The sequence below is a fragment of the Lacerta agilis genome, chromosome 12 (genome assembly GCF_009819535.1).
Source record: "Lacerta agilis isolate rLacAgi1 chromosome 12, rLacAgi1.pri, whole genome shotgun sequence".
NCBI classification, from domain to species: domain Eukaryota; kingdom Metazoa; phylum Chordata; class Lepidosauria; order Squamata; family Lacertidae; genus Lacerta; species Lacerta agilis.
In genome coordinates, this window is record NC_046323.1 from 35,583,957 (window position 1) to 35,635,989 (window position 52,033).

Sequence of the window (52,033 nt, forward strand, 5' to 3'; positions counted from 1 at the left end):
TCAGTTGGACTGCTGTCATGGACTGGCTGGATGCAGCTGAGTGGTGGGAGGCAGCAGCTAGGGAACCCCCAAGGGAAGAAGGCTGAGACCCAGAGGATTGGTGATGGGATGGTGAGGGAGCAGACTGGGAGGAGGAGGTGTCAGCAGATGAAGAGGTAACAAGGTTTAGTGAGCAGGAAGAGGCTGTGGCAGAAAGCAATCCAGAGGCAGAAGTGGAGGCCAGAGAGGAGGTGGGCCAAGAGGCAGAATGGAGGCAGGCTCAAGAATCCAGGGAGTCCCCCGCCCCCCCCCCCACTTCTGTTGTGGCCAGCTCCCCTAACCCCAGTCTAAAACACACAGAAATGAAAAGAGCAGAGATTGGTTGTGCACAGACGCAGTTTGCGACAGCTTGGGAAGAGCAGGAGCCTTGGTGAGTGGTGGGAAGGTGTGGACGTTTCAGCCCTCACAACTGCCTTACTCGAGCAAGACCTGCTGGGATCACTAGGCCTGCACTGTTCTGTTTTCTTTGAATAAAAAGTTAACTGCACTTACACCGTGTTTTTCTATTGCTGACATACACTTGACTGTTCCTGACAATGTGCCCATCCACAGAGATTGTCCTTTCTTCAGCTACCCCTGCTGTCTGCAGTATGGCAGGTGGTGACTGGAGACTACCCTTCTTCAACAGTTGTTGAATTGCCCTATAACAAACCAGAATGAATTCTCAATAGATAGCCAATGCCATCTAACTTCTCACAAACTTTGTGCAAGCAAATCAGGATGAATTCTGAACAAACTGGAAGCAACCTTTGTTTAAAACTCAATAGAACTGTGGTGGTTGTTTTGGGAAACATTCTAAGAGTGGGGAATTTGTGCACGGGGGTGGCCTGTTTTCACCCTATGGATTTCAGAAAAGCTGTGAAATAATTAGGAATGTGGGGGATAAATATGTAAGTTGGACATTGTCTCGTCAGTGAGGCCAAAGACTCCTGGACAGCAATCTAGTGAATTGCACTGCTAAATAGTACCTATGACCAGACACTTCTAATTAGTTCACAGGTTTTTAAAAGGCAGATTCATTGGTAAGGCAGCTTTTGTATGTAGTAACACAATGCTGCATAATTGTTTGCTGGATTATGCTCTCCCCAAAGCCACATCCTAACAAATTTAAATTCCTGTGGACTTGATAGTGTTGAGTCTTTTGTAATTTCGAAAGATGGAAAAGCTAAGGATGTTCCTATCCTCATAGCATCTGTGTTGTATTTTTCTTTAAACCTTATAAAAATGTATTGTAGAACACCTTGGATCAGCTTGAGTTGAGCAGGCTAAAGTCCTTCAGCCATTATTGGCTTTACGTTAACCATACAAGAGAAAACTACGGAGAGCTCAAATTCCCCTTCCACATCTCTTTAGCTGTACAAATACAAGTGAGTTGTCAACAGGAATGTCAACATTCTTGAACACTTACACTGCAATCACCTGTATTATTCATGGACAAGTAAAAAGCAGATTGCAACGAATGTCACAACATACTGCTTTTATTATATAGTACTATGTTTGCTTCTTCAGCACAACCACTTAGTACACCATTGTTGTTGTTGTTGTTTAGTCGTGTCCGACTCATTTCCTTCTTTTTGTTTGATGCTCCTTTCCAGTTGACTTGGGGCCAGCTATACATTAAGTTAAACACATACTTTAAACAAAATAAAATAAAAAATTCCTTCCAGTAGCACCTTAGAGACCAACTTGTTGGTCTCTAAGGTGCTACTGGAAGGAATTTTTTATTTATTTTTTATTTATTTTATTTTGTTTTGACTATGGCAGACCAACACGGCTACCTACCTGTAACATATTTTAAAGTATATGTAGACAACTTAATTTTATAAAATGCATCTGCAGAGGCACCCAGTCCAGCCAGGACCATGAAGACCAAAGGTGAAGCAAACCAACAAATCTATGCAGATCTACTAAAGAGGAATATATTTCAGATTAAAGTATGAGCTCTTTGCACAACTTCTGAGTAAAGGATATGCAATGCAGTGGTTAAATTGCTCATGAGGAACGAAAACAGCCATTGTTTGCAGCACATCTTTGTTTCTTTAACAGCAGCAACTAATATATAAAATGGACATTACATCCCTGACTAGGTAAAGGTAAAGGTGCCCCTGACCGTTAGGTCCAGTCGCGGACGACTCTGGGGTTGCAGCACTCATCTCACTCTATAGGCCGATGGAGCTGGTGTTTGTCCACAGACAGCTTCCAGGTCATGTGGCTAGCATGACTAAGCTCCTGGCGAACCAGAGCAGCGCACGGAAGCGCCGTTTACCTTCCTACCGGAGCGGTACCTATTTATCTACTTGCATTTGACTTGCTTTTGAACTGCTAGGTGGGCAGGAGCTGGGACTGAGCAACGGGAGCTCACTCTGTCACGGGGGTTTGAACTGCCGGCCTTCTGATTGCCAAGCCCTAGGCTCAGTGGTTTAGACCAGGGGTGGCCAACTCCCAAGAGACTGTGATCTACTTTCAGAATTAAAATCTGGCAGTGATCTACCCCCGTTTTTTGGGGATCAGCTCAAAGTTGTTGACCTTTTTTGGGGATGAGGAATGCCCCGTTTTTTAGGTGTTTGGTTCATTTTTAGTTGTTGAGCTTTTTTTAGGGACTAGATCTTCTGAAATAATTGATTTAAAAATATTAAGATTAAGATTACTACAACTTCCTAAGCATCTAGGTATGCTTGCCTAAGGAAGAATGCTTTTAACAGGTGCCCGAAAAGAGTCTAGCAAAGGCACGTGCTTTGCTGCAATAGGCAGGGAGTTCCAAAGTGCAGGTGCTGTCACAGTAAACAATACAGTACAGATATTATGTGGAGCCTGTAGTAGTGCTTGAAACTACTGGAGGGCAGGTTTTATTTATTTATTTATTCAGCTCCACTGAATTGAAATTTCAGCCAGGCATGTCCAAAGTCCATTTCGGGGACCTAATTCGGCCCACCAGTTGGTTTAATCTGGCCCCTGTGGCAGTTTATTTCCTGGGGTAAAATCCTTTAAAAACCTCAACAACTTCAACCCTAGAAAAGATTAACAACTTTGGTCGGCCCTTTGGTCAGCCCTCACGGCCCTTCACTTCATCAAATCTGGCCCTCTTTGAAAAAAGTTTGGACACCACTGGCTTACACCATACTAAATTTGTTAGCCTTTTAAGGTAACTCTTATTTAAAGCAGGCCCCTACCCACTTTTGGTCTCACAAACAGCAGCACATTCCACCTCAAAACAAAATATTAAACAGTAAAAAAATTATAACTCCTGTTAGGATAATTAAACCAATCTTACACATAGATTTTATGGGCCAATTTATTCACACAGGCTTTTCCTATGAGGTTTTGACAATTTGAGAACTCAAGCAGTGAAATTGCTAGGAACCATAATATAGGTTTCACAGGTTCAGTATGCACAGATGTTGGTCACATAAGTTGGCATCTCTTCATATATTCCTTTACTTCTCAACTACTTTATAAGAATCTGAAAGCAAGGAGACATACGTAGCAACTCACACTTCTTCCATGCAGCAGCATATCAGAACACTAACACTTTATGACTAAATAGCTTATAATTTACTTTAATTACTTGCATGCAAGCAAGTGTTAACCATTAAGTGACAAGATGTATTCTGAAATGCAAATAAGTGAGTTGTTTGAAAAGCACAGGAAAACATCACTGCTTATTTATACTCCAAAACAAAAACAAAAAAAAAAACAAAAAAAAATTCCTTCCAGTAGCATACTATAAGGGTCTGTTGACTTCTGTTTCAGAGTATCTGAAGAAGTGTGCATGCACACAAAAGCTCATACCAAGAACAAACTTAGTTGGTCTCTAAGGTGCTACTGGAAGGAATTTTTTATTTTATTTTGTTTTGACTATGGCAGACCAACACGGCTACCTACCTGTATTCATACTCCAGTCATCAATCCAGCAATAGAAAGTACATCAACACACAAGCACACCGAACCATGTGTGTTTGTTTACTACCAGTTAGATAGACTTTGTTTAGTTTTAATTTAGATTTGAAAAATCATCCAAACACTTTTCTTAGGGGTTAAAAAAGGCAGCGGGGGGGGGGGGGGGTTAAAGGCAATGGACAAGGGGGTAAAGTCACTCACAAAAAGATTGCTGTGGATCAAAACAGCAGCACAGAGAAAGCTCCGTCTTCCCTTCCAGAGATCATACAACCATGGAGGGTGGGGGCGAGGGGGGAGGGGCAGGAGTCAGTTTTAGCGACCAGGGCCATCAACTGGGATTAGGCGTTAATAGGTCACAGAGTCTAAGGTGGGTGAAAACGGCACACTTCCCTCTTTGCTCAGTCTCAGCGAACAAGCACTCAGCAATGGTAGCAGCGCTGCTTTTTAAGCCAGACACAGGAGACGACTGATCATTTTTGTAAATGGGACAGACTGGGGGGGGGGGGGAGAGGAAGAGAAAGAGAAAGGAAGAAAAGAGGGCTTCTCTTCACACCACGGCCAGGTTGGGGGGCGATGGAAGACGCAGGAACAAATCCCACCCTAAAGATTGTGTGGCAGGGGAAACAGCCTCTCTCTCTCCCTCCCTGGTGTCTGCTTTTAAAAAGAAAGTCTACTAGCCTTCTCTCCCCAGGAGGGCAACTGCACTGAGAAGGAGACATGCAGCTGCTGAAGCCACGCCAGATATCTGGGAAGCCGGGGTTAGACCACGCCCCCCCCACCAGGACCAGCTGTGTGTCGGCAAGAGGGAAGGAGCTCTCCCTGCAATTGCCCATTGTTATTGTGATTTTGGGAGGGGGAGAAAGACAAGAGTCATTGAGCTTCTTTTAAGGGCAGAGCTTTTTTCCCCTTTAGGCTAAGGAACCCACGATCTACTGGCGATCGACCAGTAACATCCTGGCGATCGACGGGTAGATTGCGATCGACCTGTTGGACATGCCTGGTTTAGACCACAGCACCACCTGCGTCCCTACATCCCTGACTATTTTACAGTAAAAGTTGGTAATCTGTTTAAACATGGTTTGGACAGACATGCTATTTTTTAAAAAAAGACAAGATTTCTAAGCTGAAACAGAACAGAATATAAAAGTCAGCTCAGTAGCAAGTTGTTGCTTCTCCCCACATAAAATATTTTGGAGTCTTTGAGACTGGCCCAAATTGTGGAAGCCCCCAGCTGCTACGATCACAGAATTTATTTAGCTTATTCTTCTGTTTCGTTGACCCTGTTTTCTATCCCCTGCTGTTAGTAGTTATCCTGGCTTCATTTCTCCCTTTATTTATCATTTTGCTATATCATACTTTGCTCCTGATTTTGGTTTAGAAGAATTGCTGTGAGATTCGCATTAGGCAAGGATTATGGGTAAGTAAAGGTGGATGGGTGGTGACTGTAATATTGGTAAACTGTAGTGCTGTTAGGATAGGACTTTGAGGTCTAGAGTCCCACTCAGCCAAAGGAGCAGGAGTGTCTAGAAATGCAGAGCGATATTGGACATTTTGAACTAAGTACAATGGTACCTCTAGTTACAAACTTAATTCGTTCCAGAGGTCCGTTCTTAACCTGAAACTGTTCTTAACTAGAGGCGTCCTTTCGCTAATAGGGCCTCTTGCTGCTGCTGTGCCGCCCGCACACGATTTCCGTTCTCATCCTGGGGCAAAGTTCTCAACTTGAGGTAACTCTTCCAGGTTAGCGGAGTTTGTAACCTGAAGTGTTTGTAACCTGAAGTGTTTGTAACTCGAGGTACCACTGTAATATATATTACCATCTAGTTTAGAGTATTAAGGGCAGATCCACACCATGTAATTAAAGCACATCTGACACACATCTGAAGCACATGACTTTCTCCAAAGAATCATGGGAACTAAAGTTTCTCCTTAAAGGTAAAGGGACCCCTGACCATTAGGTCCAGTCACAGACGACTCTGGGGTTACGGAACTCATCTTGCTTTATTGGCCGAGGGAGCCGGCGTACAGCTTCCGGGTCATGTGGCCAGCATGACTAAGCCGCTTCTGACGAACCAGAGCAGTGTACAAAAAGGCCGTTTACCTTCCCGCCGGAGCGGTAGCTATTTATCTACTTGCACTTTTGGCATGCTTTCGAATTGCTACGTTGGCAGGAGCAGGGACTGAGCAACGGGAGCTTACCCCGTCGTGGGGATTTGAACCGCCGACCTTCTGATCAACAAGCCCTAGGCTCTGTGGTTTAACCCACAGTGCCACCCGCGTATGTTTCTCCTTACAGAGCTACAATTCCTAGCACCCTTAACAAACAAACTGAGGGACCCTCAGACAGGCCATGTCAGGATATATAAGATAATCAAGTTAAATGCCATTTGTGAATGCAGCGTTAATTTTTGTCCTTAAATTGCTTGCCTCACCCTAGACAGTAAATATCACAGCAGTTGAAACCTAGCACAGTCATGACGGGTATAATGCAGGTGTGATCTTTTACTGAATGTGATAGCTTAAATTGCGGGGTGTGTGTGCATGTGCATGATGGTGCCCATAATAACAAACGAGATCCAGTAAATGTGTTTGGGGGAGCAGCTTGTTTTTGTTTTTTTAACTACATGGTTAAAGCCTAGTCATACCTATCATTTTACACTATAAAGTTGTAGCTTAGCTGAGTGTACTTTGTCCAAAAGGGTAGGATGTTTTTGGTAGCATGTGAGAGACATACCTTGAGTAAGCTGTGCTGACCTGTCCGAGAAGTCAAACATAAAACTTGTCATCAACTACAGAATGAAAAACAATTAAAAAAAGAGAAATCCTTCAAGTGCACTTGAGACAAAGGGTGCAGAAGGGAACAAAATAATTACGTTTTCTCAACTGAATTAATCCATTTCGGAGTGAGGGAAAATACAGTGCACTCATATAATATATATCACTAAACCAGGAGCAAATGAAAACATGCTACTAATCGAAAATCTTGATCATGGCACTCAAAATACTATAAACCTGCAATTTATATTTGATGTGTATTTTCTGATCATATTACACTGAATAAGGTTTATCCATTTTATCATAAATATGTCCTACCCATCATTTACCTGGGAAGAAGGACCCCATCTGCACTGTACATTTAAACAGCATTGTACCACGTTAAATAACCTCTGCTTTCTCCAAAGAATCCGGGGTGCTGTAGTTTTTTAAAGGATGCTATTCTCTCCACCGGGGATGCGGGTGGCGCTGTGGTCTAAACCACTGAGCCTCTTGGGCTTGCCAATCAGAAAGTCGGCTGTTTGAATCCCCGCAATGGTTTGAATCCGTCCCAGCTCCTGCCAACCTAGCAGTTCGAAAGCATGGCAAAAGTGCAAGTAGATAAATAGGTACTGCTCTGGCGGGAAGGTAAACGGCGTTTCCGTGCGCTGCTCTGGTTCACCAGAAGTGGCTTAGTCATGTTGGCCACATGACCCAGAAAAATTGTCTGCGGACAAACACCAGCTCCCTTAGCCTGTAAAGCGAGATGAGTGCCACAACCGCAGAGGCGTCTGCAACTAGACTTAACTGTCAGGGGTCCTTTACTTTTTACCTTTATTCCCTCCACAGAGTTACAATTCTCAGAGTGGTTTAACAATTTATCCCTCTTCCCATGGAATCTTGGGCATTGTAGTTCCATGTGGGGAACAGGAACTACTTTCAGCACACTTCTTTGGGGGAAAGCCATGACTGTGGTATGATACTGCTCTAGATGGATGGCTGAATCTGCCAATTTTGGTTTTTTTTCTGCTACTCATTCTTTCCATCCTTAAGTTCAATTGGCACATGTTTTGCATTTAAAAAAAATCACAACTTCTCAGCATTTCAGTGCATGTTTCTCCTTGTATTTATGTAGACTTATACGTAATTTTACCTAAGATAAATTTTAAAAGCACATTAGGCAAATGTTTAAGTTTTGCCAATATATGCATTTTAATGCACACTTCCCCCTAATATGTACATGCTTGCATACAAGTTTTGGGTTGAATAAGTGCACCACAAGATTAAGAGAAGTGTGAGTTTCAGAGGACAGCTGCTTTTCAGTTCGCATGTTGCTTTGAGAAGTGCAGATTAGAATTTCCCCAACTGTATTTACTATATATTTAAATGTAAAATACTTTTTTTTTTTTTGCTTGTTTGCAAAAGATGCCAGAACAAAAGGGAGAAGAGATATGCTCTTCTGCGTTGCATGGCAGAGTGAAAGTCTGCATATTTATTTTTCTTGCAACTCTATTCTGGCCACCAGATTGCTTGATGTTTGCTGTACACAAAGAGCAGAACATGTGCTTCTCATCTGTATGACCATCTTGGGAAAGGCCAAGGAAATTATAAATATCTCCCACTGTACTGTTCTCACTTTTCAAAGCAAGGAGAGCCTGCAGAGAGATTGTGTTTCAAACTGAAACACACTTTTAAAAGAATCAAGAAAAACACAAGCCGCTCTGCCCTTGCTTGCTTGTTTGTTTGCCTGCACTGAGAGAAGTGGAAGGAGCCAGGAAGGAGGGAACACACTGGCCTGGATGAATAATAATAATAATAATTTATTTGTATCCCGCCCATCTGGCTGGGTCTACCCAGCCACTCTGGGCGGCTTCCACCAAACATTAAAATACATTTAAAATATCACAGTTTAAAAACTTCCCTAAACAGGGCTGCCTTCAGATAGCTCACAACCTGATTAACTATGCTTCCACAACCCCCAACATTGTAACATGCTTATCCTCATACTGCCAAGGGACCCCAAACACCATCACACCATTGCCAAAGGCTCCATTCTGTCAGCTCCAGTGGTGGCTGATGAGACCAGTAGGGCAGAAGGCAAGGAGGCCACTTAGTGGGTGGTGCCAGAGCCAATGACAGGTGCAGACAACTACTTACACTTTTGTCCTCCAAAACCACTTTGGTTGAGTTGTATAGGGGCTAAGGAAGATGACACTGACAGCCAGTGCCACCCCCTGGACTGGTTGGAGGTAAGAAGGCAGGCAGGCAGGTGTGGACTGCCTGAAGGCAGAATGAGGTTGGGCGTGGGTGCCCCATCTGCCCTAATGAAGCAGCCTTCACTGGCTACTAACAGCCTTCCCTCCACTGATTTAAAACCCAAGAGAGGGTGTTTGGCTAAAGGAATGCTGGGGAAACACAAATGTCTCATGCAGCAGCCCTGTTCAGGCATTCGCTCCATAAGTTCTCAAGAAGTTCAGGATAGTGTGCACCAGTAGTGGCCAGTGTGTTGGGAAGAGGGAGGAAAAAACCACCAGCGATTCCCATCTGCCCCATCTATGCTACCCTCTCTCTATCCAGTCTCAGGCACTTCCCTCTCCCATTGCTCTCACTACATCTACATCCTCCACTTGTATCACTACTGCTTCATTCCCAGCAGCTTGAAAAGGGCTGAAGTTGAGTTGCAGGCCTCAGCTCATTACGTAGGCCGAAAGTGGACAAAGTAGAAGTCTTCCCTCTGGTGCTGCCACCCAAGCTAGGTTGTAGAAGCATTACACCTAGCCTAGTCTGCCCAATAACAAGGCAGACCAGAGGGAGGTATGTTATTGTCAGGAGTCTGTGTGGCTCCCCCATTTCCCAGCAGTGTGGTGCACAAACAGGCTTCTACCCAATGCTGGGAACTACCCTGAGTATTTGAAATGTTCACTCCTGAACCAGTGTAGCAGATAATATGCTAATGTTCACTAGTTCCTAGACAACCTGCTACACATGAGAAATTATGCTAATTAAGGATGATCTTTTGTTGTTGTTGCCTTTCTCATTTAATACTCAGATTCTAGGAATATATATATATCTATAGATATATCTCACTTTTTTACTGGCTACCAGGGTAGCCCTATGCCCTACTTTGGGGGGGGGGAGTCCTTAGTATGAAGTTCTCCTCCTCTATGGTCTGTAACTATAGGTATTAAGCAAAATCAGATGGGCGGGGTATAAATAATAAATATTATTATTATTATTATTATTAGTTATTCCCAGGGATCTCTCATAAAAGGGTGAGGCAATTCAACAGATAAAACTTCATTAATATCCGAATACTAGTAGCTTCAAATGCAATGGGAACGCCTGTAATTAAGTATACAGTATGAACAAACAAGGGTCACTAAGGGTTCCTTATAATTGCTACCCAAAGAGAAAGAGATCTGCAGAGGTTGTTCCCAAGGCAAATAGGTTCTTATACCATAATGGGAGTAATTTGTGCAAGAAATTCTACTGAGTTTGATAAACCAACATAAGATATGACACACAATTGTGTTTTGGAACACAAAATGGAATTGGTTTATGAGTATTTGCATTGCTTCATTAACATGCTTGCCTATTAACGTACTCAACAATATGGCATTAAACCTCATTTTCAAAAGTATTTATATTTTTAGAACCCTGTTAACGCCACAAAGTGACAGCAGGCTGTGAGTACTACTGTATTCTCTTTTTATGTAGACACTTTGGAGATAATGAAGGAAGTTGCAAAAATATTTTGAAAACGTTCAGTAGTAACTAAGTTACTATGATAAAACTTGGCTTTTGTTTTCTGGAGGAATGAAGGGCTTCTGTTTTCAAAATATTCAGTGTAATACTGAGGTCAAGAAGCTTAGTCTTTTAAAGAAGAAAATCAATGAAATAATTATGTTTACAATAGGGGGAAAAAACTTATTTGCAAAACTTAGTCACCAGTCTTACTGCCACATTCTGTATACTTGGCAACTACTATTTCAAAACAAGGACAGCTTGTAGTATTCCATCAGTTAAATAATTGTCTGAAATATTTCAAATCCAGGTTTTGTTTCAACTCCTTCAGCTGACACAAGTGTGGAGTTTTACTTGATTAAGTCAGTGGCTTATTAATGGCCAACATATAGCTTTTGGTTCAAAAACCTACACGGCAGCATACAGGGAATTAAAATACAATAGAAAATAGAAAATACGTCAATTTTAAAAAAACACACACACATCAAGCCTACAAAACAGAGACCAGTTTATTGTATATTATTAATTACTGTTATGTATAAAAGATTGGATTTAACGTTCCTGTGAACAAAACTCCACTCATGGGAAGCTTCTGCACTAGAAAGGATGTGTGTGGATAAAAGACAACTTTGACATATCTCCTGCCCACCCCCACAGCTCATTGCCAGCCATTAAAAGCTGCTCTTGCAAAAGAAAAAAAAAAGAAGCAGAACATTTGTAGTTTAAAAAAAGTAATGGCTTTTTATCCTTAAACTACGGGGCATACACTGATTGTCGCCAAAAAAGTATAATGGCAGGTACAAATGGCACTGAGAGTGCAATTGTGTATAGCCACCATTATAGAATCATGAGCATAAATCATCACAAATGAGCAATAAAAATAATCTCTGGAGGGGCTCTTATTCAGACTGGGTGTTATATTAAAACAGGCACACAAAAAGGGGCAAGGTCTGGTAGATTAGCAGCAGTTTGGCCTAGTATAACTTCAGACAGGTAGAAAACATAATTAAAAGAAAAGCTTTTTATCATGGCTCACGTGTTTGTATGGATGGGATGAGACTGAGCAGGTGGAAGCTTATGTTACATGTTTGCACTGGGCCTGGGGGGGGGGTGTGATGCTTGGGTCCTGCTACTAGCACGCAAAACCTGGAAGGTTACCTGGGGAGGACTGTAGATCTCAGGTGACAAAAGGTTCCCTGGCCCTGCATTAGAGATACAGTGGTACCTTGGTTCTCAAACGCCTTGGTACTCAAACGGCGAAAACCTGGAAGTAAGTGTTCCACGAAGTTTTTTGGAAGCCGAACGTCCGATGCAGCTGTTGGCTATTTTTTCTGGGGCGCGTGCACCAATCAAAAGCTGTGCCTTGGTTTTCGAACATTTTGGAAGTCAAATGGACTTCCGGAACGGATTATGTTTGGCGCTTTTGTTTTTGCTATTTTGCATTTTTGTTTTTGAGGCTTTTTCGGTTAATTTGTTTTTGTAACTGTGTGGAACCTAGTTCAGCTACTGATTGATTGTGTGACTGCGGAAATGGATAAAATGGATAAAAGCCCTCCATACAAACAATGACTATCATCAGTGCAAGTAATATTTTTTTTAAAAAAATTTTTTATCATTACAATACTGTCTTATTTTATATAGTACAGTACATTGATAATTATTTCATTTTATGGATCAATGGTCTCATTAGATAGTAAAATTCATGTTAAATTGCTGTTTTGGGGTTGTTTTTAAAAGTCTGGAACGGATTAATCCATTTTGCATTACTTTCTATGGGAAAGTGTGCCTTGGTTTTGGAACACTTTGGTTTTGGAACGGAGTTCCATAACGGATTCAGTTTGAGAACCAAGGTACCACTGTATAAGCCACCTCTTCCAAATCAGCTGTATTTGTGGCTAATTGTACTTCTCTCTTGCCAGGATTAAGTTCCAGTTTAAGTTTCCCCAAAGGTGAATGCCATGCCCAGGATGACATATAAAGAGAGCCGGGCGTAATCAGTGCCCCTTGCTTTTCTAGAACACAAGATTGCTCCTTCAGATTACAACCACCGATACCTCCAGTTATTATGAGGTATTAAAAACAGTCTCATTTAAAACTGCCCAATATGCAATCCAATGAAGAATGGATTCATATCTGTAACCGTTGTATAGTCGATTGGTTCACTCCATTATTACGCCTCTGCGAGACTAAAAGAACAGCACTTGCAAAGTTTTTGCCAGGGACAACTTTTATTTATATAAAAACATGAGCTACCTTGGGTATCTTGCTCTGGGGTCCTACCAATAAGGAAGACACACAGCTAGTATTGCTGGATATGCAACGAAAACTCAGAGGTAATGCGAGCCAGCAGCAAGGTAACCCATAGCTACCTGCCGAACGCTGAGCAATATTCTTATTAATCTTTTCATGCTTTGCTGTGGGCCCCTTCAAGGGGTGTCTGGTTTCACAGTGTGGCAGAGCAGTGGGAGCCGATAAGCTGCACACTTCTTTCTCCCAGAGCCACCGCAGAAAAGAAACGCAAAATGCCACTGAATCATGTTACTGGATGGCTTTGCAGAATGGGATTGAGGAACATTGTTCCTTCGAGCTCTGAGCTGCCTCTCCATTATCAGGCTGTATAGAAATAGATATTTGCAAGGGCAGCCAAGCACGCTCTTCATTTTTTAAAGGAGAGAAGGCAGGCTTCCAATCGTGCCTGGCTCACTGCTTACTTTAATGCAGCTTTGATCTCTGTTCCTCTGATGTCATCTACTGCAATCAGCAGGGGGAACTTGGATAGTTAGCCACTCTAGAAGCAAATCTATTCTACACAGCAAACCTGATTTTTAAAAATTAATTCCCTCTTCCTCGAGAAGTCAACGGAGTTCTCATAGTGCTAGTCTCACTTCCAAATATCTTGTTTATTGAGCATTTATCCTGATTTGCTTGTCCAGAGGTTATACAGCTTCCCATCAATGGAATGTTTTACCATACTTTCTAGTGCATTTATCCTTCACTTTCCTTACTGCAAAAAGTGTGGGAATGTTAAAGATAGTAGGAAAGGATATATTGAGTATGTATTATCCTTCCTTCACTCACACTAGTAAGTGATGTAGCAGAGCAGATTTCCCCTCAATGTAGCTGGAAGCTAGTTTGCAGATTTGTTTGAATCTCTTACGTTAAGCTTATTTCCTGGTGTCCCCTTTAATCCCTCTTAGAAGAATAAAGACACAAGAGTCTTTCTGAGTGAAGTAACACAAAGTTTACTCACATTTCAGTTCACGATTTGATCCCTAAAAGGCAGGCTTTTGCATAGTAGTTACATAAAGAAACAGAGTGAGTTCATCTCATATGGAGACTGAACTCATGTGCTGCTGGCTGAGAGCCAGCAGACAGCAAAATTACATTCAGACAACAAAATGGCTGCAGGAGAGGAGCATGGCAGTAAGAGAACAAGAAAACAGAAAGACAAGATAAAACAGATTGAGACTGTGGCTGCATGGCTCTGCTCTTTTATGCAGTCAGCCAGAGCCACACCCATCTCCCAGGTCACATGCAGGGAGAGGAAGCTCCAGACCAGTGAAACGGGAAGTTACACTGACTGGATGTCCCCTTGCTTGTGCCCACTCTAGGGAAATAAGGAATGTTGCATTTGACTGCATCAATGGATTACATCCCACAAAAAGTCTGTGGGGTTTTATGAAATGGGATGGTTGCATCAGAGCATTTTAATATACTTTAACCGTGCAAACCTAAATTTACTGGTCTTGGACTGAGGACTCTTCCAATGTCCTTTTAGTTGTGAATTTAAGGGAATTTAAGCTCATGATGGTATTGGAGTGGTTTCCCATGATCTTTCTCACCTTACCTTTTTTCTTCTGCCAAAGTGTTGGGGCTGATTGCTTGTAATCAGTGCATGTCGTGTAACTTCCTGCTGGGGCCCTGTAACTTTTTAGATCACAAATATCCCAGGGGTTTTGCTGCTGCTGCTGCTGCTGTTTTTTTGTCTCACTTTGGTTGTATATGGTACACAAATGTTGCTTGTTTAAAATTTCGACACCCTGCCTTTCAGTGCCTTATTAGGGTCTACAAGGCAGTTGCATGATAACTGTCGATCATGTGACGTAGCATTTCTTTGATTTCTCAGTGGGACCCTGCACTGGACCTACACTATCGCCAGGCAAAGCTTGATGGTCTTCAAGAGTGCATATTGCCGGCAGCTGTCCACTGTACCCCTCAAAATCTTATATGTACCAGCAGAGGAGTCACAAAGCTCCTGGCTGTGTTTGCTGCAACATACTATTATAACTACCCTTATGTAAGTTGTTACTATCAGGAGTAGTTGCCAAACCTTAAAAAAAAAAAAAACACCATGTACTGGGTTTTTAAACATGGATCAAACTGGGCCCGGGCCTGTTCCGGGAGGGGGGCAAATCAAAGAGGAAAAGTGAAAACATCTGTTTGTGTTTTTGAAACCATGACTGAATTCTAGTTTGCTCACAGTGAACAGGTCATGCAAGGGCTTCACCATGGACCAGACAAGAGGCTCATCATTCATTTTGGGATACCTCAAAACTCTGCACACATGCTAACAGCCTCGCATTTGCCCATGGGCAAGCAAACTATATTCCAAATGGGGTGAGGGTGGGGAGACACATTTAGCCACACTTTTACTAGGTGTGGGCATCATCCTTCAGTGTCCGATTGCCAGCATGGCATGAGGGATCAGACATGAGGGAGCACTAACTGCTGACAAATATAAAGTGATCACCACTCAAATGTTTGGTTTCTGGGGCTTCCCCCACCCACCCACCAAGCACCCTGCCTTTTCGTTAACTTCTGCATCTGACTGGGATTAATGTGAAAAAGCAATACCAACCTGTCAACTGTGAAATACAAGCAAGCCTGAAAATTAAAATATGCAAATCTAAAATGATATGCAAATCTACAGGCTTAGGAACACAAAAGGGCAGAGGAGGCTGCGTGATGGCTGAAAAGCTACGGCAGGAGAGAGAGCGCCGCTCGCCACGTTATTCCCGACAGCGTAGAATCAAGTTACGTTGAATAGATTTCAGAATATATATTCCTACCACACACTATTTGATTTTACTAATGAATTCAGGAATTCAGCCCTAATATGATTCACCCTGGTATTCAGGAGAGGTTTATTAGTTCTTAAAATGCTTTATGCGATGACAGCCGTTTGTCATTAAAACTGCCAGCTTTTGTGATAACGGGAATATTGGAATCATAATGAAAATGCTGGCGCGGTTTGGTGCTTCTGCTACAGGGAAGGCATTTTCCACACACACATGATCCCTCATGCATTTGCAGTGGTACGAAAAATAATGGTATACCAGAAAGAATATGAGAATGCGCCTGTCAGGCCCACACACAGGCATGAAGCACATACATGCAATATTTTCTCTCTCTCTCTGGGCATTGCCTCTCCACACGTGTGACAACTCTGAAGGAATGTCAGCGACAGCCAATTAAACAAGCAGCTGTCACCCGAGGTGCAGATCAAGTCTAAGGTTGTGAAAACAGTAATAGGAAAAGAGTGTCCCCAATGAGGGCAAAAGCAGCTTATCATAGTTCAGGCAGTTCCCTTGGAGACTGAAGTGTCTTTCAGTCTTACGCACAGTCTGTCACACAAAAGTATCTGAGCAAAGATGGACTCTCCGCGAAACAAGTGAACGGAAAACTATAATTAAAACCCAGCCTGCCGGACGCTGCTTTCTAAAATCCCAACTGGGATAGAAAAGAAGAGACTAAGACCCTCCTTGAAATTTGAGGAGTGCAATGCATGAATGGGTCCACAATCTTCACCGGAGGTTGATGGCTACCACCCTATAAGCTCAGAAGCCTCGAAACCTTCCAGGAGTTTGTTTAGATTACAACATCCTGACAGGGGAAAATGTATTGCGCAGGGGTTTCGTTAAAAGCCTCAGAGCCCTTCCCTTTGAGGTCACTGCTTTAAATTCAGCCTGGGTCTTAAGGCAAGGTCACATATACATGGCCATATTTTTGAGAGTAATTATAGCACTGTCGATGCTCCACCAGTGTTATTAGCGACTGTCAAAAAGAGGTCAGGCGTGTTTACAGGAGCAGGAGTTATTAGCAGTAGTAGCTGCTGTGCATGGAAAGTGTCTCTCCCATCCGAGCTTTGGGTAAAGGAACATCATTCTCCAGCCCCACATACGTAAGAAGGGCCGCCATCTCACTGTGTAAACTTAAAACACTCTGACAGCTTTATCCACAGTATGGTCTGGTGAGGTAGTACTTACGTTTAAGCTGACTAGGGTGCCCAGGTGTCCTGCTTTACAGACGACAGACGTCTAGTTGAAGGGCTGCCAGAAGACAGGCCTCTGCCTGAAAGTGTCCTTCATCTGGAAGGCAGTCTGGCTGAATGTTTCCTGTTAAAGAGCCCTAAGAAGGGAGAGTGAACGCCCTGAAGTTGTCCATCAGCTGTGAGCACCAGTCATAATCTTCCTCCCCACTATAGTTATTTCTAAATTTACAGCTATACATATAAATGCAAATCTGTGCCCCCTTTTGTCCTTTTTATTTAGGACAATACGATGTGCAATACACTGGGATAACCTGCACATACAAGCAGGGCTTTTTTTCAGCCACAACTCGCTGGAACTCAGTTCTGGCACCTCTCAGCTGGGCCCCATTGCCATTATAAGAGAAAATGGGAGATGTTCATGGCAGCGGCGGAGGAAGCCGCTCGGGCGCCTGGGGCGGTGTGCCCAGGGGCAGGGCGAGCTGTCCATAGGGGCGGGGCGCACTGCGGGGCCTCCGGAGTCTGACTGCCTCCTCCCACTCATCCACCCTACAGCTGGGGGGGGGGAGGCAGCAGGTGGACCATTTGGGCAGTGTGGAGCCTGCGCACGCCCAAGCCACCGTGTCTCTCCCAGGAGAGATGTGTGGTTTGGGCACGTTGCAGGTCCCGCAGTGAGTGCCATCTGGCATTTTGTCACCCCCCCCAGTGCTAACACCGGGGCGCACCGCACCCACCGTACCCTCCTTCCTCCACCCCTGGTTCAGGGTGAGTTCCGGCACCTCTTTTTCTAGAAAAATAGCACTGCATACAAGTAAAAATCTACTCTGAGTTATCACAAGCTAGGAATTCTGGAATCTGGCCAGCAGAGACACAGTGGGGCCATCTCAAAGGCAGCAAATTTGTATTCATATTTTATGAGTGAGAAAGCTAAATATTTTAAAAAATACTTTTGTTAAACTGCTGGGAGTCAGGAAATAAATACTTTTGTTAAACTACTGGGAGTCAGAAGACCATGCTGATTTACTGCAAGGCATCCAGAGATCTGCCAGCTTTGTTAACGTACGACTACTTCATTCATGTCCTCTGCTTTGCCTCAGCAATAACCTGCAAGTTCCAATCAATGCTTGAGACAGTGACAATTTACTACTGTTTTTTTGAATTTTTAAAAGGGGGAAAGCTGTTGCAGGTTATTTCCCCCCAGCATGTCTCTGTTTAACTCAAGGGATCAAGACAAGGCACACTTCTAATTTAATTAGATATCCAGGAGCTTCTTCCATGATCACTGTGCAAGACTGAAATACTGTACACTACTAACAGTCCTCAGTCAGAAACCCACTCATTTTAATTTAAAACTTCATATGCCACATTGTGAACTAGGCTGAAGTAAGTTGTTTGATTTAAGGATATAGGAAGTTGCCTTATAGACCCAAAAACCATTGGGTCTATCTAGTTCCGGCAGTAGCTCCCCAAGGTTTCAGAGGGAAATCATTCCCAGTCCTGCTTGGAAATGCCATGGATTGCAACTGGAACCTCTGCAGGCAAAAGGGTGAGTTCTGCCACTGAACTATGGCTAGGGATGAGCAAATCTGTCCATTTCAGTTCATCTCAGTTCTCATTTTTCCAATCTTAAATTCAGTGCTCCAGCTTGATAAACACACACACACACACACACACACACACGTCCTCATGAAAAGTCATCATTTTAATAGGACTCTCCTATTTCATATGCAATATTGCCCAATTTACATTTTACAAAAGCTATTTTCTCTAATGTAATCCTTTTTGTATGTTATTTTCACTAATATATGTGTTTATATGCACAGTCCACCTTAGTAAATGCATATCTGTACAAATTAACTTGCAAAGTTGGGTTGAGGTGTGAATGTTTAAGGGTGGCTATGCTTTGGTTCCCATCGTTTTTCAGTAAGTCTGACTTTGCAAACTACAGGTGAAACTCAAAAAATTAGAATATCGGTGGAAAGGTTCATTTCTTTCAGTAATTTAACTTAAAAGGTGAAACTAATATATGAGATAGACTCATGACTTGCAAAGCGAGATATGTCAAGCCTTTATTTGTTATAATTGTGGTGATTATGGCGTACAGCTGATGAGAACCCCAAATTAACAATTTCAACTTTGGGGTTTTCATCAGCTGTACGCCATAATCATCACAATTATAACAAACAAAGGCTTGACATATCTCGCTTTGCAAGTCATGAGTCTATCTCATATATTAAACTCCAGTAGCTAATGAAAACAATTGCTTACATAAATGGACTTTTCCACGATATTCTAATTTTTCGAGTTTCACCTGTAAATCAGATTTCTAACCCTATCCCTTCCTAATTGTATTAACTGCTGTAAAGGTTATATCACTAATTTATAAACAACTGCCAGTGTAAACTGGCATTTTACAAAGCCTCGTATGGACAGAAGAACTTCCTTGGGAGGTGGGATCCCATTTCCCCCCACCAAGCATCTTTCAGCTAAGCTGGAAACAGGCACTTTCATGAGTGCAAGGGGCCTTATGCTAGCAGAAGGGCACCTCTGAATTTTATTTGACAAGATCTGTGCATACCTTAATTGAAAGGAACCTTTAAGCTGTTTGCATAAGACAATATAAAATACTAGTGCTTTAAACCCGTTAAATTAACGGGCGCTAGAACATACGTGGTGAAACATTTTTAAAAACAGACTGCTCGCCCACCGCCACTTGTAACGGCCGCTGCCACTTAGAAGTACGTCCACGCGAGCGTGCACCCGCCGCGTACCCGCGCACACCCACCGCTTCAACAGTTTCGCCCGGCCGCCCGAAGTCTCTGCGTTCCAAGTCCCAACGGCTGTCTGTGGGGCACATGTGCAGTAGCGCAATCCCACAGACACAGGGACTGGACGCAGAGACACTTGCACTTTATTAGTGTACATTCATTAAAATGTGATAAAACGTTAAAAGCAAATTGAAGTAATGCCCCCTTCAAAATATAAATGAAACTAGAAGTTTTAAAACAGATACACATAACAAAACTGTATGTAAAAATTAGGCGCCTGAGTAGGTGTGACTCAACCAAAATGCTGTTAGTAGGCACCAAAAGCTACACAGCAAAATGTGTTTGCCTACTATTAATAGGCAGGTTGCTGCAGAGAGCAGGCACTGTCCACAACAAAGGATCTAGCCATATAGTTTTGCAGTGCAGCCCTCACAGACCAAATCAATTCCCCCAAATAAAGAAAGGAATTAGTTTTGTTTAGTTAAACTTTTTTAAAAAATCAATCTTGGCTGCTAACAGTCACACCAGGGTTTGTTGGTTTGTTTCTTTATTTATTTAAAGCATTGTTAGGGCCCCACAAAGTTCTCCCAGAATGGCACAACACAATAGAAACCACAAAACTAAAACAAATTCAAAGGCCAGCAACATCATTTAATTTTGTTTGTTTGTTTGTTTGTTAAAGAGCAAGCATGGAACAATTACCACATGCCACAGCAAAAATCAGCAGCAAATCCAATAAAAACCACCAACTGATGAGAAGGGGCGGGGGCGGGGAATCCTCAGAGACACAATTTCCAGAGTGGTTTAACAATCAGTCCCTCTTCCCAGGGAACTCTGGAAATTGTAGCTCTGCGAGGGGAACAGGGATCTTCTAACACTGGGCTAAGCAAACTACACCTTATTCTATGGCAGATGCTATTAAAGTGGTATAACAGCACCAGAGAGCTTCAATCCACTTTAATTGTGGAAACCTAAATTTCCAGTATGTTATCAAATCTTCCCACAGCTTTCCCACAGCATACAGGTAGCTGTTACTCCCTTTAAACGCCTGCTAGTAAAGGGCCTGGTATAATATATGCATGCCTGGTATTATAATGATTCTGAATATCAGCAGTACAAGACACCCAAGCGTTCCAAAACCCTTGGCACCTTCTCCACAGCGCTGCAATAGGGTCTACAGATCACCATCGGTACACTCAGAATACCACCAACTAGATGCAACTCTGGACAGAAACCAACAGAGGGAGCTATGCTCACATCACACAATTAAGTAGGGCTCAAGCAGCCATATTAAAAACCCAAAGCAGGATGTCACCGACATGGCAAAAAAAACACAAAAAACACCCACCCACCCACTAATACCTCTCATCTTGATGTGTGGCAGTTTGCTTTCTGCTTGATACATGTAACATTAATGAAACAGCCAAGTATTGGGATCACTGCAGGAATTAAGTTTGGCAGTCAACAAATTGGATGGGTGTGTGTTATTATTTACATTTTTCTCACCCACTCCCTTCATTTTGAAATCAAATCATCTTTAAAAACAAAACAAAACTGTGCAAGCTTTATAAACTGTTCACATTCAACGGGACCGCAACTCCATCCAGAAAAGGAGAAACGGCCAGTTTCTCAGCCCCAGAAGCCACCTACCCACAGGGTCCTTGTCTTGCCAGGGTTCAGTCTCAGTTTATTGGTTCCCACATCCAGCCTACCATTGCATCTGGACGCCAGTTCAAGGCTCTACTCCTGATTCAGATTTTACGGAGAAAAAGAGCTGAGTGCCACCAGCATACTGACAATATCACGCTCTAAAGATCCTAGTGACCACTTCCAATGACTTCATATAGAAGCCATTAAGTAGTTCTTTTGGGTGGAGAGAGGGGACAATTACACAGTCACTCACTCTGGAACTGGCCCTGCAGGTAGGGCTGAAATCACTGCAGAACAGTGATCCAAGCACCAACCACAGAATGGATCCAGTAGGATATGTTGGTTGGCGATAACAAAAGCAGAAGTGACAGGTTCCTACTCTCTCCTGTCCTTTTCCTGTTAAAGGCTCTCACCTTGTACAGTGAAATAATACATATTACCATCTAAAAAAGCCCCTCATAAGACCATTAATTCCAGAGTCTCACATGACCTAACTGTGCCACTGCCCACTGGATTCACTGCAGCTGAATAATTGTAACAGGATTGCACCGATAACAATAATACACGGTGGATATAGAAGGGAAAGGGTCTGGATTCAACCACTGTTATGCTCAGTTGCAAAGTCTGCCTGACTCTGGAGAGCTACTGCCAGTAGCAGATGATGGATAGAGAGGCGACACCTGACCTCCCACCAGCAGTATCACTGTTGCTTAGAGTGGGAGGGAAAGGGCGGCAGGGAGGTTGGTGCCAAGGAGATACACCAGCAGGGGCATTGTATTGACTGCTGGTGCATTTGAAAGGCGTGGGCCACCTTGCCTCTCCCAGTAAACAGCAGTAACTTTGGTGCTGGGAGGTCAGGTGATGCAACTGCATCCCACCAGTCTCTACTGGGTACTGCCATTTGCTAGGGGGGTGGGGTGGATCATGTGCTGGGCTAGATATAGACTTGTCTGGCAAAGTATTAGAGGCCTCGTTTCATCATAATTGCCTGCATAGTCTTGGAGCAACATAATGATCTAACTACCAGCTTCTTCCAAGGATCTTTTGACATTGTTAAAGCCACACTGACATGTGCTTAAGTCTTCAGCAAACCATTCTAAAGGCATGCCCAAAATTCCTCGGAAATCTATTCTAAAACTACTCCAGGAAAAAAATAACACAGAAACAAGCCTACATACCAAGAATTGCCTCTTCCAATATTTACAATTATAATTCAGTATCAGTCATTGCTTAAAATACCTTCAAAAAAGACGAGATCTCCAAAAAAATTGCCACCTTCCAAATATATATACAGTTAAAATCCTAGAGGTTTTCTTAAGTTTGCTTTTAAACCTAGTATGTGCTTACTTATTATAAATGAAATGTATATACAATTATATATATGATATTTACAATTTTATATATACAATTCTAACAATTAACAAAGTGTTATTCACACATATTGCATAATAGATCATGGAGAGAAAAACTGTGTGATATATAATTTTTAATCCAATGTGCAAACAGATCAACAGAAAATAGTAAGTGTGCAGCACAAGCCTATCTACATCTAGTCAGAGGTCAGCCACCCCGAGTTTACTGGGATTTACTCCCAGGGAAGTGAGTAAAAGGTTGCAGCTCTAAAGACAAAGCAATTCTATTTTCTCAAGCCAGTTTTATTTGGTTTACTATTTGAAACATCTCTCTTATTGTATTATATACAAAGCATTTTCATCTATCTTTTTATATTCATTTCTCTACAGCTCAGCATTTTGGTACTGTACTTATTCATCCAAGTAAAATATGTATCAGTAATCACTTTCCTTAACTTTCAGCACAGGAACGGAATTCTGCTATGCTGCCAAAAACCCTCAAAAGAATGCGTTGGTAAAAAGAAATAAATCTGTTTATTGAAATACCCTTAAAAAAAAAAGAACTGAGAGATATAAAACAAATGCAAAAACAGAGATTCCCCCTAAATGAACCTAAATAGCCAATAAAACATTACTTACTCATTTGATATTCGGGCTGCTGCAATCCTGTAAACACTTCTTACTTCTGAGGAAACCTCCATAGGTTTGCACTGTCAGGCTTTTTACACTGTGCTCCTCATTCAGCTCTAATCATGCACAACAGTTCTGTGTTGCGGTACATATTCCCCTCTGCCTCCCCCCAAAACAATTCAGCCCCATCAATGAGTGAAACTGAGTATTGTGATGTAGATTTACAGAGTGATACAAATCTGCATCAGAAGTGCATGCAGAAGGTTTCATCAATATGAGCCTCGTCATGTGTGGCAACCACACACACATCTAATTTGCTGTCCATGGGAAGCTCATATCTATTGCCGGTTTTGTTGTGTATGTGTACATGCAGGGAAATGGGTGCATGCAATGGACACGTCATGGCTTTCATGTTTATTTTTGCATGGGAAAAAATCCTTCAAAATCCTCATCCCAACTGAAGTAAAATCTAAATTATGTGCTACTTAGCCACACCATTCATTGTTTTTCCAGTGTATTTCTCTCTGTGGCACTAGGGATGAATGAATCTGTTGTTTTCAGTTGCTCTGAGTTTCTCATTTCTCCTATCTTAAATTCAGTTTTTCACATTTCCCCACCAGCATCTGAACGATAATTTTTGCCAATATATACATTTTTGAATGCAGTTTTGTCTAATATGCATTCCCCCTTAATATAATTAAATTAAATGTCATTAAAACTAATGCATGCTTTCTCATGCTGAGTTAACCCTAGTATATGATTTTTTTGTACTTACCGGTATTACTTGACTGGGAAACTGCACTACAAACTTCAGAGAATTGCAAATTTCAAAATATGGCTGCTTCAGATTTTTTTTTGTATTCTTTTGGAAAGTGTGAATTAGGTGGTTTGACCTTTACATTTGAAATGACTTTCTCCCCCATCCTTACATGATGACAACAATCACAATTACATTATTATTATTGCATTTGATGTAACTGTGATTTTTTTTGCCACAAAGTCACCCAGAGAAATATTGTTCTACAGTGGCTTAGAAACTGAGCAAACAAACAAAATTAAAAATAAAGGCTCCAGATTTTCAAACATCAATTTTTACACTGGAAAAAACCAAAACAGTTAAGTGGCTTGGAAGGGAAATATTTCAGTTATAATGCTTTAATGAAGACATGAATGGGGTTTGCAACTAATGGAACATGTTTGGGTGAAGTCCTTTTAAAATGTTCGCCATCATACAAAGCTGAAGAAAAAAGGTAAACCAGGGAAGAGAAGACTTCATATTAGCGGAATGCAGGAAATTTGTTTTCAGTCTTAATAGAGCTGGGACGTAAATTGGCTGCTTCCCTTTCTATGAGAAAGAAGAGAGTATTTGATTAAGTTAAACAGGAGCAGTTTCTTTGTTCCCGAGGCGAACGAAAGCAGCTTCTTTGCCCAGAAAACTGACAGACCTGGGGGGCAGGGAATCTATTAAAAGAGATGACAAAGGAAGAAGGCACTTAAAGTAATCTGTCAAAATTCAGAATGAATCTTGGGAGGTATATAAAAGCTACATTCTTCTCTGATGCATAAGGGAACCAAGTGCCATGGAACGATTTAGGGCAATCCAAAATAACTGATTTCAGGATGTTGCATATGATAAAAGTTAAACGTCTCTGGAAAAGCAGAGCCTGGAGTTAAATTTACCAGGACCAATTAAAAGCTGACCAGTGTTTAGAACTGTGGTCAAAAAGCAAAGTCCTTAGACAGCCTGCTCTGGAGCATAGGCAGGGGAAGCAAATAGGAGTATTTTGGAAATAGATATTATTTGGAAAGGGTATTCATAATTGCATAGGTATTTCCCATGCCCCAGTAAGGTTTTAATAGCCTCCAACAAGTGAAATCTACTAGACAAACTATGTGAGTCCAATTGGTTTGGGAATTTTTTTTAATAAAAAAGAGCAAAACCAGACAAATAGATGAATATAATTAGGGCTGCCAACCAAACAAATACACTGAATTAAAATAAATATGTCTATTATGCTTTCTAAGATGCCGAAGGAACTGTCAGTTGCTTTACAACTTAGTTAACAAAAAGCTATCGCTCATTATTACAAGGAAAACTCAGCACCAGCGTTTTCTTTTCTGTTCCACACCATGGTTAACGCATCACAATCAAAATGGCCTCGAAAACCTAGCAAGCGCTCCCTTCACCGACAAGTCTGAACATGCAATTTTTATTACAAGGGTGGAGAACCTGCGGCCTTCCAGCAGTTGATAAGACTCCAACTTCTAGCTAGCAGCTCCAACTGGCAAGGTCTGCGTTCAGGAGAGGTTCCTCACACTTTCTTCTACAGCATAATCATTCTGAGTTCACTGGTACTTTTGTTGTTGTTGTTGTTTGTTGTTCAGTCGTTCAGTCGTGTCCGACTCTTCATGACCCCATGGACCAGAGCACGCCAGGCACCCCTATCCTCCACTGCCTCCCGCAGTTTGGCCAAACTCATGCCAGTCGCTTCGAGAACATTGTCCAACCATCTCATCCTCTGTCGTCCCCTTCTCCTTGTGCCCTCCATCTTTCCCAACATCAGGGTCTTTTTTTTCTCTTATCATGAGGTGGCCAAAGGACTTATTTCCAGCTACCGGTAAGTAGATATCTTACCTAGGAACAAGCCCTGATGCCATTTATTTATTTATTTGATATTATGCAAGCTACAAGATGGATTACAACAAAGCAAATAGAATTTTAAAAACAAACAAACATAAAATCCATAAAAATAGCATAACCCCTGGAAAAAAATGAATAATGACAAATCACTGAATGTCAATACTAATAGCAGCAGCAATTAGGTTGCTCTTCTTCCAAACACCCACTGAAAAGGATGTGTCTTGACCAACTGCCTAAAACTGTAGAGAGATGGAGCTGGATGAAGACCCTCAAAGTGTCCCTGTTTTCCAGGGATGTCCCTGGTTTAGAGAAGCCATCCCAGTTTCTGATTTGATTTAGGAATGTCCCACTTTTCCTTAGGATGTCCCTATTTTCATTGCAGAAATGTTGGAGGGTACATTGGGTGCAACTCAGTAGGTAGGGAGTTCTGAAAATGCGAGTCCCATCTGCTGATTTCCAAGCACAGAACGTGAGGAGGCGTTCTTGCAGTCCCAAGCCTTTGAGGGATTTCAATGTCAAAGCAAGGACCTTGAACTGGGAGCTGGAAAACAATTGGCAACCTGTGTAGATATGTCTGTGGCCTACGTCCGTGGCCTACTTCCCCGAGCAGTATTCTCGCCTCGGCATTTTACATCAGCTGCTATTTCCAGAGCATTTTCAAAGGCAGCCACTCCTAGAGCACATTTTGGGCTTGGAGGTTGCCAGAGCATGCGTAACCCTAGCCAGGATATCCTTATGCAGAAATGGCTTTAGTGGGTGAATCAGGCCGGCATAGGTGCTCCTAGCCACAGAGGCTACCTGCAGCTTGAGAGCCAAAGGTGGTTCCGGGAGCACCCTCAAATTACACACTGGCTCCTTCAGGGAGACTGCAACCCCACTAAGAACAGGCAATTCTGCCAGCTACAGAACAGAAGACATGTCCACCTACAGCACTTTAATCTTCTCTGGATTCAGTTTCATTTGGGACTTAATTCTAAGTAAAGATGCATAGGATTGCACTGTCAGTCAATTACCGGTAATCTACCAGTTAAAACTGAGAAGCCCTAAAGTTTACATATGCAAGGCAATACCATGGTCAGGACAATGTACTGACATGCTACATAGCAAGCAGGTTTTTGCAATGGAGGCATTTTTCCTTTAAAAGGTTATTGGGTTCAAATAGAAAAGGGAAATATTCCTATTTGCGATACACAAGCCTTTGAGGATTTCCTAAACTAGCTCTTTTTGGGCAAACATCACACACTGCATACATATGTGTGTGTAAAGCAAATTATCTCAATTGCTTTTTGATTATAATTCATTTGCTTTTCTATTATTACAACCTAGCAGTGGGGTTTGTATGGGGTGGGTTTTAGAAATGCAAAGACTTCCTTTTTTTGTACCACAGACTTAAAACTGAGACAGTTCTCAAGTCTGATTATCCTTCAAAGTCAATATTGATTTTAGGTTCATCTTTGGTCATTATTTACCTTCCAGACCAATAAATCTTTATCTTAACTACTGTATAATTGATAAAGACTTTTAAGTGACAGCATTTATTAGATAAATTCAGCACACTGAATTGTCTCTTTAAAATATACAAAGTAGCCATCTATAGGTAAAAATATGTGTTTTCTCCTAATACTTCTTTTTCACCTTTCTTCTGTAAAATTTGCAGCATCATATTGTTAGAATGGTAAACAAACTATGGAACAAACACTTTTTAAAAAGCCTTATATACATATGAACAATGAAATACACATTACACAAACTGCACTTTGGGCCTTCTCTCACACTGCACTCATGTGAACACTAAGTTAATGTGGGTTAGAAGAGTCATTTTCTTACAATAAATGTGGCCCATGTAAGTTTAATATTAAAATAGCCATTATAGGAGTTGCAAAACAACAACTTTTACTGTGTACTGCTTCACAGTCCTTATCACATCTGTTATAATACAGACAGAAATAGATAACTAGCAGTCCCATTTTTACAGACAAGAAAACCAAGACCGAGACGATGACTGCATGTGAGCATTATGCTAAACCCACTGTTATTTGCTTTAAACATCTGTGGTTTGTAGAAAAATCCAGATTCATGGATGATCAAGCAAACCACATTTTGTTTTACTAACATTGGTTTGTCATTCCTTGCCCGTTCTGTGTATACCTGGCTGCTATACAAAAGTGCTTTGCAGAAGACAGGAAATTGCTGCTTGGTTGTTCCCTTGTCATTTGTTGCACCAAGGCAGCAGAGTGCTTCAACCCACTTTAATTGCACAAACTTAAATTTCTTGTATACCCTTGAATGCTTCCTGAAAAATGCCAACACCTTGGAGGCAATCTATAATTTCAGGTTGTGGTTGTTGGCCCCAAAGAACCCATAGTTAGTTGCCTCAGGCAGGTTCTGATGTTCAAACAAACCAGAGCTAAGCTAAACAAACAGTGGTTTAGCCTTACACCAAAAACCTAGCCGATGACTTGCCCAAATCAAGACCATCTACTGAAACCAAAGTTTAGCAGGCACCAGACCTCATACCTGCCTATCTCTCTGTTCATTGGGCCATACAGTCTCTGAAAATTAGAGGGAGAATCCCAACTTGATACAGTAAAGTTTTGTGACATTTCACCAGTATATAAGCATGTGAGAAATGGTCTTGATGGAGCAGAGCAAAGTTAATTTCGATCAGCCATTGCCTCTCACATATAGGAACAATGGAAATTTTCATACCCTAATTGTTTGGTTCCAGCACTGGATTATCAACAATTTTCTGACTCAGAATATGGAGGGTCCATTAAGGTTTCATGACTAATGGCCACTGACAGACCTAATAAGAACACGCCGACCTGAAACACCCCATTCCTAAGCACTTACTTGCCAGCAAAAATCTTACATCTGGGCTCTTAATGGAGCAGTGTCATACCAGTAAGTGTTCCTTTATTCAGCACTTTGGGTGAAAGGTGTAAAGGGCAAGGATAAAAAGAAAAATATTAAACAAGTCAATTTCTTACATTCTTGAATGGGAAAATAATATTGAGTTGCAAGAAAAGGAAACATCAAAGGCCCAAACTAGCTTCCTTCTAAATCAATGAGAGTCTATCGATTACTCTAATGGAAATTAGGATTGGCCCAAAATCATTAGAAACGCCACAAAGGAGGAGGAAATGAGGCAGACAAAACTCATCTCAATGTTAATCAGGTAAGAAGCAAGGATGGTGGGTGCGAAAAAAAGTTATAAACAAACATACATACATACATACATACATACATACATACATACATACAAATAAGTGTTATATTCATAGTTCAAACTCCACAAACCACACAAAGTCAAAAAGAAGCAAATAAATAAGGACAAAATGTTAAATAAAAAAAAGTGTTCCCGAGAGCCTTGGCTTATTTTGCCAAGGTCTATCTCTCCCTTTGTCATAAAGCTATCAGTTGCAAAAAACATATTGTGCTTTATTCACCCTCAACAAACAAGATCTTAATAAATTTAATGATCCAGATTATGGTAGGATTAAATACAGAATCTGCTAAAAGCACAGTCTTAACAGCAGTTGTTCAGACTAAACAGAAAAGTGCAATATAGCTACTGATTATTGGTCCCAATTTTATAAGCATCCTAACATTAAATGTAAGCAACTCTGAACTCAGTATGATCTATTCACTGTATTTTTCAAAATTCACATTCTATTCTTTTTTTTGATAGATTTTATTCCTATTATAATTAATAGCAATAGCAAACCTTGCATTCTTATGTATCAAAAACACATCTTCCAAAAATCAGCAAAACGGTTCCATCCTTTGGCAATGCTACTACAGTACTGCAGTTTAATAAACAAAAATATTCCTAATCTTAACATTTCCATAACACAAGATTCCAGAACTCAAACCAAGCAGTTCCATCTTTCAGCAAAATCAGTTCATTCTCTAAGCTGCTCCCTGTACTTCTGGCCAACTCCATCAGTTGTTCTCAGACTATTTTGCAAGTAGAATTCAGTCTCATACTGGCAAATACAAGTGTAATTAAAATGGGTTTGTTTCCGTTGTGTAACAAACCTCCTTCCTGCCCCAAATTAGGGTTTTTGTGTTAACAAAAATGGTAGGGGAAATGTAGCCTACTGGACAGTGTTGGATAATAATTGCTTGATCCATGTTGTACAACCTCCCACAAAACAAATCTGAAGGAATACTCAATAAACAATCAGCATTATCTAACGTCCTTGCAAACTCTGTGCAAACAAAATCAGGATAATGCTCAATAAACCAGATGTCTGGGAGTTGGTTATGGTTGGAAATGACAATGGAGGAGTCAAGCTAATGGGCACCCAGGGTGCTTCCAGGTGGGGGCTTAATATTGTAAGCAGGTTGTTTGAACGGGCTGTTGGTAACATTAAAAAAATAATAATCTACTGGGTAATATAACTGATTTCTCCCAGAAAGAGTAAAACCAGATTAAAATGGGGAAAATGTGAGCTAGTAGTTTGATTATCACCAGTTGCTTGCAATGTTATTCAGTAGGCTATTGCAAGAATATATGGGTTGGTTGGTTTTAAGAAAGTGAAATCAGGAGGAAATTAAACACAGTAAGTTCCACTGGTGGTTGGCACAGCCATTCTAAGAACCAATATTTGTTTGATCAGTTAATTAATATATGTAGTATGAAATTTTTTAAAATTTCATACTACATATATTAATTTGTCCCAAGTCAGTGCACAAATGACCAAGTGCATTATTCCGTTGTTTTTTCCTTCTTGGGAAGTAGAGCATTATTATTGCGTTATAGTTATGAAACCATGTGTATGATGTGTATTAGATAAGATTATACACATTTGTATACAATGCATGGAAATGTAATTGGGGTTTATTCTCTTTTTCATTCTCACTCTTTATTTGTCACTCTCTTTTTATAAATGAAATTATTCCAATAAAATATTAATACAGTAATAAAACGAAACGATTTCCCGGGGCTTGGGGGGGTGGGGGAAGAGAAGAGATCCGGTGGCCCTTCAGATGCGGTTGGGGCTTGTAGTTTTATCCTCCCCGACTACTGCATCTACTGGCAGAGGCTGAGCGGAGCTTAAGTGCAAGGGCGCTTAGTATCTATTTTTTAAATTAAAAAACCACGCACAGAGCAGCGAGCGCTGCATGGGATTGCAAGAGCCCTGGTCGTCGCTGGTTGCACCGCGGCGACCACCTCCTCCGGTCAGCGGGTCTCTTCCACAAGCCGCAGACGAATTAACCCTCGACATGTCACACTCCCCGCCTGGGTCTGCTGAGCAAAATGGTTCTCCCCGTGCGTCTCCGGCTGCAAAATAGCAGCAGCAGGAGGAGGAGGAGCAGGCGAGCGCGAGCCCACCAGCTCCCGTTGCCATGGGAGCCGCGTGGCGGGAGTCCCTGGAGAGCCCCGCTTTCCTGCCTCAGCATTGACCGGCACCGGGGGGGGGGGGGAAGGAGCTGCATAGCCTCGCGCCAGAGCAGGCGAAGGAGGAGCAACCTGCAATGCGGGGCGAAGTCCCACAGCGGTCAGCGCTGCGCCCGTCAGTCGTTGCCGGAAGAACGAGGAGGAGGAGTCTGGGGTTACCTCGAAGGCCTAACAGGTTTATGGGGCCGGAGAGCTTTCCTGGCCTTTCCGAGACCCCGCTTCTGAGGTGGCGGGTGGCGTCTTGCTTCTCCTAACATGGCTGCCCTATTTGGAACCCGCTTGCATGGATAAAAGGTCACCTGTGCTTTTTGAAATTAATTTCTCAAATACCAGTGTTCCATAGCGGTTAGAGCAGTGGTTCCCAACCTTTTTTTGGCCATGCCCCGCTTAAGCATCTCTAAAATCCTGATGCCCCCCCTCTCGTGACATGTAATTATTATTTAAAAAGTGAACTATTAACGTGGAGAAAGCCTAAAAGGCCATTAACTTGGTCTAACCCATTCTGAAATTGCCCCCCTTAAAAATCAAATTGCCCCCCTGTAGAGCACGTGCCCCATGTTGGGAACTACTGGGTTAGAGTGTTGGACTAGGACCCAGGAGACCGGGGTTTGAATCCCCACTTGGCCATAGAGCTCACCGTCACTGCCTCTCAGCCTAGCCTACCTCTCAGGGTTGTTGTGGGGATTAAATGAGGGCGAGGAGAACAGCGTGCACCACCCTGAGCTCCTTGGAGAAGCTCCTGTGATTCAGGATGATTGGGTGGCATCGGAAGCTGCTATCTAGAACACACACTCTTGGGCAAGGGGCAGATGCTCGTTTGAACACAACGTGGTGTTCCGGCCCCAAAAGAAGCTCTGGCATTATTAACCTTGGCCTTTCCACCTCCTAAACCTTGCATGGTTTGCTGGGAAGACCTTTCAACAATCAGGAATCATCCTGTGGCTATGTAGCTTAAGGGTAGGTGGGGGAGAGAAACTTCACACATTTTGTTTCTAAGATTCAAGTCAATGTTGGGGAACCTGTGGCCCAGACCACTGGCTATGCTGGCTGGGGCTTATAGACAGGGAGGGGCAGACTTTGGTAATATGGTGCCCTGAGCGAAGACAAAGTTTGTCCCCGCAATACCTCTTTTTTCACATTAATTCCTTTGGGTACAGTTATTTTTAAAATAGATCTTCTCAGTAGGTACCTGTGTAAATATAGCTGTTATTATTTTGCACCCCCTCATCTTGGTGCCCTGTGCAGGGGAATTGCCTGCACAACTGTGTTGGAGGCCACAGTCCAACAACATCTGGAGGGCCACAGGCTCCCCATCCCCAGTTTAAATGATGACCAGCTTTCCCTTGCTTTGAAAAGCTTTAGAAGAAACAGATGTGTAGTGTAGAGACTGAGCTTACCTTCCGTCAGGATGGCTTGCGCTGATGCATCTCATAAGCCGCCTGCCCAGAAATAGAGTGCAAAATGTACTGTAGGAAGAGAAGCCTTTCTCTTGCTCTTATTTCACTTGGTCTCCTGCATATTGCAATCTAACAGTACATCCCATACTGATTCCCTCCCTGCTTCCACCTTTTCACATATGCAGGTAATCAACTTGAGTACTCAGGACTTGAGAAGTTGCAGCTGACTGTGTGTGTGATTTATAGCTCATTTATGGACACAGCTTGTCACTTGATGCTGCGGTTATCAAGTGAATCAGGTGTTAACCAACTTTGCACTAGTATATCTAACAAACCTCAAACACTTATTATAGATAGATAGATAGATAGATAGATGATAGATTAGATAGATAGATAGATAGATAGTATTCATATATAATTCGATTAAATGACTTAACATATTAGGTGGTTTTTTAAAAGATTCCACCTGATTGTACACTTAGGTCAACCTTCCTCAGCCTGGTACCCTCCAGATGTTTTGGACTACAATTCCCATCAGCCCCCAGTCAGCAAGGCCAATGATAGGAGAGCTGTAGTGCAGAAGTGGAACAACATCCCCTTCGCTTCCTGCTGCCTCCCCCCATCCCCCGCCGCATTCGGTGGGAGGTAGCGGAGATGTTGCTGGATCGTGCCCAGCACCTCCGTTCGCCGAAAGAAGCTTCTTTCGGCGAACGGAGGTGCTGACACGATCCAGCAACATCCCCGTTGCTTCCTACTGCCTCCCCCTATCCTCCGCCGCGTTCGGCGAGAGGTGGGGGGAGGCAGCGGAGATGTTGCTGGATCGTGCCCAGCAACATCTCCGCTGCCTCCCCCCATCCCCCCCAAACACATTAGGGCCAGTGTGTGTGGTTTGGCCAAAACAGCCTCTTTGGCCAAATGGAGGCCTGGTGGGTTTAATTAAGCCATGGGCTGGAGGTTCTTGAGAGTTGTTGTGCTTGGTTCATGTAGGAATCTGGTCGGCCACTGTGAGAATAGGATGCTGGACTGGACGGATAACTGACCTGATCCATTAGGCTCATCTTATGTTGCCAACTACTAGTATATGTGGTAGAAATTTCTCTCAGTGAAAACCTTTGGGTTCCAGTTGTTTGGCCTAATATCAGACATAACCCATCACTCCAGAATTTCAATTTGTTCATTGTCTTTATTTCCAGATAATCAAAACCAAACTTTTGCTTAAAACATTTAATAATCTTCATGCTTGCAGCAACACAAAATTGGAAGTCGGTATCTGGCTGCAGGGTTAAGTGGTTGGATCAGCAATATTTGGCAGATTGTAGTAGCTGAAACAGAGACAGTTTCCTAGATACAGAGTTTCCATTCATCACAAATATGAATGGTGGATCAACCAGACATCAGCCACTGACGTCATACACTTCCTTATGGTACATGCACACAAGGTTGACTGTATTGGTGATAAACTGCTGTTCCTTTATGAATCTATGTTTTTATATGCAAAACTTGTTTTTTTAAAAAGGTGTGTGGGCCCGGGGGAAGGGGGGGGGAGAGAGAAGGTTCCTGTACCTTTAATAGTTGCATAGTTCCCGCCCATGTGCCTTGTTTTGCACCTGTGTAAAATCCCTCTTTATGCACAACTGCTAAGATGCAGCAGGATCCCTGCCTTCTTGTGCATGTGGCCAATCTACCTTGTAGCAGTGCTTAGGTCCTTGGGGAGGTAAGTGTGAGAGTGTGTGTTTCAGGAGTGGGGAGAAGAAAAAGGGAGCTGCTTGTCCAATACTTGTCTTCTCTGTCTGTATAATACACATTTACAGTACTATCCTATGAATTTTTACTCACGTCCCATTGTGTTTGCTGGAGCTAATTGCCCAACAAGCATGTTTAGAATTGTTATCTTTTGAATGGAAGGCTGCCTGAGCAGGATTTTTGTTGGGGGGGGGGGAAGCAGGCTTTTTAAAGGGGATAGGCTTTTGTGGGGGGGGGGACAGAACCTCAGATTTGTCTTGATTTTTATTGATTTTATTGTCCCCTCTGGCCCTGCCCATGTGCTTGAGTATATTATAATTAAATAGAGAATGGGGGCATGCAATTCTGGAAATTATAAAGGCATATCCTCTTAATTTCTCTCTTGCTCTAGGATATTTATTATAAGACATCAGGGTCTTAAGTAGATTAGTTCGCTTTCTTTCTCTGTCCTCCACTTTTCTTTTCAGCCTTTGACACCCAGTCAGTGTCTCAAATAGGCACAAAGTTTGATTAGTAAATTCACGCTCTGCCTGACTTCTGGTTCCTTAGGCCTTGCCCCTCCCTACTCCACTCTGCAGGCTCAACTGCCATTAACATACTGTCAACAGCTGGCTTTAACAGATGATTGGACAAATTCATGGAGGCTATCAGTGCCTGCTAGTTAGGATGGCTATGCTCTACTTCTGAACAGCAGTTGCAGGGATCCTCTGGAGGGTAGAGAGCTCTTGTGCTGGCTTGCAGGCTTCCCAGAGGCATCTGGTGGCTACTATGAGAACAGGATGCTGGACTAGTTATGTTCATATTATACAAGTTTGCGGGTTCCTTTTAGGCAATTTTGTTTTCCATCTTATTCACAAACTTAAGCACTTCTGTAAGTATGCAGAAGTCACTACCTTGTTTTGGGGTGTTTCCAATTTTGTTCCAATTTGATAGGCACTCAACCACATATTCTCCTGCCTACCTAGCAGTTCGAAAGCACATCAAGAGTGCAAGTAGATAAATAGGTACTGCTCCGGTTGGAAAGGTAAATGGTGTTTCCATGCGCTGCTCTGGTTTGCCAGAAGCGGCTTTGTCATGCTGGCCACATGACCCGGAAGCTGTACGCCGGCTCCCTCGGCCAGTAAAGCAAGATGAGCATCGCAACCCCAGAGTCGGACACGACTGGACCTAATGGTCAGGGGTCCCTTTACCTTTTTACAACCACATATTAGAAGGAAATTATATGATCTCGTGGGGTTTTAATTTAATAACAAAAATGGCACTGAAAATTCAACTGAAATGGAGTCCCATAATTTTCTATTTTGATAGAACTCTCATTCACACAATGTTCTATTGTTTTAATTCAAAGTATTATTTGCATAATCCCAGTTTGTAAAGACTGAAGCAGCAAAAGAAGCTTCAGCATTGGGAGATATTTTGGAAACAGAAGTAGCCTCTAAATTATCATGAAAATGAATGCAATTACAATGGGATATTATTTGATCAGGTAGAAAGTACAGTGCTGCCATCAGGAAGATGAGTTATTGTTTGTCCCCGTGGCCTTCCATATCCAAATCTGTTCCTTGATTTTCTGTTTGCATCATGTTGATTAAATGCCAGATTAATCTGTGTTTCATATATTTAATATAGCTGAAAAGGCATGAAACTGATAAAATGCAGGATATATTTGTGTCCTTCGTACAACATATTTTAAATCAGGGATTGGATTTGTCAGCTGCAGAGTTTTGCAGCGGGAGTGTTTATCCGGATCTAGATCTGAAGGCATAGGCTTTTGTCCAGCTTCCCTGTTGTTAAGCATTTCTGTTGATGATATTTCATTGGCTTGAGTGTTTGGGGGCAGGTTGTTGTTGTTTGCCCAAATCTGTGGATGAAGTGTTGAACAAAAAAGAAGCAGCAGCAAAAAAACAAAGCGCATCTTGATGGAGAACTGAGGTCGAACTCCCACAACTTCCGGTTGAAGGAGGAAAAAGTCTCCCTGCGGCCCAGTCCTGGCAAACAGCTCATCATGTTTTATACTCTCTTGGATAATTCTTCTCCCTGGAGTCTAGTTTTCTATGTGCACTTGAACATCCCCCCCCCCCCAAGTATGGCAACTCTACCCCATCTAATCTCAAATTGTATGCCTTAGTGACTGTCTGTGGGCCATACCATTTGTGATACTAGAGGGAATGTTGTCTGGTTGAACACGCCCCATACTTTTTTTTTTTAAGGAAAATAAAATTCCTCCCACATAGGAAACTAAATTCCAGGGAGAAGGTATGACATACTGATCTTCTATGTATAGGACTCTTCTTTTCCTTTCAAGGGTGGGGACTTATTTAAATGTGCAGTCTTCCACTTGCAGTACCAAGTAAAGATAACTTGTATTATTTGCAGTATCTGCATTACCAAGTGATGATAACCCGCATCTCTGTTTGCCTGAACCAATCCCAGAGGCCCTTTCAGGTGCCACTTTCATTTTGGCACCTATAGCAATAGAGAAGAGGCCAAGTTCCCCAAAGGCTTACATTTTCTCTCTGCACTGTCACATAATCAGCAGAGCAGAATGCTGGGAAAGGTTTTATAAGGAGCTGGGTCCAGCATTCATGAGGGATGGGGAATAAATTTGATTCAGTTTGCCTTTAAAATCAAACCTACCTAATTTGCGCCTTCCAAAACAATATACAATGCAAAAAGACAGCCATCCTTTGAAATTTGTGCTTGAATTTTGCAATGCAGTTATCCAGCCAAGTAATGTGTACAAAAATTCTAATACTAGGGTTAAACGGTACATGTAATATGTATGTATTGGGGCTTATCCACACTTCCTTTTGCCCTGCCACTTTCCCCCAGGAGAACCCACGGTTTAGCAATGAATCGGAACAAATGGCAATGGGTTTTCCTTGGATTGCCGTTTGTTCCGATTTAGCACTAAAGAGTGGGGTTTCCAATGGTGGGGCAAAGGCAAAACTGCTTGGATCCCAGGCATAGGACATGCAGAAGTGTGGACGACCCCTTAGTGAAAACAGCATACAAAAATGCATTCGATTTGGGGAAATTGCTTTGCAAAAATATGTATATTAGGAGAAATTCAAACTAAAATGCCGATGAATTTCCCAGACAACTTATTATTATTTTAGTTGCCAAACTGATGCGGAAACGTGGAGAACTGAACTTTATAGATTGGAAAAATGAGAAACTGAGAGGAACAGAAATTGCGAGAATGTTCCCAGTCCCGAGTTTATTTTCCAGCTGCACATATACTGCTTATTTTCTCCAGAGGGAAGCATGAGCATTAATGTGTGTGTGTGTGTGTGTGTGTGTGTGTGTAAAAAAGCACAGAACATCAAAACAAATAACTATACAGAAATAATAAAGGAAGATCAGACACCTGTACTTCTGGGGTGTATTAAATCTGAACACTCTTAATAGGCCCTAAGCATATTTGCCCTCTAGCCAAGCCACTAATTTGCAAAGAGGCAGAAGTTACTGCCGTTGTTTTATTTATTTTTTGCTCTGGTGTGCATTTCTTTACAGGCAGGGCCCAGCTGCTGCCTCATCTGCAGCTCTTCCGCTCATGCCAGCCAAGCTAGAAGACTGGCAAAACTCTGATCTGCAATATGCCAGCCTGGAGCTAGCATAGTAATGGGGCACAATGCCATCAGTCGGTGGCACTGGGGGTGGCTTGGGGTCCAATGGCCCCCTGAACACCCAGTTTCCACACTTTCTGCAGGCTGCTGGTGAGAATCCTGTTGGTCAGCAGAACAGGGAGCTCCACCGTGAAGGAGTGATGCCAGGACCACTTTTTGGGTGGATCTGAGTGGAGCTGTTTTGGGTTGGGCAAAGAGGAACCTCCAGACCCATTCAACTCAATGGATTTGCGTGGGTGGGTGGACTGTAACCTCTTTGTTCGGAGCGGTAGAAGGAGATTCCTTTAATACAGCAAAAAGAAGAGAAGCTAGGCATTGACATTTATGGTTCCCCAAACCTGCCTCAACTGACAGTCATGTCTTTTGCCATGACACAGGCTAGAGATCTCACTATATGCAATTAGATAAGGCAAATCTAAAGCCAGGCACATTTGGACTGGGTGAGATGGCTTTTGTTTAGTTTGTGACAGCATTTTCCTGGACAATGAACTGTAAGTGATAAATGCAAATGTGTCCTTTCTCTCTGGGATGGGAAGTGATCTTTATCAGACCAGAGGAAGAGAAGCGTTCAGTTTCCTGATTCCATTTGTTGCATGTTCAATTGCATATTTTATGTCCAATGACAAAGAAATGGAGGCAATGCCATATTCACAAATATACCTCACACAAGATGTGTTTCCCCAATTAAAGTTAGTAAAGAAAAGCTAGCCTCAGCAGCATAACACAGCGTTTACTGGTCTAATTATTCTAAGTATTTTATAAAACAGGAAAGTGAAAGGGTGCATTCCGGGGGGAAACAGAAGCCCACAGTAATTTAACCATTGATTTCAATGAGATTTGGATGACACCAGAAGATTTGTCTTTACTATCTGCCCTCCTGGCTCTGTGCAGAGAACCCAGAATATGTCCTTTAAAAAGCAGTAACTTTTCTCCTTTAATATCTGTATACCATAGTTTACAGTGGCCTAGTTCTATCCCTCAGGTGTGTGTGGACAACCTTCATTGGATATTATAATGGGAAAGTGAGCCCTGAAACAGAATTCTGATTCCTAATTTCTGTACCTAAGTATTTAGGAAAGTTGCGTGGTGTAGCTGTCTTGGGATTGCACCACTTCAGAAGAATGCATGATTGATTGAATGGTTCCCAGTGTAAAAAATAAAAAGATAGAAAACTAGCAGGGAGAAGACCAGACAAGGATTGCCTGCCAAGCTAACTTACAACATGGGGAAGTATTGGGTAATGAACTCCTCACCTGCCTTCTGAAGTGGTACAGATTCTGGGGGCCAAGAATGACCTGCAGTGCAGACATGGTCTACAAACCAGGGTACCAGCAAATAAATGCCTAGACTGAAAGCCATACCAAGCATCATCCATAGTGCAATTCCGCAAGCAATGAGGTTATTTGTGTGTTGCAGCGATTTTGCTTAAACTTTGCAGTACAGTATATACTGTTAGAAGTGGTAAAAGGTAAAGGGACCTCTGACCATTAGGTCCAGTCGCGGACGACTCTGGAGTTGTGGCGCTCATCTCGCTTTACTGGCCGAGGGAGCCGGCGTACAGCTTCCGGGTCATGTGGCCAGCATGACTAAGCTGCTTCTGGTGAACCAGAGCAGTGCACGGAAACGCTGTTTACCTTCCCATTGGAGTAGTACCTATTTTTCTACAGTGGTACCTCAGGTACGTCACTTTGACGTGCTTTTGAACTGCTAGGTTGGCAGGAGCTGGGACTGAGCAACGGGAGCTCACCCCGTTGCGGGGATTCGAACTGCCGACCTTCTGATTGACAAGCCCTAGGCTCTGTGGTTTAACCCAGAGCGCTGCCCGTGGTATGTTGGAATCAAAACCTGAAGCAAGTTTGATAAAACTGGAGCCAAAAATGTACTGAGATGTATGCACTGGACCACACAGTGCCTTTGGGTTCCAGTTTTTATAAAGAAAACCAGATGGCAACAGGAGAAAAAGGAACTGATTTAACAGTCATTTACATGATACCTTAGAGATCAAGTAATTTGTTCCAAGTGCTTTAGCAGTAAAGGAAGAAGAACAAAAGATCATTAATTGTAGGCTTCACTTGTCTGCAAAAGGCCATAGATCAGCATGTGGGAAACCGCTGTATTTAAAGTTTGTTTTAGAAAATTGTTGTATGTCAATTGCAGCTTTGTAATTTGGTCCTTGTAGATGGTTTGCGGTTTTCAGTCTCATCCCCATAAAAGTCCTTTGTAGCCCAGGACAAGAAGAGCATAGCAGTATCTTTCCTGCATGCTAACTGGCTGGCATCTTTGTAGACATTGGAACTTTGCTGGTTTACAGGACCTGAGGTTGGGTGGGGAATACAAAAAGGAAGTTATAATATGTTACAAAATTGGTGGAGACTGGGCAGATAATATTGTGATGCATTGAGGACCGTGCGCAGGAAACTTCATAGACTTGCCTATAGGCAGGGGCGGAGCAAGGGGGCAGGGGCGGGCCACCCTGGGTACTGCCCTGGGGGGGGGGGTGACACTTGTGGCGGGGCCCTGCCCTGTGATCTGTGCAAAGCAAAGCCGAGTCACGGCACGCCCCTCCTTGCTGGCCTGCCCCTTGGCTCCACGCTGCGGCAGCCGAGCGCTGAAAAAAGCCCTTTTTTTTAAAAAAAAAAGGGGGAGGGGGAACCAGGCGCTTTCCTTTTTTTCTTTTTAAAGTGCTTTTTTAGCGCTTGGCTGCCATGGCGCAGAGCCAAGGGGTGGCCCAGCAAGGAGGGGCGTGGCGTGACACCCCTCCTCGCTGGCCCGCCCCTCGCCTCCATGCCGCGAGCCCAGTGCCGAAAAAAGCCCTGAAAGGGGGGGGAAAGGGAAGCAAAGCAGGCTCCTTGCTGGCCCGCCCCTGTTGTGATATTATTACAAGCCGAGCTGCTAAAGCTGCAGCAGCGAGGCCAGCATGACTGTCTGTTTTTATCCTGTGGGAAAGCCACTAGTCCTACCAGCTTTCTCACACACGTGATGTTTGTACTGTACTGTTGTACTTTACTTTCGGTTCTGGCTCGAGAGATGCTGGACGCTATTATAGACAGCTCTGAAATCATGAGCTGGCAAGCAGAGGCATACTCTGCAATTTACCTGCAATAAAGTAGCATTTAGCCTTACTGGCTTGTGGGTGTTGTTCTTCAAGCTGGGGAACAATCACATATTACTAATGTGCCCCTGGACTTGAGTAGCCAGGAGGGCATGCAAACTTCGTCCCTACCTGGGGGTCAGTCTAACAACTTCCCCCCCCCCGGGACGATTAATAACAGGCATGACATCCCTCCTCGCTGGCCTGCCCCTCGCCTCCATGCCGCGAGCCCAGCGCCGAAAAAAGCCCTGAAGGGGGGGGGGGAAGGGAAGCAAAGCAGGCTCCTTGCTGGCCCGCCCCTTGCCTCCCTGCCGTGGCTCCGCCCAGGGAGCCCAGCGCCAAAAAAGCCCTGAAGGCCTGCTTTACTTCCCTTCCCCCCCTTTCAGCGGGTTTTTTGGCCCAGATGTACTACGCATGCCTGGAAATTCTGGGCATGCGCAGTGCATCTGATTGTGTCGTGACGCCACAACGCATGTGCCGTGCCCCGCCCCCAGGGGGTGTGCCTCCGTTCCACCGCCCTGGGCAGCAAAGGCTTCCTCTGCCACTGCCTATAGGGCAACAGAAGAGCAGAGCAATGGCAATAAGCGTGTGTATGAGAGAGACAGACAGAGAGGAGAATGGATGTAGGCAGTCTCTGCATCATCAGTGTTGATGAAAGGAAGTTTCTAAGGAGGACAATATTTGTTTGATTCATTCCTGCCCTGGCCAACCAGCAGTAATAGAATCTCACTGCAAAGCAGGGGTGAAGAACTATATCCAGCTTGAGGCCACACTTCCTTGTGGGAAACTGTCCAGTGCAGGGGTCAGCAAACTTTTTCAGCAGGGGGCCGGTCCACTGTCCCTCAGACCTTGTGGGGGGCCGGAATATATTTTGGGGGGGAAAAATGAACGAATTCCTATCCCCCACAAATAACCTAGAGATGCATTTTAAATAAAAGCACACATTCTGCTCATGTAAAAACACCAGGCAGGCCCCACAAATAACCCAGAGATGCATTTTAAATAAAAGGACACATTCTACTCATGTAAAAACGCACTGATTCCCGGGTTGTCTGCTGGCCGCATTTAGAAGGTGATTGGGCTGCATCCGGCCCCCGGGCCTTAGTTTGGGGACCCCTGGTCCAGTGGCTGCATGTGAGTGATAGGCAGAGCCAGAGGCAAAAATGAGTGGAACAATGGATGTGACCATTTTACCATGGTAAACACTGCAGCCAAGCAGAAGTCAGAGGTTTCTATAAATGCACATTTCTCCATATTATAACAGTTCAATGATAATAGCTGCGCCAGGTAAAATCATTTGAGGAGGGTGCAACGGAGGGCCAGTGTCCTGAGGGCCAAAGAGAGACACACACACATTCAGCCCTTGAGCTTGAGGTTACCTGTCTCTGTATCCAGCAGTCCCCTTGTGGATTGTGTCCCATCAACCCCTCCAAGACTTGGGGTGCATGCCACACTGAAGACCTGGATGGAAAGGTGGGGGATAGAAAAAGACACACCCCTTCTCTTTGGCGTGTGATGTCCTACAGCATACCTATGCTGCTGCAGCCTCCCCCAGCCTGGTGAAATCCTGTACTAGCAAGGGCTGATGGGAGTTGTAGTCCCAAACATCTGGAGGGCACCAGGCTGGTGAAGGTTGTGTTACTGCAAGTCCTGACAGGAGAGGAGACAGTGTCCTTAATTCAGAGCTCACCTCACCCTTTTATCTGGCAAATCTTGTGGACTGGCTACCCACAAAAAACTAGGGGGGAAGGGGGGAGGGTTACGTACATGCTTACAAGAACTTGTAAGATGAAATGCTATATGGAACTCCTTGAAAGAAATCAATACAAATATAGTGCTTTAGAAGCAAGATATGAGGAGATAAACCTGGATGCTGTTTTGATGACACCGGGATAAACTCCATCAGCAATATGGAATCTCACAGAAAAGTAAGCTGAAAAGCTGTGTGATCCACACTGATGATCCTTCTATTAAAAAGGTTGCATTCAATATTTCTCCCTAAAGGCTGATCATTATTGAGCCCTCTCCCTCTGTTGGGGGACAAAATAAGGGCTTTAAAATAAACCACACACACTGAAACTGCGCAGAGAGTATTGTGCAGGACTGTCAGCTGTGTTATACCAAGAGAATCAGGAAGGACTTTTAAGTACAAAGGGGTCCTAACCTTGGGTTTTCTTAACTTGTGTTTTTGTACTAGGTCTCTGAATATACTCAAGACACTTATTCTGGAATTAATTTGTATTGAATGCGGTGAAATTAGCTTGACACCGAGTTCCCCCCCAGGCATCCTTCTGGAACGTTTAATTGATTCAGCTGGATTACTGCCAGATCTCTCAAATTTGTGGCGTGAGGACTGAAAATCATGGCTGCAAACCAGAAGCCACAAGCCAAACCACTTGCATTTAAAATTAGTCTCAAATCATTTCTCAGATGGAAGTATAGGGGTCTGAGGATCTGCAGCAAGTTGGACAGGCATGCAAAATCCTGATAGTGGTCCCTAGTATCCCAAGCAGTCACCTGCCTTTGCATCTGGCCTCAGAAAGTTCCTGTGTAGAATTTACTGCCTGGATCAATCAAGGTAGTTAAGTGAAGGTGGGTTAAGCAGTGCCAGTCCAAGGCCACATTCACACCATACATTTAAAGTACCATGATACCGCTACTTGGGAAAAGATGCTCCACTGGGATTTGGCACTCTTAATCTCTGCTTTCACCTGCCTCAGATGAGCCTCTAGATGATTTTTGATTGTTTGGAGGGGGTGGCAGCAATGGAAAGGGCAGGGGCAAAGGCGAGTGTCTCGTGTGCATTCATACGGAATGTGTGCAAATCCCTCAAGCGTTTGTGAGTGTTCACTCGGAACTTTCCAGGGTGAGCAAAGGGATGCTCATCTCTCCCGACTGACAAGCAACAGGCCCTTGTTGTTGTTGTTGTTGTTGTTGTTGTTTTAAGGTATTATAAAATTAAATGTTACTGTATTAATATTTAATGCAGTAATTGAGGCCTTCTGTTTTTATGTTTTGGCTGTTCCGCAAGGATTCCTTCCCACCCTTTGACTGCTCATCAAAAGCATTCTGGCTATGGGCCTATGTAGAAAATGGTGGGAACAATTCTAAAACGTCTTTCGAAAGCACTGGGTGATGGATAATTTGTTACAAGTTTAGTGGCAGTGTTGAGTCGCCGGACTGGCAGTATAACAACCCCCCAAATAAAGAAGCTACCATGCATATTGATTGAAGAAGCACTTCCCAGGGTGCCTCTTACAGTTTGAATTGTTGATGCCTCTGAACTCCTCTCTCATGTTTGGCTTTCAAAGATGCTAAAACAATAGGCGTGGGCTGCATGAAGGGGGCAAGGCTTTTGAATACAGTGACATACACCACTTCACACATTAGTGTACCATCTCCCAACACGGGCTGAAGGTCATAAGGAGGCATACTGCCTGCCAAGGAGATGAGATGGAAAGGGGGATTCTGAGCAACGTACCATAGAAGATTGGCACTAATTACTGGTTTGAAGTGCAAACGGAAAGCAAGGGAGCAGAAAGATGGCCCCATGTGGCAGAACAAACACTGACAGTCTTGACACTGCTGCTAGAGCTGACTGAAACACAATAGCTGGTGGCCATCTCCTACCAAAGCTCAATCTGTGCTGTCATACTGGGGACATCTCACTGCTGGGTGGTGGTATTGCCGCCATTGCAATGAGCCAGCTACTTCCTTCCTGATTGGCTTCTTGCTGTAAAATGAACCGTTTTAAATCTGAGTTTGAGACTCACTCAAAAGATTACATCTATTAACTACCTCTCTCTTAACTGCTGAATAGATTGTTTTTATCTATTGCAAGAAAGTGTCAGCAAAGGTAGCTTTTTCGGAGGATCTCTAATGAATGGGAATGTTTGTCTTGAATATATATAGGCTCTAATGGTTGTTGTTTTCTAAGCTACCAGCTTGTTTAGAGCAAGAAAACCATCTCTATTGCTTTCCTCAACTTTGTTACATAGTTAATGACTGGGTCCCCCCGCACCCCACAATTTGTCATTGACATCCATCTGTCTCGGGAGACAATGGAAGAGTGTGCCTTTGGAGATGAGAGCCAAACTGTTGGAAGATTGCTGTGGCTGTAGAGACTGATATGGGGAGACATGTTTTGTTGCAGCTGGGGCAGAGGAAGAGGAAGGCGTCCAGTTGTGCTGATGCAGGTGTACCATGTATTTCTTCCTTCCGCACTCCTCCCAGCAGTCATTCCTCCTCTGAACACTGCTGTGGATACATTACCTGAGTGATTGTCTCCAGGCTCTGAGGTCACTTGAAAGGGATTTCCACACAGCGGGGTTGATGTTGGCAGCCTTCATGTCATATTTCCAGACATCTCTGTAACAGAGTTGGTTTGCCAACAGACCTGGTGCCTGAAGCCGTCTTCCCATAGAGCACATCCTTGCGGATCCTGCCACCTTCCATTCTGTGTACATGACCAAGCCAGCATAAGCATCACTGAGACAGAAGTGCAAACATGCTGGGAATGTGGACTTGGGAGAACACATCTTTGTTTGAGACCCTGTACTGCTATGCGATGCCAAAAATCTTCCTGACACATTCAGGCATTGCTCCTGGCAAAGCAGTGTGCACAACACGCAAACCTGGTAGACCTTCATCTTGGTATTGGACATTAGAATCACATTCTCCCATACGCTTTCGGAGAGGCGAGCCATTGCTGTAGCTGCCTTGCCAATATGCTTGGTCTAGCTCAGCATCCATGGAAAGGTTGTTGGTTATGCTGGAATCCAGGCAGACAAAATCATCTACCACATCAAGCATGTGGTCACCAAAGTTGATGTGTAGAATGCTGGGGATGTTCTGACCCAGGATGTTGGTCTTTGTCAAGCTGGTGGTAAGGCCAAAACCACTCCACATGTACATTCCCCCTATGCAGTGATACCTTGGTTCTCAAACACCTTGGTTCTCAAACAACTTAGAATCCAAACGCTGCAAAGTGTTCCAGTTTGTGAACTTTTTTTTGGAAGCCAAACATGCTCCGTTTTGAGTGTTACGCTTCTTGATTTGAGTGCCACACTTTCCTTTTGAGTGTTACGCTGAGCTCTGTCTGTTTTTGCGGCTCTTTTTTGTATGTTACTGTGTGGAACCTAGTTCAGCTACTGATTGATTGACTGTGTGACCGCAGTACATTGTTTATTGCTTTCATTTTATGGATCAGTGGTCTCGTTAGATAGTAAAATTCATGTTAAATGGCTGTTTTAGGGGTTGTTTTTAAAAGTCGGGAACGGATTAATCCATTTAGCATTACTCTCGATGGGAAAGCGTGCCTTGGTTTTGGAACGCTTTGGTTTTGGAACCGACTTCCAGAACGGATTAAGTTTGAGAACCAAGGTTCCACTGTACTGAATTGTTCTGCATTAATTTGCAGCAGATGAAGTTGACCTGTCAAAAGACCTGGCCTGGCTGTGTGCTTCAGTTTTGTATGGTGGGAGAAGAAAGAGTTATTAACAGAACCCTTTTAACTGACTTAACAGCTCTTGGAGCAGGCTAGCCATTTGTTGTGATAGCTGTTGTTTTGGAAATGAGCGAAGCTAAGCATCCTGGCTGCTCTCCTTTTAAAGCATATCAATGACTGGAAAAGCCTCCAGGCCTCTCTGGCTCTGCGTGCACCAGTTCAGATATATGGCTCAAATGAACAATGGATCAAAGGCTTGGACTGCACAAAAGAGAGTGATCCAAGTTTTCAAGCCCAGACCAACCAACGGGATAGGATGTTTCACTTTAGTGAGCTTTTGCAGCAAAAGCAAATCTTTCTCGTCAAGTTATGCAAGCTCCCTTTAGGTGCTCCACCCTAAATTGCCACAATAAAAGCGAAGGTTAAAGATTCGTATCAGAGTAAACTTGTGCAGAGGATGTACAGATTACAAAGCAGGAGCAACAAAAAGAAGATGTCTCCTACTAAGCCAGGCCATTGCTCACAAGGACACAGGGATAGCCTGCTGGATCAGGACAACGGCCCATCTAGTCCAGCATCCTCTTCACACAGTGGCCAACCAGATGCCTCAATGGGAAACCAGCCAGCAGGGTTAAAGAACAATCGCACTATCCACTCTTGTGGCTTCCAGCAACTGGTATTCAGAAGCGTTACTGCCTCCAATTGTGTAGGCAGAGCATAGCCATTGTGGCTGGCAGCCTGGCTCAGTATTAGTTTACCTACATCAGTATTATTCACTGTACAGTAGGCTTTCCGGTGCCCTTCACCGTGTGCTGGAGTCCAACTCCCATCAGCCATGTTGTGTTACTTTTCAGCCTCTAAAGCATAGGTTTTCCCCATTACCTACTAACTGACCCTTATAAGGGGAGGTGCCAGAGATTGAACCCCAGGACCATTGGCTTATAAAGCATGTGTTCTACCACTGAGTCATAGTCCATCCGTCAGGTCTCATTTGGGTAAGAAGCACATGAAAGTTAAGTCAGTTGAAATCGCTTCCTTTGCAGCTCAGTGTCAGCATTGTTTGGGGAGGAAGTGCAGTCTTGAGGTTTCGCTCTTCAACTGGAGTCCAGCATCAGAGCTCCGTTTCGCTTACCCCCCCCATCTCTTTCGTCTTTCCTAGAGCATCTGTGGCTATGGCAGTCAGGTTTAGCAAGTTACCACAGTACTCAGGGTTGTAACATGCTAAGGTTTACTTTAAAAGTGCTCCGTAAACCTCTTTCAGAAGTGAGCGGGTGAATAAGCAAGTAATGGAACAGTAAGGTAAAGGTAAAGTGACCCCTGACCATTAGGTCCAGTCATGTCCGACTCTGGGGCTGCAGTGCTCATCTCGCGTTACTGGCCGAGGGAGCCGGCGTACAGCTTCCAGGTCATGTGGTCAGCATGACTAAGCCGCTTCTGGCGAACCAGAGCAGCGCACAGAAACACCTTTTACCTTCCTGCCAGAGCGGTACCTATTTATCTACTTGCACTTTGACGTGCTTTCGAACTGCTAGATGGGCAGGAGCTGGGACTGAGCAACGGGAGCTCACCCTGTCGCGGGGATTCAAATCACCAACCTTCTGATCAGCAAGCTCTAGGCTCTGTGGTTTAACCCACAGCACCACCTGCATCCTGGAACAGTAGAAGAGATTAAATAGTTGTTCTCAGTGGGGTATCTTCCAAACACTGTAAAAAATAACACTAATGGGATTTGTGGGAGGAGAAGAGGAACTCAAAAGGACTTTGAGGAAAAATAATGCATTCAAATTAAAGTAAAACAGTAAAAAAGCAAAAAATAAAATAAAATACAGCAATCAAATCACTGAGTCAATTTGGGATATTTGGGACATTTAGTTAAATATTGCCATCAGACTGGCAGCTGCTCTCTGGGGTTCCACAGCTCTTTCCTAGCTATGTCTGGTTATGCCAAAGGATCTAGCCTGGGGCCTTTCCCCAATTTGTCGTCCTCAGTCTTTTTTTTATTTTTTATTTTTTGCAGAACAGAGATGTTAGGATTCTTGCTCCGTGTTTGCAGTCATGAGATTGTTGTCTATCATATGACGGTGTATGTTTTCATTCCACAGAGTGGGAAGTGACGGAGACAGGATGTTTTGATGTTACCGTGTTCCATGAAGTGGGACTATTGTCCATTGTTTTTTCTTTTTGCTGTCTGATGAGAAAGAGGAAGGAGCTAAGTCAGAATGCTCCGAGTGTATTATATGTAAATAAAGTAGATTAGCCAAAATGCTGTGCTACTGAGTTCTGTTACGCAAACTGCAAATACTCTGCAGGATACCCAAGTGTGCTGATGCCTCTTGGTATCAGTCGCTGTGATGTTCGGGCTGGAGAAAGCTTTTGAAGCTCCTGAATGACCGACCAGGAGGGAGAGAACATGGCAGTCTAGCATGTGTCTCTACCAGGGTCCTACACGCGAGTAGGACGATCCTAACCAGATGCTCCTATAATGCTACATTAGCTTATCAAACCACTGCTCCCTCAGCCTACAAAATGTCATCCTTGGCTGGCAGGGCAAAAGCTATTTCCCATCCCTGCTGTTACCAAGGCCCCTTGAAGCTGGAACTGTAAAGGACTGAACACAGGACCCTTCTACATGTACAGAAGGCATTGTGTCCTTGGGCTACGACCTTTCCCCTACAGTAGCTGTGACCTAAATTTGTCCATCAGGACAATGCACGGTGAGAACATCTATTCATGGATTAATTTTGGCCCAGTATCTGTGGCATAAGAGAGACATAAGCTTTGCCTGCAAACTGGAAAGAGGCATCTCCTAGGAATACATAGGCAGGCGGGAGTAACTGCCTGCCTGCAATTTGTTGCAGTCCTGACAGGGTCTGCTTTATGTCTTATCATTTGGGTGGCAGAAGCAAATGCGTTACCAAACCAACTCTGCATTTCATCAACTTCAGTATCCTGTTTCTGACAACGGTAGCTTACCCCCAAGAAGCTGGTGTCTAACCCTTTTTTAATTCTCCAAGGCTTTTTTGAGTTTTTAAAATGCTTTAACCTGCTGCTTTTAACTGCTGATCCTACTTGTTTTGAGTTATGTCTGATTTTGTAAGGATCTGGGCTAATTTTGATTAGTGTTTCTTTCTGATGAGAGCTTCTTTGGAAACCATTTGATTGAAAGGTGCAGTATCTACGTGCATGAAACCAAAACAAACCTTTATTTCACAGCACTGTTGAAGTCCAGCTGACAAGATCCAGTGTACTCCTCCGGATCTTTTACTTTACAAGGGTGGGGGAAATACTCGTAGTAGTGCTTCTATGCTAATGTAAGCTGCGACCACACTTGGAACGTATTGCCTATGGTTCTGGCCACCACAACTCAAAAGGATTCTGTAGAGCTGGGGACAGAGCAACTCCCCTTAAGAAAAGGTTGCTGCGTTTGGGACTTTTTAGTTTAGAGATAAGGCAAGTAAGAGATGGCATGATACAGTTATAAAGTTATGCATGGCGTAGAGAAAGTGGATAGAGGGAAGTTTTTTTCCACCCCCTCTTGCAACACTAGAAGTTGTGGAGAATCCAATGAAGCTGAATGTTGTAGATTCATGACAGATAAAATAAAGGTACTTATGCATCTGGGATAGCTCAGTCAGTAGAGCACGAGACTCTTAACCTCAGGGTCATGGGTTCAAGTCCCATGTTGGGCAAAAGATTCCCACATTGCAGGGGGTGGTGGATTAGATCAGGCATAGGCAAACTCGGCCCTCCAGATGTTTTGGGACTACAACTCCCATCATCCCTAGCTAACAGGACCAGTGGTCAGAGATGATGGGAACTGTAGTCTCAAAACATCTGGAGGGCCAAGTTTGCCTATGCCTGAATTAGATGGTCCTTTCCAAATCTACATTTCTATGATTCTAAGAAGTGTGTAGTTAAACTGTGGAACTCACTTCCACAAGAGACAGTGATGGCCACCAACTTCAGTGGCTTTAAAAGAGAATTAGACAAACTCACGGAGGATGAGCCCATCAATAGCTGCTAGCCACAGTGGCATCATGCAGGGAATCACAGATGGACCGAGTGCTGTTGTGCTGTTGTCCAGCTTGCAGGCTTCACACAGGCACCTGGTTGGCCACTGTTAACAGGATGCTGGACTGGCTGGGCCACTGGCCCGACTGCACAGCCTCCTCTTATGTTTTTATGGGCAGGCTAGTATGGGAAAACATTTGCGGTAAGGCATTGTGCTTAACTTTCCTAAACATATAAACATTTACAGGTTGCGGCGCTCAAGTGCCAGCTGCTCATTTAGATCATTGCATGATTAGCCATGACTTCTTGCCATAGCATCCCCCTACTTTCCAAACTTTTTCAAGTTGTGAGTTTTAAAATAGTAAGATTTCCTTCTCTTGAGTGTCGTGCTCCGTCTGTCGAATACTGAAGAAGCATGTTTCTGCAGTTTTAGCCATTTATGTTTGTTATACTTGGCAGCGTCTATGTGATTCCCACCCCCTCCAGGCAAACATACAGGGGCTGTGCATACTTAGCTCTAGAAGCAGAATGGCATCAAAGCAGCACCACCACCATATTTACAGTTTGAATGTTAGTGTAGCCGGAAAGTTATGCCCCCACTCCCCTCTCTGCAAAGCAGCAATACAATGCACCCAGCTGCTATGAACACAAAGCTCTTCTATAGCTGGCCTAATGGGTGGAGGACTCCATATTAGAGTTGGAAGGTCTTCTCTTAAGCTTCTCTTTAGGCACTTGCAGTGGGGATCCAGTTTTGTCTCCCGCCTTATGTCATTCCACAGAAGTGTTACGAAACAAATCTAGATGTCAAGATGAAATTTAATAAAAAAGCAGCTTTCTGGTTTTGAGATAAGCTAACATGTTTGCCAATTAAAACCACCCAAAATTAAACGGCAGAAATGACTGAACGCATGGTAGAGACAAAAGAAAAGACGACAAGGGGTTTTCCTAGCAAATCAAAGTGCTTTATTTTATAAAGCCTTACTCATGTCTGGAATGTGTTTTTAGAACTAGGTGGTACAAAGTGAGTTGTCCTCACCCTCTCTGAGCAGTTTAACAGTAACGAGTGACAAAGACTGTTACAGGAGAAAAAAGATAAAAAGCATATGTTAATTGGCCACAATGGAATATTTACTCTTTTACTGTAACATGTACTTCCTATTAGTTTCCTATTAGTTCCTTTACATTCTCACCGTACCTTAGAAGCCACTGTTTATCGTTTGAAATAAAACATTCATGTTGTGCCAGAGAAAGTGTGCATGTATGAAGGAAGAAATAAGCCAAGCCAAGCCAGTGTTATCAATTTAAATACATAAAATGCAAGATTGTACACATACTAGCACAAAACTGTTAGGATCACTGGAAGGGGCATGGCAAAAGTATTCAGGATAGCCTTGGATCCTGAATATGGGCTATATAGGCACCCAGGAACTGGGTCGACCTGATGAGGTGGGTATGATAAAAACCTGACCTATACTTCTCATAAACATGCTTCTGCCTGCTAGGAGTGAGACTTGGGTCTGCTCTGACTTCTAATAACCCTGTACCTTGTCAGATAACTAAGGTGGC

General features: G+C 43.2%; 1 long non-coding RNA gene across 1 annotated transcript; it reads right to left on the reverse strand.

Annotated features, from left to right (window-relative positions):
• Positions 1 to 537: 537 nt before the first annotated feature.
• LOC117056066 lies at positions 538 to 32,740 on the reverse strand. Its single transcript, XR_004427685.1, has 3 exons — positions 32,548 to 32,740; positions 16,701 to 16,829; positions 538 to 680 (listed from the first exon to the last, which is right to left on the reverse strand). It is a non-coding gene; the product is annotated as an uncharacterized LOC117056066 (long non-coding RNA).
• Between the last annotated feature and the right edge of the window lie 19,293 nt (positions 32,741 to 52,033).